Genomic DNA, 72,089 nt, shown 5'->3' with positions numbered 1-72,089 from the left:
TGCACCTACAAAGAATTCACTGCCTGCAAACCTTTGGAATTTGATGGAACCGAAGGACCGATCGGATTGAAACGGTGGACCGAGAAGGTTGAATCGGTGTTTGCCATAAGTAAGTGTACTGAAGAGGACAAAGTGAAGTACGCTACGCATACCTTCACAGGTTCTGCGTTAACATGGTGGAATACCTATCTAGAGCAAGTGGGACAAGATGATGCGTACGCACTACCGTGGTCAGCATTCAAGCACTTGATGAACGAGAAGTACCGTCCCAGAACCGAGGTCAATAAGCTCAAGACAGAACTTAGAGGGTTACGAACCCAAGGATTTGATATTACCACGTACGAAAGACGATTCACAGAATTGTGCCTATTGTGTCCGGGAGTATTCGAAGATGAGGAAGAGAAGATCGACGCGTTTGTGAAAGGATTACCGGAAAGAATCCAAGAAGATATAAGTTCACACGAGCCCGCCTCCATACAACAGGCATGTAGAATGGCTCACAAACTAGTGAACCAGATTGAAGAAAGAATTAAAGAACAGACTGCTGAAGAGGCCAATGTGAAGCAAGTCAAAAGAAAGTGGGAGGAAAACGGTGATAAGAATCACCAATACAACAACAACAGCAATTACAACAATAATCGCAACAATTATCCCAACAATCGCAACATCAATCGCAACTACAACAAACGGCCCAACAACAACAACAACAACAACAACAACAGCAACTACAACAATCATCCCAACAACAATAATAACCGCAACAACAACAACAACAATCAGAAGCAACTATGCCAAAGGTGTGAAAAGAATCACTCGGGGTTCTGCACCAAATTTTGCAACAAGTGTAAAAGAAATGGTCATAGCGCAGCGAAGTGTGAGGTCTACGGACCAGGGGTTAATAGAACGAAAGGAACAAATGGTGTCGGAACGAGTAATGGCGGAGCAAGTAGTGTCGGAGCAAGTTATGCCAATGTAGTTTGTTATAAATGTGGAAAACCAGGCCACATTATTAGAAATTGCCCGAACCAGGAGAACACGAATGGACAAGGCCGTGGAAGAGTTTTCAATATTAATGCGGTAGAGGCACAGGAAGACCCGGAGCTTGTTACGGGTACGTTTCTTATTGACAATAAATCTGCTTACGTTTTATTTGATTCGGGTGCGGATAGAAGCTATATGAGTAGAGATTTTTGTGCTAAATTAAGTTGTCCATTGACGCCTTTGGATAGTAAATTTTTACTCGAATTAGCAAATGGTAAATTAATTTCAGCAGATAATATATGTCGGAATCGAGAAATTAAACTGGTTAGCGAAACATTTAAGATTGATTTGATACCAGTAGAGTTAGGGAGTTTTGATGTGATAATCGGTATGGACTGGTTGAAAGAAGTGAAAGCGGAGATCGTTTGTTACAAAAATGCAATTCGCATTATACGAGAAAAAGGAAAACCCTTAATGGTGTACGGAGAAAAGGGCAACACGAAGCTACATCTTATTAGTAATTTGAAGGCACAAAAACTAATAAGAAAAGGTTGCTATGCTGTTCTAGCACACGTCGAGAAAGTACAAACTGAAGAAAAGAGCATCAATGATGTTCCCATTGCAAAAGAATTTCCCGATGTATTTCCGAAAGAATTACCGGGATTACCCCCACATCGATCCGTTGAATTTCAAATAGATCTTGTACCAGGAGCTGCACCAATAGCTCGTGCTCCTTACAGACTCGCACCCAGCGAGATGAAAGAACTGCAAAGCCAATTACAAGAACTTTTAGAGCGTGGTTTCATTCGACCAAGCACATCACCGTGGGGAGCTCCTGTTTTGTTTGTCAAGAAGAAAGATGGTACATTCAGGTTGTGTATCGACTACCGAGAGTTGAACAAACTTACCATCAAGAACCGCTACCCACTACCGAGAATCGACGACTTATTTGATCAACTACAAGGCTCGTCTGTTTATTCAAAGATTGACTTACGTTCCGGGTATCATCAAATGCGGGTGAAAGAAGATGATATTCCAAAGACTGCTTTCAGAACACGTTACGGTCATTACGAGTTTATGGTCATGCCGTTTGGTTTAACTAATGCACCAGCTGTGTTCATGGACCTTATGAACCGAGTGTGTGGACCATACCTTGACAAGTTTGTCATTGTTTTCATTGATGACATACTTATTTACTCAAAGAATGACCAAGAACACGGTGAACATTTGAGAAAGGTGTTAGAAGTATTGAGGAAGGAAGAATTGTACGCTAAGTTTTCAAAGTGTGCATTTTGGTTGGAAGAAGTTCAATTCCTCGGTCACATAGTGAACAAAGAAGGTATTAAGGTGGATCCGGCAAAGATAGAAACTGTTGAAAAGTGGGAAACCCCGAAAACTCCGAAACACATACGCCAGTTTTTAGGACTAGCTGGTTACTACAGAAGGTTCATCCAAGACTTTTCCAGAATAGCAAAACCCTTGACTGCATTAACGCATAAAGGGAAGAAATTTGAATGGAATGATGAACAAGAGAAAGCGTTTCAGTTATTGAAAAAAAAGCTAACTACGGCACCTATATTGTCATTGCCTGAAGGGAATGATGATTTTGTGATTTATTGTGACGCATCAAAGCAAGGTCTCGGTTGTGTATTAATGCAACGAACGAAGGTGATTGCTTATGCGTCTAGACAATTGAAGATTCACGAACAAAATTATACGACGCATGATTTGGAATTAGGCGCGGTTATTTTTGCATTAAAGACTTGGAGGCACTACTTATATGGGGTCAAAAGTATTATATATACCGACCACAAAAGTCTTCAACACATATTTAATCAGAAACAACTGAATATGAGGCAGCGTAGGTGGTTGAATTATTGAATGATTACGATTTTGAGATTCGTTACCACCCGGGGAAGGCAAATGTGGTAGCCGATGCCTTGAGCAGGAAGGATAGAGAACCCATTCGAGTAAAATCTATGAATATAATGATTCATAATAACATTACTACTCAAATAAAGGAGGCGCAACAAGGAGTTTTAAAAGAGGGAAATTTAAAGGATGAAATACCCAAAGGATCGGAGAAGCATCTTAATATTCGAGAAGACGGAACCCGGTATAGGGCTGAAAGGATTTGGGTACCAAAATTTGGAGATATGAGAGAAATGGTACTTAGAGAAGCTCATAAAACCAGATACTCAATACATCCTGGAACGGGGAAGATGTACAAGGATCTCAAGAAACATTTTTGGTGGCCGGGTATGAAAGCCGATGTTGGTAAATATGTAGGAGAATGTTTGACGTGTTCTAAGGTCAAAGCTGAGCATCAGAAACCATCAGGTCTACTTCAACAACCCGAAATCCCGGAATGGAAATGGGAAAACATTACCATGGATTTCATCACTAAATTGCCAAGGACTGCAAGTGGTTTTGATACTATTTGGGTAATAGTTGATCGTCTCACCAAATCAGCACACTTCCTACCAATAAGAGAAGATGACAAGATGGAGAAGTTAGCACGACTGTATTTGAAGGAAGTCGTCTCCAGACATGGAATACCAATCTCTATTATCTCTGATAGGGATGGCAGATTTATTTCAAGATTCTGGCAGACATTACAGCAAGCATTAGGAACTCGTCTAGACATGAGTACTGCCTATCATCCACAAACTGATGGGCAGAGCGAAAGGACGATACAAACACTTGAAGACATGCTACGAGCATGTGTTATTGATTTCGGAAACAGTTGGGATCGACATCTACCGTTAGCAGAATTTTCCTACAACAACAGCTACCATTCAAGCATTGAGATGGCGCCGTTTGAAGCACTTTATGGTAGAAAGTGCAGGTCTCCGATTTGTTGGAGTGAGGTGGGGGATAGACAGATTACGGGTCCGGAGATTATACAAGAAACTACCGAGAAGATCATCCAAATTCAACAACGGTTGAAAACCGCCCAAAGTCGACAAAAGAGCTACGCTGACATTAAAAGAAAAGATATAGAATTTGAAATTGGAGAGATGGTCATGCTTAAAGTTTCACCTTGGAAAGGCGTTGTTCGATTTGGTAAATGAGGGAAATTAAATCCAAGGTATATTGGACCATTCAAGATTATTGATCGTGTCGGACCAGTAGCTTACCGACTTGAGTTACCTCAACAACTCGCGGCTGTACATAACACTTTCCACGTCTCGAATTTGAAGAAATGTTTTGCTAAAGAAGATCTCACTATTCCGTTAGATGAAATCCAAATCAACGAAAAACTCCAATTCATCGAAGAACCCGTCGAAATAATGGATCGTGAGGTTAAAAGACTTAAGCAAAACAAGATACCAATTGTTAAGGTTCGATGGAATGCTCGTAGAGGACCCGAGTTCACCTGGGAGCGTGAAGATCAGATGAAGAAGAAATACCCGCATCTATTTCCAGAAGATTCGTCAACACCTTCAACAGCTTAAAATTTCGGGACGAAATTTATTTAACGGGTAGGTACTGTAGTGACCCGAACTTTTCCATGTTTATATATATTAATTGAGATTGATGTTTACATGATTAAATGTTTCCAACATGTTAAGCAATCAAACTTGTTAAGACTTGATTAATTGAAATAGGTTTCATATAGACAATTGACCACCCAAGTTGACCGGTGATTCACGAACGTTAAAACTTGTAAAAAAAACTATATGATGACATATATATGGTTATATATATAGTTAACATGATATTATGATAAGTAAACATATCATTAATTATATTAACAATGAACTACATATGTAAAAACAAGACTACTAACTTAATGATTTTGAAACGAGACATATATGTAACGTTTATCGTTGTAACGACATTTAATGTATATATATCATATTAAGAGATATTCGTACATCATAATATCATGATAATATAATAATTTAAAATCTCTTTTGTTATTATAAACATTGGGTTAACAACATTTAACAAGATCGTTAACCTAAAGGTTTCAAAACAACACTTACATGTAACGACTAACGATGACTTAACGACTCAGTTAAAATGTATATACATGTAGTGTTTTAATATGTATTTATACACTTTTGAAAGACTTCAATACACTTATCAAAATACTTCTACTTAACAAAAATGCTTACAATTACATTCTCGTTCAGTTTCATCAACAATTCTACTCGTATGCACCCGTATTCGTACTCGTACAATACACAGCTTTTAGATGTATGTACTATTGGTATATACACTCCAATGATCAGCTCTTAGCAGCCCATGTGAGTCACCTAACACATGTGGAAACCATCATTTGGCAACTAGCATGAAATATCTCATAAGATTACAAAAATATGAGTAATCATTCATGACTTATTTACATGAAAACAAAATTACATATCCTTTATATCTAATCCATACACCAACGACCAAAAACACCTACAAACACTTTCATTCTTCAATTTTCTTCATCTAATTGAACTCTCTCAAGTTCTATCTTCAAGTTCTAAGTGTTCTTCATAAATTCCAAAAGTTCTAGTTTCATAAAATCAAGAATACTTTCAAGTTTGCTAGCTCACTTCCAATCTTGTAAGGTGATCATCCAACCTCAAGAAATCTTTGTTTCTTACAGTAGGTTATCATTCTAATACAAGGTAATAATCATATTCAAACTTTGGTTCAATTTCTATAACTATAACAATCTTATTTCAAGTGATGATCTTACTTGAACTTGTTTTCGTGTCATGATTTTGCTTCAAGAACTTTGATCCATCCAAGGATCCATTGAAGCTAGATCCATTTTTCTCTTTTCCAGTAGGTTCATCCAAGGAAATTAAGGTAGTAATGATGTTCATAACATCATTCGATTCATACATATAAAGCTATCTTATTCGAAGGTTTAAACTTGTAATCACTAGAACATAGTTTAGTTAATTCTAAACTTGTTCTCAAACAAAAGTTAATCCTTCTAACTTGACTTTTAAAATCAACTAAACACATGTTCTATATCTATATGATATGCTAACTTAATGATTTAAAACCTGAAAACACGAAAAACACCGTAAAACCGGATTTACGCCGTCGTAGTAACACCGCGGGCTGTTTTGGGTTAGTTAATTAAAAACTATGATAAACTTTGATTTAAAAGTTGTTATTCTGAGAAAATGATTTTTATTATGAACATGAAACTATATCCAAAAATTATGGTTAAACTCAAAGTGGAAGTATGTTTTCTAAAATGGTCATCTAGACGTCGTTCTTTCGACTGAAATGACTACCTTTACAAAAACGACTTGTAACTTATTTTTCCGACTAGAAACCTATACTTTTTTTGTTTAGATTCATAAAATAGAGTTCAATATGAAACCATAGCAATTTGATTCACTCAAAACGGATTTAAAATGAAGAAGTTATGGGTAAAACAAGATTGGATAATTTTTCTCATTTTAGCTACGTGAAAATTGGTAACAAATCTATTCCAACCATAACTTAATCAACTTGTATTATATATTATGTAATCTTGAGATACCATAGACACGTATACAATGTTTCGACCTATCATGTCGACACATCTATATATATTTCGGAACAACCATAGACACTCTATATGTGAATGTTGGAGTTAGCTATACAGGGTTGAGGTTGATTCCAAAATATATATAGTTTGAGTTGTGATCAATACTGAGATACGTATACACTGGGTCGTGGATTGATTCAAGATAATATTTATCGATTTATTTCTGTACATCTAACTGTGGACAACTAGTTGTAGGTTACTAACGAGGACAGCTGACTTAATAAACTTAAAACATCAAAATATATTAAAAGTGTTGTAAATATATTTTGAACATACTTTGATATATATGTATATATTGTTATAGGTTCGTGAATCAACCAGTGGCCAAGTCTTACTTCCCGACGAAGTAAAAATTTGTGAAAGTGAGTTATAGTCCCACTTTTAAAATCTAATATTTTTGGGATGAGAATACATGCAGGTTTTATAAATGATTTACAAAATAGACACAAGTACGTGAAACTACATTCTATGGTTGAATTATCGAAATCGAATATGCCCCTTTTTATTAAGTCTGGTAATCTAAGAATTAGGGAACAGACACCCTAATTGACGCGAATCCTAAAGATAGATCTATTGGGCCTAACAAACCCCATCCAAAGTACCGGATGCTTTAGTACTTCGAAATTTATATCATATTCGAAGGGTGTCCCGGAATGATGGGGATATTCTTATATATGCATCTTGTTATTGTCAGTTACCAGGTGTTCACCATATGAATGATTTTTATCTCTATGTATGGGATGTGTATTGAAATATGAAATCTTGTGGTCTATTGTTACGATTTGATATATATAGGTTAAACCTATAACTCACCAACATTTTTGTTGACGTTTTAAGCATGTTTATTCTCAGGTGATTATTAAGAGCTTCCGCTGTCGCGTACTTAAATAAGGACAAGATTTGGAGTCCATGCTTGTATGATATTGTGTAAAAACTGCATTCAAGAAACTTATTTTGTTGTAACATATTTGTATTGTAAACCATTATGTAATGGTCGTGTGTAAACAGGATATTTTAGATTATCATTATTTGATAATCTACGTATAGCTTTTTAAACCTTTATTGATGAAATAAAGGTTATGGTTTGTTTAAAAATGAATGCAGTCTTTGAAAAATGTCTCATATAGAGGTCAAAACCTCGCAACGAAATCAATTAATATGGAACGTTTTTAATCAATAAGAACGGGACATTTCATTGAGGACTTTCGGACCGATTACTTGCACACCTTTTCCGAACCAACTTTACGACTACATTATCATTGTGAGTTATAGCATTCCCTTTTTACTTTAACTTATTTTGGGAACTGATAATACATGCGGATTTTATGTTTTACATACTAGGTACGAGTACTTAAACTTATATATGTGTGGGTTATACAACGGCAGAAACATTCCCTTTAGCTCGGTAACGTTTAGTCATTGGTTTTTGAACCGGTGAACGCGAATCTTAGATATGGATCCATAGGGTTTGACATCCCCACTCGGGCTAGTCGCGCTAGCATTTAACGAGTGTTTAATACTTCATAGACATACGCACTTGCCAAGTGTACTTTCAGGGGGTATAAACGTTAAGTTAGTTACCAAGTGCCCACGGTTAACATATACTTTATCATACTATTTTGAAACGCTCTTTGTAGCAATGAAATCTCGTGGCCTACCTTACTTACTGTTATACTTAAACTATAGCTCACCAACCTTTGTGTTGACGTTTTTAAGCATGTTTTTCTCAGGTGCTTGAGGTTAGCTTCCGCTGTGTACTAGTCGTGCTGTAGACACCCGCTGCTTAGAGTTGTTATCGCATGAACTACTTTATTTTGCATTCAAACATTAGTACTTTTGAACTATGACTTGTAACGACCGTTGTGGTCACATACACTTATTATTTGCTTCTACTTAGTGAAGCATGCTTTTGGATTGTAAAACATTCGATGTTGGTTTAGACATCACTTTATTAATGAATGCAAACTCTTTTTGAAAACGCATATAGTACTTAACCTTGTAATGATCATGTTGTTGATGATTCGTACACGATGGTTTTGTACGGGGCATCACAGTGTCAATTACACCAAATCGGGATGTTGCTGATAATTTGGGTCGGTGTGTGCTCTTGGTTGATTCTATGCCTCTTGTGGAGGCTAGGGTTAAAGAGTTCCTTCTCAATTGCAAAGGGCGTATTTCGACTTTCAGAAAGATGGGCATGTTTGCTGGGGTTGTCGAATGCGTCGATTTGGATTCGTATTCCAAGGTTCTTGCGATGGGTTCAGGATCAGGTTTCGAGATGGTGGTTCCTTTCTCTCCAAAGGCTAACGAGTTTTTTAGGTTTATTTGGGTTAAATTACGAGGTTTTCTGGCCAAGTATGTTTCCGACGAGAATATTAAGAGAATTGCTAGCAGTGTGGGTACGGTGGTGAAGGTGGCTCAACCCTCGTATGATTTATGAAGCATTAGATCTTCGTTTGCTTTTATTGAAACTACATGTGTTAAACATCTTCATGAACTTGTCCCGGGGTCGTTAATATCTGATTCACTTGCTAAAGAACATATTTGGGTTAACGAGCTCTCCGACACATCGGCTATGGAGAGAATACAAGTTCTTTCTTTTTCTTGTGACTTTGTGCAGGAGTTAAACGCTTCTATTTTAAAGGATGCTCATTCGGGTGACCTCCCGAGGGCTACGAGAGTTTGTTTCGGTTCCTCTGTTTTAGGTGATGTTGATCGACTTGCTGATAGGGATGTAATGGTTGATACGGATGTGCCGTCTAGTCTTGGGGTTCAGTCCGAGCACTTTGTTCGAAGTGATGGAAATTTTGTGTTTGGAAATTTTGAAGTTTGGAGTTCTTCTCGGATGAATAAGGGTCCTCATACGAGTGGCAAAAGCAATGGGTGTAAATCTACTGAATGTGCATGTTTGGGTTTGGATCGGTCTCCCTCGGTCTGTAGACAAGGTTCAAGCGGCTTTGGATTCTCATGGTTTTCGAAGTCGCAAAAGGGCTCGTTGTTTAAGTTTAGGGGATGATGATGTAGTTTCAGAGAATTACAAAATGGATAATGGGGTTTGTGGTTCGAATCGTGTTCATGATTTTCTGGAGGTGAATGGTGTTTCTGCTGTTCATCCGGTTGGCAACCTGGTGGTGGAGGATGATGGTTGTCCTCAGGTCAATTTGGGTCAAAATAGAAAAAATGCAAAACAAAAGAAAAAGGTCATCTTATTCAAAACCCCAATTATTACAGGGACTGGAGATGGGTCAGGAGGCAGGTGTGAGTTTTGGGAGTCTTGATGGGTCTGGACCTGGTTTGATGGGCCTAGATGAAGGTAAGACATCGGGTAATGCTACTAGTTTTTTTGAGGAGGTGGCGAAAGATCTTGAAGGATGTATGTAACGACCCGCACTTTTTCGATCGTTCTATACTTATAAGATTAATATTTACATAAATTAAACCTTACCAACATGATAAGCAATCCAAATTGTTGAGATTTATGTTTCCGAAAAGAGATTTACACAACGTTTGACCGTCTAGTTTGACCGATGATATCACGAACTATACAATATATGATAATTATACGTTTGTGTATATATATGTATATATACATATTTAACATGATTAATGAATGTTTTAATATCTCATTTTGTATTAATAACAATAAGTTATAAGTATATTTTGAAACTACTAACTTAAGTTTTCAAAACGATAACCATACGTAACGTTATTTGACATAAATACTTATAACCTATAATGTTTATACATATATCGTATATGTAATGTATTTAATCAATTTTAAGGACTTAAATACATAAAATCATATAAGTGTATTCACAAAAGATAGCTATATTTGAATCCTCATTCTATTTTTCACAAGATTTCTATACGTATATCTAGAGTATATGTACTCGTATCATACCTAACTTCTATACGTATTTACTATTGGTATATACACATCAAATCACCACCTAACTAGCCCTTGTTACTGCCCTAAGGTAGAGGTAATTGCTTTTGTATGATTGTTTGACAAATACACAAGATTACAAGCTTAAAAATTTTGTCCTTGCTCCCCCCTTTGTCACGTTTTTAAGGACCAACACCAAACCATTTTTAGCTCACCATTATTACTCTTAAACCACTCTCTAATTCACCTACTTACAAGTTCTAAGAACTCCATAATCATTCAGCAAGAAACCTTGAAGATCTAGCCATAGAAACAAGCTTTAAACACCATAAGAAAACCCTTACAAAAACACTTCAAGAATTCTTCCAAGAACACAAACTTACTTCCAATCTTTCATCCAATTCCATCACCCTTTTGGTTCTAGGTTCTTACTACTCTTTTACAGCAACCTTGTCCAAGGAACTTGAGGTAGTAACTATGTTCATAACCTTATTCGATTCATATATATATAGCTATCTTATTTTGTGGTATAAAATTTTAACAACAAGAACATAGTTTGAATGTTTTCAAACTTGTTTGCAAACTAAATAGATCCTTCTAACTTAACTTTTAAAATACTTCAAGACCTGTAATATATCTTAAATATATGCTAATTTAACAAGGTTTAACTTGGTTTTTCAAAGAACACCTTAAAAACTGTTTTTACGACGTCGGAGTGTAACCGGGGGCTATTTTGGGTTGGATAATTAAAAACCATCTTAAACTTTGAATTGGAGGTTTATTTTCTGGAAAAATGATTTTTACTATGAATATGTTAACACATAAAAATTTTATGATTTAACTCAAAGTATAAGTATTTTTAGAAAAATAATCATTTAAGGTTGTTTACATGATGGAAAATGATTAACTTCATAAGTTTCACCAAAGTTTGACCTATGACTTGTGATTTCGAATACAAACTAAGGTATTTACAGTTCATATTCTTAAATAGGGACTCGATCCAAGGAAGTGGCAAGTTGAACCAACGAAAACGGAGTTGTAACGAAGAAACTATGACCAAAACGAAATCGGATATCCAAGACTAATTTAGCTACGTGATTAATTGGAAAAAAATTAAATAAATCACATCTTTCTAAAATAACATGATATTTTATATATATGTACTCATAATTTAATTTTATATGGTTCAGGATCACCCGTAAACAATACGAGAAGATTAATCATAAGATCCCATGATTGTACGCAACACGTCATTTGACAACACCGGTACTTTATGTACGCAACACGTCATTTGACAACACCGGTACCGTGGGTCAAGATTAATCTCGACCAATACATATACGATGGGGTTTTTATTTATTTCATTGGGGGTTTATTAATCACCTAAAAATGAACCATTTAAAATTGAATTACTAACATCGAACTGCTAACTACGGACTAAGGAATTATTAAAAGTATTATAAGTATATATATGTGACGATTGTTTAAAAAGAAAAGGTATTGATATATTATATATGGTTAGGTTTGTGATATCAATCGGTGACCAAGTCAAAATTACATATCTTCAAGACGAAAGTGAGTATATAGTCCCACTTTTAAACTCTAAATATTTCGGGATGAGAATACATGTATTTTATGTTTTACGATATGGACACAAGTAACTGAAAAATATATTCTACGTTGAGTTGTACCACTGGCATACTTCCCTGTAGCTTGGTAACTGTTATTTACAGCGGTATTGTAAACGCGAATCCTGTTGATAGATCTATCGGGCCTGACAACCCCAACCGGACTGGACGACCAGTATTCAACGGTTGCACAGTACTTCGTTTCGTGACTACACTTGGTACGGTGTAGTAAGATTTCATAATAAAGGGAATATGCGACGTGATTAAATGTTAAGTATGGTTACCAAGTGCTCAACCACTTAGAATATTTTTATTAAAACGTTTATATATGAAATCTTCTGGTCTATATATATATTGCTGCCGGCATTAAACCTATATCTCACCAACTTTATGTTGACGTTTTAAACATGTCTATTCTCAGGTGATAATTAGAAGCTTCCGCTGCAACATGTTGAATTTAAACAAGATCTTGAGTATGCATATTTGTGTCAAAAATAAAACTGCATATCGGAGGATTTGTAATGTAAAATATGCTAGAAATCGTATTGTTATCATCACATGTAAAGTTTGTAAATCTAAGATTATCGCTAAACGATAATCATCTTTTTATTGTCTAAAGCTTGTATTAAAATAAGAGTTATGGTTTGTAATGTAAAATAAATGCAGTTGTTCTTTTAAAAATGTCGCATATAGAGGTCAATACCTCGCAATGAAATCATATGTTATCTAACTCGTTCTTATGGTTAAGGACGGGTTATGACATGTGGTATCAGAGCGGTGGTCTTAGCGAACCAGGTTTGCATTAGTGTGTCTAACTGATAAGTCGTTAGGATACATTAGTAAGTCTGGACTTTGACCGGGTCTGATTTAAAAACCATTGCTTATCATTGTTGGTTAAAATTTATATGTAAATATTATGTAGTACTAATGGGTTAGTTGTTGTGTGATAGATGTCGGGCTCAAAACTTGTCATCACGTTCAGCGACTCCGAACCAGAATCTTCAGATGGTGTTCCAGTCATTAACCTATCCGATGACGAAAATAATATCTTTGGGGAAGACTCACAAATTCCGGATGAACTGACTATAGAGAACCCGAAAAGTGAACCCGAGGAGGAAAGTGAACCCGAGGAGGAAAGTGAACCCGAGGAGGAAAGTGAACCCGAGGAAGAAATACAGGAAATTACAAAAGACGAGTTCGAACTAGGAAAGAAACGAAAGGCTAATGAATTAGAAAATTCAAATCCCGAGTTTAGTAAGGATGATGTGGCACCAACTCCACTAGACACTACCACCCCTATTCCCGCTATTCCTATTCGTTCTATCCCGGCATCTAGTTCTTCAGTCCCACAGCCAAAATATAGGCAGACAGCCAGGATAAGCGTTAAGCGATTCTTTGAACCTAAACGTCCTAGAAAATAGACCAAACGATGCGCTGCCGTATTAAACCATGGGATCATATAATGTTTTGTATAATATTATTAGTGTGGTTTGTTTAATGTTCGATGTAAGATAAGCATATGTAAAATAGTGAAGTGTGAAATGCAATAATTTTCCATGGTTAAGTATTATTTAGATGGTAGTAATTGATTCTGTACTAAGCTATTAAGTATGGACATTAACGGGTAGGTACTACCCTAGATATAATTATAAAACGCTAATAAGAAGAAAAGGCTTTTATAATAATACCTGGTTCATATTATTAATAAGCAATAATGTACTGTAAATATACACTACATCTATAATATTCCATGTGAATAATTATTTTCTTTTCATTCTTATAGAAGAATATGGCGCGATTGAACCGAATGACGGAACAAGAAATCCAGGAACTCATCAATCAGCGAGTGAATGACAGAATGTTATGGGTCGAGGCTGCAAGAGGTGCTGCAGTTAACCCAAATCCTCGTGTGGGGTGCACTTACAAAACTTTTCAAGCTTGCAAGCCCTCATCATTCAGTGGAACAGAAGGACCGATTGGTTTAACCCGGTGGATAGAAAAGATGGAGACTGTGTTTAAAATCAGTGGTTGTGTTGAAAAGGACATGACCAAGTATGCATCGTGCACTTTACAAGATAGTGCACTCACGTGGTGGAAAAATTATGTGAAGGCTGTAGGAGGAGATGTAGCTTATGATACTCCGTGGGAAGAATTCAAAACAATGTTAATCAACGAATATTGTCCAAGGAACGAGGTTAGGAAGTTGGAAGATGAGTTACGAAGTTTGAAGGTTATTGGTACTGAAATCACCAACTACAATCAGCGATTCATGGAATTAGTTTTGCTATGTCCTGAATTGGTTCCAACCGAAGAACGGAAGATTGAAATGTACAAAGATGGTTTGCCCAAAAAGGTCAAGGCAAATGTTACAGCATCGAAACCTAAGACAATTCATGAAGCTATAACCATGGCAAACGAGCTAATGGATCAGGTCATCATGGATAAGAAAGTATCCAATACTGATGTGAAGGTATCAGGTAACAAAAGAAAGTGGAATGGAAATTATGATCGAGGTAACCAACAACAATCTTTTAAGAAACAAGAAAACACGCAAGGTGCGGGTAGTGGTTTAAGCTTTGGTTATAAAGGACAAAATCCTTTATGCAACCGATGCCACAAACATCACTCTGGTTACTGTAATGTGGTATGCAACAAATGTAATCGAAAGGGTCATCTTGCTGAAGATTGTAGGGCTCTCGTTACAAATACAAATGGTACCAAGACTCCTGCCACCAATGCAAATAGAACTGTTTTGGCTACCATTACTTGTTTTGGGTGTGGAAAACAAGGTCACTATAAGAGCCAGTGCCCGAATCCAGAGAAGAATATCGGACCTGCACGTGGGAGAGCATTTGTTATTAATGCTAGAGAGGCATGTGAAGACCCGGAGCTTGTTACGGGTACGTTTACCATTAATAACTTATCTGCATCTATTATATTTGATACTGGTGCTGATAGAAGTTACGTGTGTAGAGACTTTCACGCTAAATTGAATTGTTCATCATTACCTCTAGATGCTAAGTACATGATTGAGTTAGCTAATGGTAAACTAATTAAAGCCGATAAAATTTGCCGTGATTGTAAAATAAATTTAGCCGGAGAAACATTTAAGATTGATTTGATACCCATAGAATTAGGAAGTTTTGATGTAATAATCGGCATGGACTGGATGTCCAAAATAGGAGCTGAAGTTGTGTGCGCCAAGAAGGCAATTCGCATTCCTCGTAAGGATAAAACGCCAGTAATGATTTATGGAGAGAAGGGTAACTCAAAGCTAAAACTCATTAGTTATTTGAAAGCTCAAAAGTGCTTGAAGAAAGGGTGCTATGCTATCTTAGCACATGTTAATAAAGTCAAAAAGAAAGAAAAAGAGAAGTGCATCAATGACGTGCCTGTGGCAAGAGATTTTCCTGAAGTATTTCCGGAAGAGTTGCCGGGATTACCTCCATTTAGATCTGTAGAATTTCAAATAGATCTTGTACCAGGAGCTGCACCGGTTGCCCGTGCTCCATATAGACTTGCACCGTCCGAGTTACAAGAACTTCAGAGTCAGTTAAAAGAATTACTGGATCATGGATTCATACGACCAAGTACTTCACCGTGGGGAGCTCCAATTTTATTCGTCAAGAAGAAAGACGGATCTTTCCGAATGTGTATAGATTATCGTGAATTAAATAAGTTAACTATCAAGAATCGGTATCCACTACCGAGAATTGACGACTTATTTGATCAACTCCAAGGATCATGTGTGTACTCGAAAATTGACCTAAGATCGGGCTATCACCAATTACGTGTCAAAGAAGAAGATATACCGAAAACTGCTTTTCGGACACGCTACGGTCATTACGAATTTTTGGTCATGCCGTTTGGATTGACAAATGCGCCAGCTGTATTCATGGACCTCATGAATCGAGTTTGTAGTCCATATTTAGATAAGTTTGTTATCGTTTTCATTGATGATATTCTTATCTATTCCAAGAGTGAGCAAGAGCATGAGCAGCATTTAAGGTTGATATTAGAGTTGTTAAGAAAAGAACAGCTATATGCTAAATTTTCTAAATGTGCTTTCTGGTTGAAAGAAGTGCAATTTCTTGGCCACGTTGTTAGTAGCAAAGGAATTCAGGTTGATCCAGCAAAAATTGAAGCCATTGAAAAATGGGAGACTCCTAAGACACCAATGCAGATACGCCAATTTTTGGGTTTAGCCGGTTATTATAGAAGGTTTATTCAAGATTTTTCCCGAATAGCTAAGCCGTTGACAGCGTTAACGCAAAAAGGGAAGAAATATGAATGGACTTCTGAGCAGGAGAGTGCATTTCAATTACTGAAAAAGAAGTTGACTACGGCGCCTATTTTATCGTTACCAGAAGGGAACGATGATTTTGAAATATATTGTGACGCTTCGCGACAAGGTTTTGGTTGCGTTCTTATGCAACGGAAGAAAGTTATTGCATACGCATCCCGACAATTAAAGATTCACGAGCGGAATTATACGACGCATGATCTAGAACTGGGAGCAGTCGTGTTTGCATTGAAGATATGGAGACACTACTTGTATGGGGTTAAATGCACTGTGTTTACTGATCATAAAAGCCTTCAACATATTTTCGATCAAAAACAGCTGAACATGAGGCAACGTAGGTGGGTTGAGTTAATAAATGACTATGATTGTGAAATTCGTTATCATCCCGGGAAAGCGAACGTGGTGGCCGACGCTCTAAGCAGAAAGGAACGAGAACCAATTCGAGTACGAGCGATGAACATAAAAATTCGCATGAATCTCAACTCACAAATCAAAGAAGTTCAACGAGAAGCACTTACTAAAGAAAATATAGGAAATGAAATAATGAAGAAGTATGAGAAGCAACTCGTTATACGGGAAGATGGAATTCGATATTTTGCAAACCTTATTTGGGTACCGAAGTTGGGTGGATTAAGGAAGTTGATATTGAATGAGGCACATAAGACAAGATACTCGATACATCCTGGAGTTGGAAAGATGTACCAAGATCTTAAGACACATTATTGGTGGCCTAATTTAAAGACAGACGTTGCAACATATGTTGGGGAATGTTTAACTTGTTCCAAAGTCAAAGCTGAACACCAGAAGCCGTCAGGGTTACTTCAACAACCAGAAATCCTAGAATGGAAATGGGATGGTATTACCATGGATTTCATCACGAAGTTACCAAAGACTGCCTGGGGATACGACACCATTTGGGTGATTGTTGATCGTCTCACCAAGTCTGCACATTTCTTGCCTATAAAGGAAACGGATAGAATGGAGAAACTATTACGATTGTATATAAAGGAAGTTGTTTCAAGGCATGGAATACCTATTTCCATTATATCCGATCGTGATAGTAGATTTACATCAAAGTTCTGGCAATCACTACAGGAGGCCCTAGGAACTCGTTTGGATATGAGTACCGCGTATCATCCGCAAACTGACGGGCAGAGTGAAAGAACGATTCAGACTCTTGAAGACATGCTCAGGGCATGTGTGATCGATTTTGGAAACGGATGGGATAAATATCTACCATTAGCAGAATTCTCGTATAATAATAGTTATCATGCGAGCATTAAGGCTGCGCCATTCGAAGCATTGTACGGAAGGAAGTGTAGATCTCCTATTTGTTGGAATGAAGTAGGAGATCGACAATTAACTGGTCCCGAGATCATACACGAAACGACTGAGAAGATAGTACAAATCAAGGAGAGATTGAAAACAGCCCGTAGTCGCCAAAAGAGCTACGCCGATGTTCGAAGGAAACCATTAGAGTTTCAGATCGGTGACATGGTTATGTTAAAGGTGTCACCGTGGAAAGGTGTAATACGCTTCGGAAAAAGGGGTAAACTGAACCCAAGATATGTAGGCCCGTTCAAGATTATCGAACGCATTGGACCGGTAGCTTATCGACTCGAGTTACCACAACAACTCGCCGAAGTACATAATACATTTCACGTCTCAAACCTTAAGAAGTGTCTTGCAAAGGAAGATCTCACCATTCCTCTTGAAGAAATCCATGTCGATGAGAAACTACAATTCATCGAAGAACCAATCGAAATCATGGACCGTGAAGTTAAACAGCTCAAGCAGAGCAACATACCGATCGTTAAGGTTCGTTGGAATGCTCGAAGAGGTCCTGAGTTTACTTGGGAACGAGAGGATCAGATGAAACAAAAGTATCCACACTTGTTTCTCGATGACGCAAAATAGGTACAATTTTAAAATTTCGGGACGAAATTTATTTAACGGGGAGGTAATGTAACGACCCGCACTTTTTCGATCGTTCTATACTTATAAGATTAATATTTACATAAATTAAACCTTACCAACATGATAAGCAATCCAAATTGTTGAGATTTATGTTTTCGAAAAGAGATTTACACAACGTTTGACCGTCTAGTTTGACCGATGATATCACGAACTATACAATATATGATAATTATACGTTTGTGTATATATATGTATATATATATATTTAACATGATTAATGAATGTTTTAATATCTCATTTTGTATTAATAACAATAAGTTATAAGTATATTTTGAAACTACTAACTTAAGTTTTCAAAACGATAACCATACGTAACGTTATTTGACATAAATACTTATAACCTATAATGTTTATACATATATCGTATATGTAATGTATTTAATCACTTTTAAGGACTTAAATACATAAAATCATATAAGTGTATTCACAAAAGATAGCTATATTTGAATCCTCATTCTATTTTTCACAAGATTTCTATACGTATATCTAGAGTATATGTACTCGTATCATACCTAACTTCTATACGTATTTACTATTGGTATATACACATCAAATCACCATCTAACTAGCCCTTGTTACTGCCCTAAGGTAGAGGTAATTGCTTTTGTATGATTGTTTGACAAATACACAAGATTACAAGCTTAAAAATTTTGTCCTTGCTCCCCCCTTTGTCACGTTTTTAAGGACCAACACCAAACCATTTTTAGCTCACCATTCTTACTCTTAAACCACTCTCTAATTCACCTACTTACAAGTTCTAAGAACTCCATAATCATTCAGCAAGAAACCTTGAAGATCTAGCCATAGAAACAAGCTTTAAACACCATAAGAAAACCCTTACAAAAACACTTCAAGAATTCTTCCAAGAACACAAACTTACTTCCAATCTTTCATCCAATTCCATCACCCTTTTGGTTCTAGGTTCTTACTCCTCTTTTACAGCAACCTTGTCCAAGGAACTTGAGGTAGTAACTATGTTCATAACCTTATTCGATTCATATATATATAGCTATCTTATTTTGTGGTATAAAATTTTAACAACAAGAACATAGTTTGAATGTTTTCAAACTTGTTTGCAAACTAAATAGATCCTTCTAACTTAACTTTTAAAATACTTCAAGACCTGTAATATATCTTAAATATATGCTAATTTAACAAGGTTTAACTTGGTTTTTCAAAGAACACCTTAAAAACTGTTTTTACGACGTCGGAGTGTAACCGGGGGCTGTTTTGGGTTGGATAATTAAAAACCATCTTAAACTTTGAATTGGAGGTTTATTTTCTGGAAAAATGATTTTTACTATGAATATGTTAACGCATAAAAATTTTATGATTTAACTCAAAGTATAAGTATTTTTAGAAAAATAATCATTTAAGGTTGTTTACATGATGGAAAATGATTAACTTCATAAGTTTCACCAAAGTTTGACCTATGACTTGTGATTTCGAATACAAACTAAGGTATTTACAGTTCATATTCTTAAAGAGGGACTCGATCCAAGGAAGTGGCAAGTTGAACCAACGAAAACGGAGTTGTAACGAAGAAACTATGACCAAAACGAAATCGGATATCCAAGACTAATTTAGCTACGTGATTAATTGGAAAAAAATTAAATAAATCACATCTTTCTAAAATAACATGATATTTTATATATATGTACTCATAATTTAATTTTATATGGTTCAGGATCACCCGTAAACAATACGAGAAGATTAATCATAAGATCCCATGATTGTACGCAACACGTCATTTGACAACACCGGTACTTTATGTACGCAACACGTCATTTGACAACACCGGTACCGTGGGTCAAGATTAATCTCGACCAATACATATACGATGGGGTTTTTATTTATTTCATTGGGGGTTTATTAATCACCTAAAAATGAACCATTTAAAATTGAATTACTAACATCGAACTGCTAACTACGGACTAAGGAATTATTAAAAGTATTATAAGTATATATATGTGACGATTGTTTAAAAAGAAAAGGTATTGATATATTATATATGGTTAGGTTTGTGATATCAATCGGTGACCAAGTCAAAATTACATATCTTCAAGACGAAAGTGAGTATATAGTCCCACTTTTAAACTCTAAATATTTCGGGATGAGAATACATGTATTTTATGTTTTACGATATGGACACAAGTAACTGAAAAATATATTCTACGTTGAGTTGTACCACTGGCATACTTCCCTGTAGCTTGGTAACTGTTATTTACAGCGGTATTGTAAACGCGAATCCTGTTGATAGATCTATCGGGCCTGACAACCCCAACCGGACTGGACGACCAGTATTCAACGGTTGCACAGTACTTCGTTTCGTGACTACACTTGGTACGGTGTAGTAAGATTTCATAATAAAGGGAATATGCGACGTGATTAAATGTTAAGTATGGTTACCAAGTGCTCAACCACTTAGAATATTTTTATTAAAACGTTTATATATGAAATCTTGTGGTCTATATATATATTGTTGCCGGCATTAAACCTATATCTCACCAACTTTATGTTGACGTTTTAAACATGTCTATTCTCAGGTGATAATTAGAAGCTTCCGCTGCAACATGTTGAATTTAAACAAGATCTTGAGTATGCATATTTGTGTCAAAAATAAAACTGCATATCGGAGGATTTGTAATGTAAAATATGCTAGAAATCGTATTGTTATCATCACATGTAAAGTTTGTAAATCTAAGATTATCGCTAAACGATAATCATCTTTTTATTGTCTAAAGCTTGTATTAAAATAAGAGTTATGGTTTGTAATGTAAAATAAATGCAGTTGTTCTTTTAAAAATGTCGCATATAGAGGTCAATACCTCGCAATGAAATCATACGTTATCTAACTCGTTCTTATGGTTAAGGACGGGTTATGACAATGTATTAGGGTGAAAGGTAAACTGCTTAATTCGAAGGCGCTTCCGAAACAATTTGTGAGGAAATGGTTTAAGGTTAAGAAAAGAGGTACTATGAAAGGTTAACGTTGAAGGTTTAGGAAGTATTTGTTTCAATTATCAGTTAGATTGTTTGTTGGTCCTTTTTTTTCGTTCTTGTGTTAGCTTGTTAGGTTACTTGTAGTGGTTGTTTAGTCTTGTGTGGGCCTCATTGCCTCTGTTGTATCTTTGTTGCGGGTTTTCATTTTATTGATGAAGCTCGATTTTATAAAGTTAAAGTTTTTTTTTGCCAAAAAGAAAAGAAAAATAGTCATATAATAATATGATGATGATGATGTTGGCGACGGCAATGATGATCCGTATAATAGTTTGTTATTTTTCCTACTTTCATTACTTTCTTTAAATATATACAAATATTTCAATAACATTTTATATTTGGTTTTTCCGTTTTATCACTAAAAGTGTTCAATACTTCAATTGGTGTTTTGTGTTTGATTGGTGCATCAAGTCAAGTTTGAAAAAACTAACAAAACTATACTTGGCTTTTGAAAAGTGTTAGATTGTTATGTCTGTATAATCTCACCATATTTGTAGACGAAATGTCACATTTAATGTCACAGTAAGCTAAACCATGAGTAACTATTGCTTTGTAGTCGTCCGGAGTCATAGCAGGTGAACCTCCGTTACCACGACATGTTTAATTTTTTCAACTTCATGGATTCGAACTCATGACCTCTACTTTGAAAGGGTAGGCCCTAACCACTCTACCACCACCGCGGTTAATAATTTAATACTTTAAAACTTAAAAGTATAATGTTATAACGCCTTTTTATTTAATATAAGCTCATTTAATTTCTTTACTACAAAGTGAGTAATAATTAGACGATAAGGATATTGGCATAGTACGAGTTGAACTAGCACCATAACTTTCAAAAAACAAAAAAAATGGTAAAATGATTAAGATATAACTCAGATATATGTACCCTCTCTGAATTACGTGTTAGGGGTAAACAAAACTAACTTATGCTGTTACCATAATTAGTGTAAATTTTTTTTACTAGTGTATTTTTTTTAAAACAAAAGTTAGGCGCGTTAATCTCCCGTCAAGGTATGCTATCTTCCGAGTTCCGCCCCTGTATGTAATCCTAAAATGGGCTACATAGTGGATTTAGGTGTTTGAAAGAAGTTGTATATATCCCCATTAGACTGCTAGTATCGGTCCGCCGTTGGGCCGCCCTTGAAGGCCGCCAATACTAGCAAACCGTGATTGACTCCGTGATGCTATCCCCGTACTCCACCAAGTCGTTGCCAAGCAAAATCAAGGGCAGAAGGTTTGGTTTGATTTTCGAACGTTGCATGCTTTTTTCAAATCAACGGATAAAATTTTAAAACTCTAATTCTCACCTATATATATATATATATATATATATATATATATATATATATATATATATATATATATATATATATATATATATATATATACACACACTGATGTTTAACATAAACATACACACAAACACAAACACACTAATTTGCAATCTCATTTACAAACATAAACACACGATGGCGCGTTTAACTTGTAATCGTTTATTTTTATTTTAGGACTTTGTAATGTTATTATTTTTATTTTAGGACTTTGTAATGTTTTTATTTTTTACTTTTTAGGAATTGTAATGGTTTTATTTTTATTTTTAGGAATTTGTAATGTTTTTTTATTAATAAAACTTTTATTTTTAGAATTTTAATTGTTATATATAAGTTAATAATATAAAAGTTTAATATAAAAAATAGAGGTGGGACCAAGTGATGAGTACGTCATGGATGTTAGCAGTTTAGTGGTAGGTTAGTGATGGAAAGAATTTGCTGATGTGGCAGTCAGTGATTCCATGACGGACCGTCATAGTTAAGAGTGGTCTTACAAATTTACTATAACTTGGATGTGAATTGTGACTTGTGAGTTTATACAACATTCAGGTTATACCCATTTACCCATATGAACCTTTAATCTCCCATAAGCCAATATATATTTTTATATATGTAAAATCCTAAAAAAAAAAAAAAGAATAAAGGTAATATATAACCTAACCATCTATTGGCTAACAGATTTGTTGTTTTTTTTCCTCCTTTTTTTGGATTATTTTCCTCTAATATGCATTAGTTATTCCAAGATATCAGTTGGCCAAAATTGTTGCCACATAGAAATCTCATCCTTGTTATATAGTTTTTTGATTCCTCCATAGAACCCAGCGGTCTGGTTTCCTTCTTCACGATGGTCTTTCCTGTTAATCGTCATATGTCTCCATTGTGAACCAGGTGCATACTGCTTGAACTCGAGCGCCACAATATCTGTTACATTGTCATTCTTAAATATCATTACTTTCTTCAAAGTATTCTTGATATATTAAAAAAACTTTGTCTTTATATGCATACTATTATGTAAAGGTGTCACAATGACGGTCCAACATGGTGCCTATAGTAACAAGTAAAAGAGTGATGTGTTGACCCATAAACGCATGTTGTAGTAAAGTTTGAACCTGATACTTTTTAGCCCCAACCACCAGACTATCTTGAAATTGGTGATTTGAGTAAAGCATAGCTAATACTCCGACCGATTATTAGCGGGCAGTACACCACATTTATTTGATATTTCCACCACACATAATCATTAATGGTTGTACAGTATAACTTCTTAATGCATGTTTGTGGTGGATTTATCAAAAAATGTGATGGATTTATCATTACCCATTATTAGTTTACTAATCAAAATTTATCTCTCTAGTATTATTGAAGGAGAATTGCAAGATAAACTTACCACTTTCATGGCAACGGCAAAATGTCTCATTACCATCACATGATTCTAAGTGCCCTATAACACCGTACCACCAACCTGCAAAATCACAAAATAAAGATTTTATTTTGTCTTTTTACAACATTTTGAGTTTAAATTCAATGATACTTTAGATTCATTATGAACATAATAATCTTTCTTGATGCAACTTTGTACAAAACTAATAATTGTGTGTCATATCTATGTTAATGGGTAGGACCTTTTATCTCATTGTGGTCCTAGAAATAAACTGAGATGCATAAAATCATGTATTTTGCAGTGGGATAGTATAATTCATGTATTCCAAACTGAAGACATAAGCATGAATTTTGCAGTTCACTTATTCTTAACTTACTATCATACATTATATATTTATATTTATGTCTACAATAATGTGTGAATATATTTCGTTAGCAAATTACCTTATTTTGCCAGTCCATTAATAGTTACATTTGTAACCATGTAAACCTTTAATATTTGATGGATATTTTCTTGGAACTTTTCAATTAAAGTATGAATAAATAAAATTCATAAAATTAGCTTTAATTCCTTTTAATATATGTGTATTGAAAATAGGAATTTGCTAACAGTAGCTCTTAACAAACGTACACCTGTGACAAAGTAACAAACATGAACGGGTCGAGTGATTTGGGCCAACCCGTCGACAACTTTTTGTGTTTCTATACAAATAACTCTATTAAATCTCATCTCTTACTATAATAGCAATCCAACTTAAATTAATTTAAAAATCAACATGTTGTACAAAGTAACTTGTAAACACTTGATTACACCATTCAACCTATTTCCAGTTTAGTTTTGTATATACTATTTAAATTTAACCTGTTAGCATTATGATTTTCAGGATTGAAATGCTGGTGAATTAATTTATGTTGGTGAATTAAAGATTTCAGTATGTGAGTGTAGAATGAAGAACATACCATAAGGAAACTGTTTGTTCCTTCTCCATTGAATCTCAATGTGATCTTTTGGGCGTAAATCGTTCAAACAGTTCGAAACATGAAGATCATGAGGTGATTCATCAACACGAGCTTCCCTTAGCCTTTCCCATGTCACCCCGTTCTCCGACGCTACTGCTCTTGGCCCGTGTGGTGGATATCTGCCCCACAAAAAAAAAATTCAATTTTTACAATTTTTTTATTCACATATTTGAAAACCATTTTCAAATTGTTATTAAATTCTACCTAGCCTCGAAAGTATCTGTCTCGCAATTATAGCTTAGTTCTGCATCATAGCATGACATAACGAACCCAACATGCCCGTTCTGTAAAACCAAATTTTCAACATTTCACAATGGTTAACACAACTAAATGGCCTGCAAATTTAATCTTAATATATGTTTGTATAGTATGTAATCATATCAATAGAACTTTTTAAAGGCTGAGATCCATTAGATATTGGCAAGCTGATTAATTTTTACCAAGACTGTAAATAACTATATTAACTGAAAAACAAGATTACCTCACGGTTAAAGACCTGAGCAGGAAACGAAAATTTGGCAGTCTCAAGGGCTCGGTAGCATGACAGGATCGAACAACTATCGGTTGGTACAAAAGATTTTCTTTCATTATAAGATCTAGATCTAGACTTAAGCTTCATAACAGGCCAAAGTTTTGACAAATAACCCCTTAAAAAGCCTCTTTTTTCTTCACTATCAAGCAAGTCTTTTTGAGATGCAATATATAACTGCCATTCTTTTTTGGCAGCAGGACCAAAAATTCTACCCCATTTCTGTTTCATGTGATGTTTCCAGTGGTAATCACTCATACTCATGCCCCTTAAATAAGTTGAAACACAAGCCATTTTACAAAGGTCAGCTGGCTCAAGCTTTTCAAGAATTGTTTCTAATGCTAAATCAGGCAAATCCAATAGACTTCTTGATTCTGTTGCTGCACTGGTTTTAACATCCTCCCTATCATCTGTTTTCATCTTACTATAACTGGTCATCTTTAAGTTGAAGATCAACAAATCCTCCCATAAATAGAAAGAAGGCAGTCTCATTTCACTAGCCCATGATGGAAGTTTCTTGATGGAAATGGAGTATTTGTAGAATAGTATGAAGGAAATGAAAGTAACAAAGTAGATTAGCATTTTGGGAAGGCTAAAAAATGAGAAGAAAGCACCACACAAGCTTCTATTTTTTGTAAAGATTCAAACTTTTTATGAAAAAAAGAAGGATTTTTCAAAAAGCCTCCTCCTTTAACAAATTTATTGGTTTTTTTGGGATTTAGACGAAGCCCACCGCCTAACAAACGCAGAGTGGGCTTCGTCTCCTCAAACAATCAAAATTGATAACCAGAAGATAAAGTTTCCTTCTTTATTGTCCACAATGCTTCAATGGAGAATCAAAGAGCCTGTATAACATAACAAAAAGACTATCAACGAATTGGATCAATGTATCCAACACATAACATAAAATTTATGTGGATATAAACAAATTATAATGAAAACAAGCCAAGGTGATCAAGAACTTACCAAAAAGATAAGGTGTAATCCAAGAGCTAATGCATAAAAAGGATAAAAAGATATATATGTAATGTATGCCCAAGAAAAAGAGCAATTTTATTGGTATTCTTTTGTGGGTTGAACAAAGAGAGAGAGGTTGGAAATTGACAATTCAATTTCACAAAAAATTGTAATTATCTCTTCAGCTCAAACCCACAAAAAGAAAAAGGAGAAGACAAAAATTTGGAATTTTGTCTTCTCCTCTGTATGATGATTTGCTCTCTTTGGGGACTTTTGTCAGACAGGTTATGGGCACAAAATTATATGAGGATAATGAAATGAATATATACGAACAAAAACCATAGATTATACGTGATTGACGTGTGTGTGGATTGTATATTTTAAAATTTTACTCTTTTTTTTTGGATTGTGTGGATATAATCTTCGCCACCATCTCATTTTATACACCACTAAAATAAATGTGGCATTATATAATTAGCACATGTTTGAAGTTAATTGTGTTGAAATAATTGGAACCAAAGTTAAACAGGCAGATGATTCCCAAACTTTATTTGAATTTATGGAGTAAAAGTTTTTTTTTTTTTTTTTTTTAATAAAAATAAAATTACTGTATAAGTTTTACGTTTGAACTAACGACTTTGACAGGGCTGACCCATGTACTCCACCAACTTGTTGGTTTGATTTTTGGCTAGTAGAACAAATGTTTTTTGCTTAGTCTCACATCGGTGGATGGAAAGAGTGGGAAGTAATCTCTTTGGTTATAAAAGGAGCTTATGGGATTACTTCCAAATTGCACCAATCAATACACTTTAAGTATTTGATTATTTCTTTTTTTCTTACTCTTGTTTGAGAGTTGTATTAGTTAAATATTTTGGAGAGTGTAGTTGGCTTAAGAGAGTCGTCTATATCATTGTAACAATTTGTGATATAGTGTATTTCTCTCTTTAGGGGCCGTTGGTTTTTCTCCTGTTTTGGAGTTTCCACGTTAAATTTTGTGTTGTGTATTGTTCTTATTTCTTTACTATTATTGTTGGGCTGGGTGGTGGGAATTAGTGAGACCGTAATTTCCCAACAACTGGTATCAGACCGTCAGGTTTGACGGGGGTCTCGGTTATAGGAGTCGGAGTATGCTCTGTGGTTGCCACGGGAGTGGATCGTCCACATCAGAAACGAGTTCTATTGATCGTATAGGGTATCTGGTTAGACAATATTTTTTCTGATTCGTAGTAATAGTTGGATTTGTTAGTGGCGAGTTGTGGATTTCCGATTTAAAGGGTCCTGGCTACCTGCTACATCTTTTGGCTATTCGAAACGTGAGCAAAATCAGAGAAAGTGTTGTTTATCGGATGCGGATACGATGTCGAAGTTCAGTCCAATGAGGTTTGATGTAGAGAAATTTGATGGGATGATCAATTTTGGCTTATGGCAGGTTCAAGTCAAGGATGTGTTGATTCAGTCCGGGTTACACAAGGCATTGAAAGGTAAACCCACCTTTGTTCCCGGCAGTGATTCTAGCAGTAAGTTCGATGAAGAAGAATGAGATGATATGGATTTGAGTGCAGCAAGTGCGATTCGTTTGTGTCTTGCAAAGAACGTGCTTGCAAATGTGCACGGATTATCAACGACTAAGGAACTTTGGGATAAGTTGGAGTAGTTGTGAAAGGACCGCTTCTAATCCATCCGGACGAAGTCCATATCGATTATAAACGATTCACAATAGTTAATTACATCGCGAGGTATTTGACCTCTATATGATACATTTTTACAAACGTTACATTCGTTTTTATAAGACAATCTTTCATTTCATTGAAAGTTGACAGGTATGCATACCATTTTATAATATCCAAACTATAAATGACCTAATCTGTTATTTACTTAATAATAATCTCTAATGAACTTCAACGACTCGAATGCAACGTCTTTTGAAATATGTCAAGAATGACTCCCAGTAATATCTTTAAAATGAGCTAATGCACAGCGGAAGATTTCTTTCAAACCTGAGAATAAACATGCTTTAAAGTGTCAACCAAAAGGTTGGTGAGTTTATTAGTTTATAGTAATCATTTCATTTCCATCATTTTAATAGACCACAAGATTTTCATTTCTCATAATTATACGCCCCATACATAGAGACAAAAATATCATTCATATGGATTGAACACCTGGTAACCGACATTCACAATATGCATATAAGAATATCCCCATCATTCCGGGATCCTCCTTCGGACATGATATAAATTTCGAAGTACTAAAGCATCCGGTACTTTGGATGGGGCTTGTTGGGCCCGATAGATCTATCTTTAGGATTCGCGTCAATTAGGGTGTCTGTTCCCTAATTCTTAGATTACCAGACTTAATAAAAAGGGGCATATTCGATTTTGATAATTCAACCATATAATGTAGTTTCGATTACTTGTGTCTATTTCGTAAAACATTTATAAAAATTGCGCATGTATTCTCAGCTCAAAAATATAAAGGGTAAAAAGGCAAATGAAACTCACCATACTGTATTTAGTAGTAAAAATACATATAACATCATTGAACAAGTGTAAGGTTGGTCTTGGATTCACGAACCTATAATAGTTATATATATATATATATATATACATATATATATATATACATATATATACATATATATACATATATATACATATATATATATATATATATATATATATATATATATATATATATATATATATATATATATATATATATATATATATATATATATATGTTGGTCAATATTTGTCCAACAATTTAGGTTATGTCATAGTGTACCACAATCCTAATGCTCGAGACTAATATGCAAAAGTTAACAAAAGTCAATTTGACTCAAAATGATTTCTAGAATTTATACATGATTATTATATAGTTTGAATATCGTCGTTTTATATTTTTAAATATTTTAAAAGATTTATTAGAGTAAATAATATACTTTATTTAATAACATTTTATATAATAAATATACTCTTATATATATTAAGAAATAAAATTTATAGAGTTTATTTAATATCATAAAGATAATATGATAAGTAATTTTATTACACGTAGTAAAATATGTTTGCATCACATATTTATTTGATAAAATAATAGCTATAATAATAGTAAGTAAAAATTGTATTATTTTGTAATAATAATTATTATTATTCTATTAATGAAATATCAATATTTAATTTTACTAAATATGATAAAATGGTAATGATAACTTTGATACTTATTAACTTTAAAATAATAATTTTATTTAAAATGATGATAATAATGATATTTTATAATAACAATGACATTTCTATTAAAATGATAATTTTTGTTTAAAATGATAGTTTTTATACTAACGATACTTTTAATAATAATAGTAATGATAAAAATTACAATATTTAAATTTCATCATGATACTAATACTCATTATTTCCTAATCAATTTGTTAATAGCTTTTAAATCGTCTTTTATATCGCGTTCATTTTAATGATAATAATAGTAATCATAATAATTAAGTGTTACTATTATTAATTTTAATTTTAATAATACTAATAATAATAAATATTATGATAAGGATAATACTAATAACTAGTTTAATGATAATAATAATAATACTAATTATACTCTTAATGATAATAATGATGGTAATAATAATAATAATAATTTTTAATGATAATACTTTTTATCGATAATGATAATAATAATAATAATAATAATAATAATAATAATAATAATAATAATAATAGTAATTAGGTAAAAAAAATTAGAATGACGATAATAACGACGATAATAATAATCATTTTTAATAATGATACAAAAATTCAATTGACAATAACTTCTAATCCGTTCATCGAATTCATTCGATATCTAAATGAAAAGTTTATAGTTTTTCGCTAGCTTTCCAAGGACATGCATATCTTATACCTTATCTCAACCGCATATGTAACTAATTCAGAATTCAACAAAACCTATCTAATGGCAATATCAAAAGTACAAGCATGCATAATCCTATATACTCGAGCACTATTCAGGGATACACTATTAATAAATAAAAGTTAAGTTGTGAGTGCTCACGTATCAATATTGAGATTCAATATTGCAGGAAAATACGTAGACGCAACAGAGACGATAAATACTAGATTGATCTCACGAGCATACCTATGAACCATACCCATCACCTCCATAGCTATAACCTATAATTTTCTTAGCTCTATCCCACTCATAAACCGGTTTTGAAAATACGCGAGCAGAACTCCGTCGTAGTATTTTATGTATAATTAATATTAATACTAATAATAATAATAATAAGATTAATAACAATATTAATAATAATAATAATAATAATTAATAATAATATATACTCCGTTGATGTATGTGAGTTCGAGAGAGAGATAGAATAATTTGGAACCAGAATCGGTTTTTATAAACAAACTTGGCCACCTATCTCTCCCCATGCAATTGCATGGGGATGAAGTTAATTTGTCATGCAATTGCATGACTTACTTTTGCCAGCTACAATCCATTCTCTCCTTCTACCGACACAAGATTTATATTATTAAATATATAATATATTTAATTTATATAATTAATTATATATTATATTATATTTACACTCATGGTAAAAATGTAATTTTTACTCAAATGACTTGGACATTGTCACTCGACTCATGTACCACTTTTGGTTTTTCGAGCGCACTTTCGTACGCTTAGAAAACTAGCCTTCTAAGTTACGCGACGTGTACCCTTATTAATAATTCGACTTACTCATCAATAAATTATCTTATAAAAATGTAACTTATAAAATGTAGCGTTGTGGTCATTTACTTCTATAAATCAGTGACTCGTTGTTTATCAAAATATATTATTTTAAATCAGGACGTTTTATGACTAAATTAAAATATATATATTTTTATTTAGAATTGTAAATCTGTACATAATATATGTTTGGAATATTTATCTAATGATACAATATTTAGTCTTTCAAAAACCAATTATTTTTCAAAGTTCGTTTTAAAATCGTTCAGAAAAATATTATAACTCATAACGTTTTCATTTAAAAACTTAATTAAATATAATTCAGTTATATATTAACTTTTTAAATATCAATCGCATCACTAAGCGAATGTTACTATTGTGTACTAAACTAATTTAAAAACATATAAATTTAATGAACACGTTTTAATGTACGTTGCAAGTTATTCATATATCTAACAACTAATATTCCAACTTACGTTATTTAAACATATACATTAATAAACTTGTTCTATTATGTTGTAAAACGTTTTCGTACGTTTGAAAATAGATCAATCAAGTAGTATGAAATTCAATTCTCCACTAACATTTGTCTGACACTAGTTAAGTGATACTTTGTTCTTACTTGAAAATCACTTTATCATTTATTCCGAATACCGTTAAAAAGAAACGATTTCTTAAATCAACGTAGACCTTATAACAGAGACTCGTAATCATAATTCAATGTATCTGATAATTCAATCATATGATATTATCTTTTAATCTCGTCGATAACTATAATAACTTATATTGAAACAATATGCTCATGTAAAGTATTATCCATTCAATATTTTATTATTGTTTTCAAGTCGTAAATAGATCTCATAACTTATATTCATATTAACTAAACCGTTAAATGTTTTATTAATATATCTCCATCTAATAATCATACATATGTATATATATATATATATATATATATATATATATATATATATATATATATATATACATATATATCCATTTACACATAATTGTTCGTGAATCGTCAGGCATGGTCAAAGGGTAATTACATGAATATAGATTTCAAAACTTTCGAGACTCAACATTACAAATTTCGCTTATCGTGTCGGAAACATATAAAGATTAAAGTTTAAATTTGATCGGAAATTTTCGGGTCATCACAAGTTGTACCAGGGCAAGGGCATCTCAAACCGGTTGTGTCTTAAGGAACGGTTTCATACTTTACGTATGGATGGGGGTTCTAAGATTTCAGATCATCTGAGCATTCTAAATGGTATTGTTTCGGAACTGGAGGCTATTGGAGTTAAAACGGATGATGAAGATAAAGATTTGAGGTTGATATTATCTTTGTCATCGTCTTATGAACATATGAAACCTATTTTGATCTATGGGAAGAAAACTCTGAAGTTTGAAGATGTTACTAGCAAGCTCCTATCCGAGGAGAAAAGACTGGAAGGTAACGGGGTCTTGTCATCAGGAGATACGATAGTGTTGTGTTCGGATAGGCGAAAGAGAAACTCTGGGAAGAATCTGGTATGCTGGAGGTGCGGGAAGACTGGACATGTAAGGGTTAATTGTCCCGGTGGAGCTAATCCGACAAATGGCTCCAATGACGCTAACATTGTCTCCATTGTTACGGAGAGTGATGAATTCCTCTGAATTCACGTCATCCTCATGGTGTGTCTGCGCCACCATGGAAAGGGATGTTCGTTAGCGGTTCCACAATTGCACATGGGCATTGGTTTGGCATTGATGCAGGTTGTGTGGTGGAAACTGATGTTGTAGCTGATGAAACTTCCAGGGAAAGCCAAACAGGAAGTTGCACCATAAAGTTTCAGCTGGTTGTTTAACAACATGTGCCGAGGTGAAATGCTTGGAATAAGTGCTATACTCTTAATGGTGGAGTATGATAATTCTTGTTAAGAGTTATGATTGTCTGTGATGACAATGATTGTCGGTTTAGACAATGTTCGGTAAAGATTCAAGTTTTGTCTCTTGGGAGATAATGTCAACGGCATGAAGATGAGGATCTTGAAGTTGTCGTCGAGGAAGCGTCTACATCGGTTATCCTTGCAATGTGGAAGCATGGTTATCTTCTTCTATCCAAAAGGTGGAGATTTGTTGGTTTGATTTTTGGCTAGTAGAAGAAATGCTTTTTGCTTAGTCCCACATCGGTGGATGGAAAGAGTGGGAAGTAATCTCTTTGGTTATAAAAGGAGCTTATGGGATTACTTCCAAATTGCACCAATCAATACACTTTAAGTATTTGATTATTTCTTTCTTTCTTACCCTTGTTTGAGAGTTGTATTAGTTAAATATTTTGGAGAGTGTAGTTGGCTTAAGAGAGTCGTCTATATCATTGTAACAATTTGTGATATAGTTTATTTCTCTCTTTGGGGTCGGTGGTTTTTCTCCTGTTTTGGAGTTTCCACGTTAAATTTTGTGTTGTGTATTGTTTTTATTTCTTTACTATTATTGTTGGGCTGGGTGGTGGGAATTAGTGAGACCTTAATTTCCCAACAACTAGCCAACTGGGCCACGGTTAAAATATATTTTATCCGTCTCACCACAAATGTTCACATTAACACATTATAATTTTGAATTATCTCATTTTAAGTGTCTACTTAGTATTTTAACGATTTAGAAGATGTTATTATGAAGAGAAAGGTTTCTAATTGGTGCAAAATGAAGTTAGTAGGATTCCTAAAACTGTGTGCAAAAAATATAATGAGACGGACGTGATAAAACTTTAGAGTTCAATAAATGTTGGGTCTATGTTACAGAATTAAAGTAGGTTTTTGGAAGGGCCCTATGTATTTTTTTAGAACGTCAACTCACATACCTAATACAAACTAATCCAGGAATTACACCTACTACGAGGCACGAACCACCAACCTCTTAGTTAAAGGGTTTCTCATGTGGCAGTGGCGGAACCAAAAAATGTTCATACCGGGGGCGATTTTTTTTTTTTAAAATAAATGTTCACATTCACTGTAATTTTTTTCCTTCCATTCTTCCATGTAAATACAACCTTTTGGGTCACGGACTTTTAGGTTGGAGGTAAAATCCAGAGGCTTTTAAGCAAAATATGGAGGCTTTTGGGGGTCAAAGTCAAATTTTAAGCCTGAAAATTTCAAATCAACGGGGGGCGGTGCCACCCTCTACCCCTATGTAGTTTCACCTATGCATGTATCGCTAGGCTATATGAAGCGACCCGTCCTAATCCATCTGGACGAATACATTACATTTGGTTACATCGTGAGGTATTTGACCTCTATATGATACATTTTACAAACATTGCATTCGTTTTTAAAAGACAAACTTTCATTACATCGAAAGTTGACAGGCATGCATACCATTTCATAATATATCAAACTATCAATGATTTAATAATATTTTTGATGAACTCAATGACTCGAATGCAACGTCTTTTGAAATATGTCATGAATGACTCCAAGTAATATCTCTAATTAAGCAAATGCACAGCGGAAGATTTCTTTCATACCTGAGAATAAACATGCTTTCAAGTGTCAACCAAAAGGTTGGTGAGTTCATTAGTTTATCATAATCAATCATTTCCAATAATATAATAGACCACAAGATTTCATTTTTCATAAACATCATTTTCATATCAGGCATTTCACAAACTGCATAGAGATAAAAATCATTCATATGGTGAACACCTGGTAATCGACCTTAACAGGATGCATATAGAATATCCCCATCATTCCGGGACTCCCTTCAGACATGATAAATTCGAAGTACTAAAGCATCCGGTACTTTGGATGGGGCTCGTTGGGCCCGATAGATCTATCTTTAGGATTCACTTCAATTAGGGTGTCTGTTCCCTAATTCTTAGATTACCATACTAAAAGGGGCATATTCGATTCGATAATTCAACCATAGAATGTAGTTTCGATTACTTGTGTCTATTTCGTAAAACATTTATAAAAGCAGCGCATGTATTCTCAGTCCCAAAAATATATATTGCAAAAGCATTTAAAAAGGGAGAAAATGAAACTCACGATCCAATATTTTGTAGTAAAAATATTCATACGACGAAACTGAATAATGCAGGGTTGGCCTTGGATTCACGAACCTATATCATTTGTATATTCATTAATACATATAATCGTAATCGAATAAATATATATTATTATTAATGATATAATTTATATATTTAATAGTTTGTAAGTTTTATTATTTATATATTTTCATTTTATATATATAATTGTTAATATAGTTAAGTTATGTGTATTAAATACATATATGTATATATGATCTTTACTTATAACCTTATTAACGTCATTAAAACCTTTATTTTCATAATTAATATTATTTTAATATTTAACATAGATATTACTTGATAATATAAATAATGATAGTTTTAATGATAACAAATTAATAATTTTTATAAAAATGATAATAATGATACTAATTTTTAATAATAATAATTCTAATAATTGTAATCATATTAATAACAGTAATGATAATATTAAAATGATAAATTAATAATAATAACATTAATAATACTTATAATAATAATAAGGGATTATAGCCAAAATGCCCATTCCCAAACAAATTCTTGCGCTGGAGCCTAAAAAAAAAAAATTGCCAGGTTGCCCTCGCAAGACGTAAGAAGACTTGCACCTTGCTCTCGCAAGGCGCAAGCTTGCGTCCTTGCGCCTTGCGAGCTTGCGACCTTATCTGATCAGATGTTGGATTTTCAGATAAGATTTCGTCAGATTTCCTAGATTTTTGTCGGATAAGATTTTTACCCTATTTATAGTATGACCCTGGAACTTTGATTTCACAGTCTCATAACAATTCCAACCTTGTGCAATTCATTGATTAAAGGCACTTTAAGGTACTAATTTAAGTATTTTCTTCACTAATTTTAGTATTTATTATTTGTGTTAATGATGATTATTTTTAATTATTTTGTTATTTACAGTTAATCTCAGTTAATATCCATGGACAGAAGAGCTAGAGCTTTACACCGAGTTTCACAAGGAAAGTCAGAACAACAAGTTGCTGAAAGACGACGACTATTAGCCGAACGTCCCATTCTTACTGGTCTTTACGTTGCTGCTCAAGGTATTTTTTCTGCGTACTGGCGGGGAATATATGCTGGAGCTTTTCTCTATCAAGATAATGAGTACTATCCCAAACTTGTTAGGGAATTTTATGCAAACTATGTGTTTAATCCACGTAAATTGAAATGTGTTCACGTGAACATGTTTGGTTATTCCTACGATTGGACATTGGAGGAGTTTGCTGAGATTCTGGATATTCCAGATGGAGATTTCAAGTATTCAGTCTTAGTAAGGATGTGAAAAATGCTCCGAGGAGGTCAGCTACAGGAAATTCATTCTCAACTTCTGGGTTTGTTTCGGGACTATGTAAACCTGGTTTTAACATGCCAAACAGTGGTCCTGTCATTATCAGGGAAGAACATATTCAGGACCAGTATCAACAGATGATGACGGTCATCAAGAGGAATGTCATGTTTCGAGATGATGCTGATGTGGAGCTATATGTAACTGAAGTTTTTATTTTGATGTGTTTGGTCGAACAAATCCCAATTAATCTAGCATATGTGGTTGCTAATCGGATGGCGGGATTGCCTGCAGCTGATGGGAGAGGATTGCCCTATGGCATGTTGTTGAACAACTTCTTTGCTAATGAAGATGAGTTGGTGTATCCCTCTGATCGGGAGGTGTTGAATGCTGAGATTATGTATGCTGCTTAAATTTTATAATTGGGTTGATCATTTAATAAACTAGGTCGTAGGGCCTTTTGTACTACTTTGTTAGTGTTTTTGGAGTATGTCATTCGGGTTAATGCAATGGTATTTTAACTTTAACTTCTCTATTTTATTCCTCTTTTTAATCATACAATACGCAAAGACGCAAATCTAACCTTGCGTATGGATGCAAGATGCAAAGTATTGATTTCTTGCGACATTGCGTCTTTGCGTCCTTGTGCTTGGTTATATTAGGTTATAAACCTATTTTCAGCATTCACTTGACACACACACACATATCCCCATACGCATAGAAGAAAAATACGGCAAACCAATCCAAACGCAAATACGCAAAGCTCCATCACCTTCTCTCTCGTTCGTACAGTAGATCGTAACCACCATCACCACCTCTGCTACCACTAGTTGATCGTCTTCACCACCACCACCACCTACCATCGTCTACGTCACCACTACTCCCACCTACTCTTCGTCTGCTTCATTTCCCAACTAAGAAAGAAATCAAGATCGTAACCACCATCACCACCTCCACTACTACCAGTTCATCGTCTTCACCACCACCACCACGTACCATCGTCTATCACCACTACGTCACCATCGTCTTCGTCTGCTAACATTTCCCAACTAAGAAATAAATCAAGAAATCAAGCTAATAACAATGGCAAATCCACAGGTTAGTTCTTTCTTCAATATATATGTTAGTTATATGGGAGTTGTATATATATTTCATATGTTCATATATAAATGTGAAAACGTGAACACCAACTGTTCGATGAAATGTCTCTATGATAATCATCAACATTTAACAGTATACTTGCTTTTTTTTAATAATGGGGTATAGCTTATCTCTTGTTTTGTATAGTTATTTGGTGAAACAACTATTTGTTGCTCGTCAAACTTACTTGACTGTCAAGGCGCCAGGATCATTTTGCGTCCTTGCGTTCCGGTCACAATGTGGTCGCAAGACCAAATTTGCGACCTTGCGTCCGAATGGTTGGACACGCAAGACCAATCTTGCGCCTTTGCGTATCGTATCCTATGCTGATGTTGTTATTCTTAATTTTACAGGGATGGGTTGAAGGTAAACTGACGATGAAGAATAAATTAACTATTATAGGTGATGTGAAGAAAGTTATGACCGAAAATCAAATAAAAAAATTTAATGAAACGTGTTTTGGTGTATGGTTAGATCTTGAATACATGGGTAACGATCCCGGACTTGTACATGCAATGCTCCAATGTAAAACTGTACGGTCGGAAAGAATTGATGATGCTAAGTACCCCGAGGAGAAAGATGACATATGGTTTAGATTTAAGCCTAATTTTGCTATTAGATTTGGTCGACGTGAATTTTGTCTAGTAACGGGGTTTTTGTTTGGTACCCGTACGGATATGGCACATTACATCCCTAAATATTATGAAAAAGAGACCACTCCAATTAGACGACGTTTATTTCCGTCCATTAAAGAGAGCACAAACATTTTGATTGGTGATATTGAAAAAAAGCTTCTAAAAAGTAGTCGGGTTGGTGTTTCGGACGATGATGTGGTTCGACTAGCAATTATTTTAGTTGTAGAGAGAGCTTTTATGGGTAAACAATCTGCCCATGTGGTGAACAAGAAGTATTTATATTTAGTTGAAGATTTTTCAAGTGTTAATAAGTACCCATGGGGGTCTCGTATATGGGAACCGACTTACGAAGCGGTTAGTGAAGGGTTTGGTGTTCGGGAAAGCCAATTAGAGAGCGGCAAGGCGTACACTTTGGCGGGATTTATGTGGGCATTTAAGGTAACGACATGTTTGATTTCAAATACTTTTATTATTTAAAGATAATATATATATTTGATATTGTTAAAACAAACAATTTGTAGATTTGGATCCTCGAGGCTTACCGTCGTACCATTAAATCCTTTGCTACAAAAACGGACAAGAATGGAATATCGAGGGCTCTTTTTTGGAAGCGTACAATGGCGGAGACTTTTGGAATCTCTGATTACATTAAACTCTTTGATATTCAGGTTAGTTGCATTTAATATTTGAAATTACCTTTGACTGTTGTAAACAGAGAGGATATGGAAAGGTCGCAAGACCATTCTTGCGTGTCTCTTAAGATTGTACGCAAGGTTGTACTTGCGTCTTTGCATACGTGCTACATAGGAGACGCAACCTAGATTTGCGTCCTTGCGGCTAGTTGACCAGAATAGTCCCAAGTATTTTTTGTAATCTTGCATATAAAGTCGTGTTTAATTATGCAGGATGATTGTCCCAAGAACAAGAAACCTCTACGTGGTCTCTTCCCCACTGATACAGAGAAGGAGTGTCAATGGTAGATTGATAGTGACGCGTTATTTCTTGGAACATTAGTTGAAGAGGAGGAGATCCAGCAAGATAAAGCCGAAGTCGTACCAGAAACTGTAGAGCAGACACAGACACCAACACATCAAAATACCGAGGTACAAGAATTACATTGTTTGGTAGCGTTGTTGACAGAGCGGGTGGACAAAAGTGAAAAAGAATTTAAAGAGCGGATGGAAAAAGTTGAAAACGAATTAACCGAATGTAAAAGGAAATTGTCAGAATACGAAGAAAACCCTTTTTCAGAGCAAGAGTATCCGGTATATTTTTATTGCCATTTTTATTTTGAATTTATTAATTATTTTTTGTTTTTGAATATTTGTTCTCATCTGAATTTATATATTTTTTGTTTTTTATTTATTATTTGCTTAGGACGATACGTATTATCATAAATCTCTCTCTGACAATGAGATTGTCAACCCTTCTCCGATGCAAATACGACGTGGAATAAGAGAAAGACGGCCCACGCGTGCATTAATGTCCCCTTTTACTTCACCTGGATATAGAAATAGAAAACCAATTGAGAAGGTAAATTGTTGCATTATAATATTATAATAGTGTTTTTTTTTCAAAAAAATTCATTAATATTTGTTGTTCCTGATGCACTGATGTGGACGCAAGACACAACCTTGCGTCCTTGCGCTATGTGGACGCAAGGTTATTCTTGCGTCTTTGCGTCTTGTTTTTGCAAGGTCATCTTGCGTCCTTGCGTCTGTGTTTTCCTTAACCAGCTTTTCTGTTTTGCACAGTTGACCAGACATGTCATTGAGAAAGTGGACAACATGAATGTTGTCAACCTTGATACAGAAGAGCAAGGTGTTGATGAGGAATTGGTTGATCAGAAAGCTGTTGATGGACAACCTGATGTTATGGTAGTTGATAATGTTGCACCTGGTGAAACAGAAGGACCAAAGAATGTAAGTGGTAAGCCACCTGTGAAGGTGGGTTATAAGAGAAAAAGGAAGGAAATGGACAGGGCTAGTGAAGAAGAAATCTGGGCCATGATCGACAGACTTATAAATGATGAAGGTTGTCTTAAATCACCACCAACTGGAACCTGGAGAGATCAGAGAAAGCATGCACCCCCTGCAAAAGATCCCATGAGTATTATACAGAGCAAGCAAGAGACCCGTTGCATGTTCATCTTTCAAAGTGATCAGTTCATTTATCTTGGTACGGAGTTTTGGATTCGCTTGCTAGGGTTAGGAGAGGCTGGGTATTTAGAGAACTTGGTGAGTAATCTTCTTAATTTTGTGTTTATCTCATGAATTAATTTGTGTTAATATCTTAACCTGTCTTCTTAATTTTTAGCACATTGATGGCTGGGCAACATTTCTTTTGAGATATCGTCAGAGATTTCTCCCCAGAGCAAGCCAGATGTTTAACACTCCTGAGTTTTCACATTAGGTGGTTAAAGCAAGTTCTCAATGGACGATTATACCATCAGGATTCCTGGCACAGCTTGAAAATTTTAAAGAATTTTGGGGATTAAGTCAGAAGGAGAAGGAAGAGAAGTTGAAGCAAAAGGAGGAGAAGTTGAAGCAGGCCAAGGCCAAAGATCCTAATTTCCAAGAAAATGAGGGAATCGCTGCCTTTAGGGAACCAAATTACACGTATATAATTTCTCTTGGGGATGGTAGTGATGAAATGTATCCAGCTTGGTCTTCCTGTGATCAGGTACTTACATTCTTAAAATGTTTATAATTTCAATCTGGTGTTGTTTATTAATTAGAGATCAGAACTATTTTTTCTGTAATCTGGAACAGGCGCAAGGTACATCTTGCGTCCTTGCATCTTGTAAGGTGGTTAGACGAAAGGTACATCTTGCGTCCTTGCATCTGGTAATGTGCTTAGACGCAAGGTACATCTTGCATCCTTGCGTCTTCGTGATTGTGGACGCAAGGTACATTTTGCGTCCTTGCGTATGGATGGATTTGTGACTAAACGTCCTTTCTGTTTCAGATCTTGATCCCGGTACACTTTAGATACCTAGAACATTTCTTGCTGCTATCATTAAATTTAGAAGAAATGAAAGTTTATGTGTACGACAGTTTACCCGGTCTTGCAAGTGAACAGCTACAACATGTTGTCACAATGTTGTGTGAAAACTTGCCCGTCTACTTGCACGCGATTGACTACTATAACAAGACGCCAGAATCACAGCTTGAAGATTACTACCAAAACAATGAGAGTATGGAGATGATGATTGAAACTGGTCGTAATGTGCCAGTGCAGACAGGTGAAACCGGTGACTGTGGTGTTTGGGTGTGCATCCATATGGAGAGACTGGTGTTTGCATGGGAGGGGCGTGATGACATTGGAGATCCAAAAAAGGTTGCACAGAAATATAGGAACAGAATGGCAAGGACGTTCTTCCGTGCACGTTTTGATACACTACCGCTACCACCAAAGGAAAAAGAGCAGACAAAGGATGCTCAAAAGGATGCTCCAAAGGCTGCACAGGTTGTATGATTGTTACTGTTTAAATACTAATTAATTAATTAAGTTGTGTAATTAAAAGTTTGTAATTTTTTGTATAATTAATAGTCTGGAATGGGCGCAAGGATAGATTTGCGACCTTGCGTATGGTTCAATGTGGTCGCAAGGTCTATATTGCGACCTTGCGTGTTGGGACAATGTGGTCGCAAGATCTATCTTGCGACCTTGCGTATTGTTTTGGGTACGCAAAGTGTGTATTGCGTCTTTGCGTATTTTCTAGCTAAACCATATTGTAGATTATCACACATTATATAAACTTCGAGCATTTATTACAACGATCGATATGACATAAAAAACATACAATAGCAAAATAAACAGACACTTGGATATTGGTTTACTAATTATCGCTCGCTAGATTGCACGTTGTATAAAACTGAGACTGATAAGCATGAAACGCTTCTTTGTCAGTGAGTTTCTCCTTACCCTTCTTTGACTTTGAAGTTGAGGCCGATGTTTTTACTACCCTTTTTGTGGTTGGTTCACCAGTTCGATCAACTAAAGATCTGCACTTATCCCTACTATGACCTGCTTCTTTGCAACAAGTACATGTTCTTACTGTTTTTTCAGTGTCTTCACCCGTTTACGGATGACGTTTTGTTGATTTTGGGCGTCCGGGAGCTCTTTTCGGCTTAATGGGAGGGTTTACAATTGGTAAGACGTTGGGCCCCGGATCCGACCATTCAGACCGATGGGCAAAGGAAGGATGTGTTCCATATACATATTTATATAAGTTTCTATCGTGAACCAATGAGATACAAATTGAGTAACATCAGCCACTCCAAAGAGTTGTGCTGCTGCAATAACATGTCCGCAAGGTATGCCTGATCCCTGCCACTGCCCACATGAACAAACTTTATCTGCTAGATTAACGAGGCCATTTTTTCGTCCATCGCGCACTTCTACTAGATTGTTTATCGATGGAATTGCTTGCCTTCTTCTTGACTTTTTCGTCCTCTTGGCTAGTTTATGTTCAGCATATGGAGTAACAGTTGAAGTAAGACTAACCGATTGGTTGCGATGTTTGAAATACCAATCTTGTACTGAAGCGCGAAAAAATTCCAATAACATGCAAACAGGTAGTTTTCGAGCATGTACGGATAGTGCATTAACAGACTCTACACTGTTGCTAGTAAGGTATGAATACCTAACACGTTCAGCTCTACTTCTAGACCATTTGTGGAACCCAACATCACTTAAAATTTTGTAAGACGCTTTCAATCTTCTTCGAAATACATTAAGATGATCCTCAAAATCCGACGCACGATAAGCTTTGACCATTATCCAATAATGCCATTCAAAATATTTGAATTTGTTGGATTTACTTTTAATGTTTGCAAACAAATGACGAGCGCATAAACAGTGAAACGCTTCGGGGAACACGATTGAAACACCATGTGCTATTGGCAAACCTCGATCAGAAATAAAAGTAAGCTCTGACATACGATCACCCATTCCATAAGTCATTAAATGGTCTCGTAGGTTGCCCAAAAACCAATCCAAAGAGTCGTTTGTCTCGCCGCCAGCAATTCCATAAGCCAATGGCAAAATTCCATTATTGTCGTCCATCGCAACAGCAACTAAATTTGTACCCAAATATCCTGCCTTCAAATGCGCTCCATCGACGATGATTATCGGGCGACAATGTTGAATAAATGATCGAACCTGCAGGAATGAACAATGTTAAAACAAATATTTTTTAATAGATACGCAAGGAACGCAAGGACGCAAACAAATGGTAATAGTGATACTTATAACTACGCCAAGGGAATAATAACACATCAGAAATCTATTTTCTTTGTCTGTCATCAAATTCGTTACGCTTCCGGGGTTGTGAATCTTAATGTTATATAGGTAAATAGGAAGCATTTGGTACGACTCCTCACTACTCCCACGAAGCATCTGTAATGTATGACATTTGGCCCTCCATGCTTGATTGTAAGATATGCTGACACCGAATCGGTTGCCTATATCCGCACGTATATCGTTTGCTTTATATTCCCGGTTTGCAGATTTAAATGAATCCACAAGCATACTACCCAACACCATTTTTGTTGCACGTTTATTGTTTCCCATAATTAGTGTGCGTGAGCATGTGTGTACATCATGCAGTTTCTTTACCATAAAGTTTTCAGTGAATCGTATTCTGTAAGCACTACATTTCCACTCACAATTTGGCAACACACATTTAGCGGTGTACCGAGATTTGTCTGACTTTACAGGCTTTATTTGGAAGTTTTCTTCAAGACATTTTGTAAATAGGGTGTTTATAAACTCTTCTTTGTTCAGGAAAGTTTGACGAACTTTTATTAAATATGACACCCTATACGTGGTTGGTATTTCAGTCGTATGTTCGCGCTCTTCCTCATGCTGACTCAAAAGAGTTGGCATATTCCAGAACGGATCTTGCTTTTCTTCTTCATATTGGAATTCTGCGTCTCCGTCTTTTCCTCCATCTGAATCACTATCTTCGACCAAGGGTACCTCAAACGGGTGGTTTAATTCTTTAATTTTACATACGTTTTCAAGACCATAGTTATGCAAATCAAACTCTTCTGTGTTTGGAAGTGGCAATTCAGGTTCTTCCACTTCGAAATTGTTACTTGCGAGGTCTTCTTCGGTATCATGCTGTAGTAACAATTGTTGTGGTTGGTGTTTTGGTGTTTTGGTGGTTTCTTGGTTTTGTTGTAGTAGTAGCTGGTTTGTCGAGTATTTTGTTTCTGGATTTCGTTGTGGCTGATGCATTATTACTCTATCGACAATATAAATATCAATAGGAGCATTTACAATTGCATATTGTAAAAACTCTTGAAAGTCTTCATCATCATCAGTAATATCAAAAACATGATTATTAAAAACGTATCTCATTGAAACAGCTGCATTGGGTGGGAATTCAATCTTTTTAAGAACATTTTTAACAATATTCTCCGATTCATTGGTTTTACGGGCGCAATTGGGAGTCTTAACCGAATTCTAAAACAATCTCGTGTCATATATATGGGTATGTTGTTAATGTACTCAAAATAACCCCCACAACATATATTAACAACAAATTTATCATCATTAACACAATTCATAATTACAAAAATTAGTGAAAAAATGGTTAAAATAGTACCTTAACGTGGGTATAAGCTCTGCATTGAAAACTTTTGAAATTGTTATGAGACTGTGATTTCAAAGTCTCAGGGTCAATCTAAATATAGGGACAAAATATTATCCGACAAAAATCTAGGAAATCTGACGAAATCTTATCTGAAAATCCAACATCTGATCAGATAAGGTCGCAAGCTCGCAAGGCGCAAGGACGCAAGCTTGCGCCTTGCGAGGGTAAGACGCAAGTCTTCTTGCGTCTTGCGAGGGCAACCTGGCAAATTTTTTTTTTTTTTGGGCTCCAGCGCAAGAATTTGTTTGGGAATGGGCATTTTGGCTATAATCCCTAATAATAATAATACTAATAATTGTTATATAATACTTATAATAACAACTAATGATAACAGCAATAATAATAATAATCATAGTAATAACCATAATAATAATAATCATAATAATAATAATAATAATTAATAGAAATAAGAAGAATTTTTTTTTTGTATATACCCTTTAAAAGTTCTGTCTAAAAAGAGTTGCCACCCGCCAGGCTCGAACCCGAGACCTCTCGCTCATTACATACTCCTTAAACCGTTTGGGCTGTTGCCCTTTTTCTGAATTTATACCGAATGTAACAATATTTAACCTGTATAATTTGTTTCTTATGTCATCTTCTTCTTCTTAAAAACAAGTCGACCAGTTGCCATTTAACAATCATAAAAACGTTTTCATTGATTATTTTTAAATCTTGGATTTTAAACAGAACACCCAGCTTGTAATCTTGCTCGACAGAAATAATAAAAAAAATAAGCAGCAGCAAAAAAATATCGCGAAGAACTCACTTTGACTCAAACATCAATTTCGATTTTTCAACTGTTTTAGACATATATTATAACATGAAAAAGGTCCCAAATCGTTCATGTAATCTTTCTGTATCCTCAATTTAATTCAAAACATCAAAAAAATTTCTAATTTCTTCTTGAACAAAATCTTTGACTTTTTAGAAATAAGGTTTGACTCAGAAATTAAAGCTTGATAATAAGAATTGGAACGTAAAATTTCCCAGATAGTTAGAGTAAAATATTCCTAATAAAACCTCATTATTACATTTTGTAATATGTTTTGAAATCAAACTTTTCGAAAAGATGAACAAGAACAGGGGACGGAACTGAATGTTCTCCAATATTTCTGTTTTAATTCAAAAATTGAAAGGCTGTAAAAAAAATGATTGAAGTTGTTAATTGATGGTGTAATATCGTATAGTATCAATCATCAACTGAAATGAATTTATATATAATTGAATTCGACAGTTTTATCAATCATAAACAGAAAAAAATAAAAAAATAAAAGCTAATAGTGAACTCAAATTGATTTTGTATCTATTATAAAAGTTGATTTCGACTTATAATCAAATCAAAGACAGGAACAAAATTAGCTACAGATCGATGGTTACAGATAACAAAATTGTACGATGCCCAAGTTTATATAATTTATATATTCAATATTAATAATTAATAAATATATTAGTAATAATAATAATAATTATTTAATAATAATTATAAATAATGATAATATTAATCATAAAAATGATAATAATAATAGATTGGATTATTTCCTAATAAATGTAACTAATGATATTAATAATAATAATAATAATAATATTGATAAATAATCATAATAAAAAATGATATCAATAATATTATAACTAATAACTAATACTACTAATAACACTACTTATAATAATATTAAAAATGATATTACTAATGATAATCAAAATAAATTGTATTACTTTTATAATAATGATTCTTAATGGTAATGGTAATAAGAATATCTAATAATCTAATAATAATACAAATATTAATCATAATATCTAAAATTATAATTTTACTACTAGTTATAATGATATTAACCATGATATTAATAATAATAATACTATAACAAATTAAATGCATCAAATTTCATATTATAATTTTAATAATATTAATAGTACTGATATTATTAATATTAATATTAATACTAATGATATAACAACTATAATTAAACTTGTAATTACATTTAATATATTAATTTTACAATTTATTACTTATGTAATGTTTACTAATTATACAATATATAATTGAATTATTACATATAATAATACTTATACATAGAATTCCTATATATTTATGTGTATAGATTTATTACAACATACTTATTATATTAATTGTGTATAGGATTCATATATATTTATATATATTATTTTAATAACATCTTAATTATTTTGTATATTACTCTACATATATAACAACCAATATTCCATCTCACGTTATTTAATCAAAGACATCTTAAATAATCGAGTTCTATTATATTGTAAAGCGTTTTCGTATATTTGAAACTAAATCAAAAGATTATTATGTAATTTAGTCTTCCACTAACATTTGTCTAATTCTAGATAATAGAAACATTTGTTCTTACTCGTAAATCACTTTATCATATTCCGAATATTGTTAAAATGGAAAGATTTCTTAAATCAAAATGGACCTCTCAACAGAGACACGCAAATCATATCATAATGAATCTGATAACTCAAATTTGGTATCATCTTTTAATTCCGTCGGTAAATACGATCATGTAAAGTATTATACCTAATACCTTTTTTATGTTTTCAAGTTATAATATATATACACATATATACACGTATATATTCTTATCCAATTATAATGGTTCGTGAATCGTCAAGGTTGAAATGTCCCGTTCTTATTGATTAAAAATGTTCCATATTAATTGATTTCGTTGCGAGGTTTTGACCTCTATATGAGACGTTTTTCAAAGACTGCATTCATTTTTAAACAAACCATAACCTTTATTTCATCAATAAAGGTTTTAAAAAGCTTTACGTAGATTATCAAATAATAATAATCTAAAATTTCCTGTTTACACACGACTATTACATAATGGTTTACAATACAAATATGTTACAACGAAATAAGTTTCTTGAATGCAGTTTTTACACAATATCATACAAGCATGGACTCCAAATCTTGTCCTTATTTAAGTATGCGACAGCGGAAGCTCTTAATAATCACCTGAGAATAAACATGCTTAAAACGTCAACAAAAATGTTGGTGAGTTATAGGTTTAACCTATATATATCAAATCGTAACAATAGACCACAAGATTTCATATTTCAATATACATCCCATACATAGAGATAAAAATCATTCATATGGTGAACACCTGGTAACCGACATTAACAAGATGCATATATAAGAATATCCCCATCATTCCGGAATACCCTTCGGATATGATATAAATTTCGAAGTACTAAAGCATCCGGTACTTTGGATGAGGTTTGTTAGGCCCAATAGATCTATCTTTAGGATTCGCGTCAATTAGGGTGTCTGTTCCCTAATTCTTAGATTACCAGACTCAATAAAAAGGGGCATATTCGATTTCGATAATTCAATCATAGAATGTAGTTTCACGTACTTGTGTCTATTTTGTAAATCATTTATAAAACCTGCATGTATTCTCATCCCAAAAATATTAGATTTTAAAAGTGGGACTATAACTCACTTTCACAGATTTTTACTTCGTCGGGAAGTAAGACTTGGCCACTGGTCGATTCACGAACCTATAACAAATATGTACATATATATCAAAGTATGTTCAAAATATATTTACAACACTTTTAATACATTTTGATGTTTTAAGTTTATTAAGTCAGCTGTCCTTGTTAGTAACCTACAACTAGTTGTCCACAGTTAGATGTACAGAAATAAATTGATATATATTATCTTGAATAAATCCACGACCCAGTGTATACACGTCTCAGGCTAGATCACAACTCAAAGTATATATATTTTTGGAATCAACCTCAACCCTGTATAGCTAACTCCCACATTACTGCATATAGAGTGTCTATGGTTGTTCCAAATAATATATACACATGGGTCGATATGATATGTCAAAACATTTGCATACGTGTCTATGGTATTCCAAGATTACATAATATATTAGAACACATGTATAATATAATATAAGTTAGCTAGGATATGATTAATATAGATTTGTTACCAATTTTCACGTTGCTACAACAAGAAAAATTATCCAATCTTGTTTTACCCATAACTTCTTCATTTTAAATCCGTTTTGAGTGAATCAAATTTCTATGGTTTCATATTGAACTCTATTTTATGAATCTAAACAGAAAAAGTATAGGTTTATAGTCAGAAATATAAGTTACAAGTCTTTTTTGTAAAGGTAGTCATTTCAGTCGAAAGAACGACGTCTAGATGACCATTTTAGAAAACATACTTCCACTTTGAGTTTAACCATGATTTTTGGATATAGTTTCATGTTCATAAGAAAAATCATTTTCCCAGAAGAACAACTTTTAAATCAAAGTTTATCATAGTTTTTAATTAACTAACCCAAAACAGCCCGCTATGTTACTACGACGGCGTATGTCCGGTTTTACAGTGTTCTTCGTGTTTTCAGGTTTTAAATCATTAAGTTAGCATATCATATAGATATAGAACATGTGTTTAGTTGATTTTAAAAGTCAAGTTAGAAGGATTAACTTTTGTTTGTGAACAAGTTTAGAATTAACTAAACTATGTTCTAGTGATTACAAGTTTAAAACTTCGAATAAGATAGCTTTATATGTATGAATCGAATGATGTTATGAACATCATTACTACCTCAAGTTTTCTGGATAAAGCTACTGGAAATGAGAAAAATGGATCTAACTTCAAAGGATCCTTGGATGGCTTGAAAGTTCTTGAAGCAGAATCATGACACGAAAACAAGTTCAAGTAAGATTTCCACTCGAAATAAGATTGTTATAGTTATAGAAATTGAATCAAAGTTTGAATATGAGTATTACCTTGTATTAGAAAGATATCTTACTGTAAATAATAAAGATTTCTTGAGGTTGAATGATCACTCTACAAGATTGGAAGTAAGCTAGCAAACTTGGAAGTATTCTTGATTTTATGAAACTAGAACTTGTAGAATTTATGAAGAACACTTAGAACTTGAAGATAGAACTTGAGAGAGATTAATTAGATGAAGAAAATTGAAGAATGAAAGTGTTTGTAGGTGTTTTTGGTCGTTGGTGTATGGATTAGATATAAAGGATATGTAATTTTGTTTTCATGTAAATAAGTCATGAATGATTACTCATATTTTTGTAATTTTATGAGATATTTCATGCTAGTTGCCAAATGATGGTTCCCACATGTGTTAGGTGACTCACATGGGCTGCTAAGAGCTGATCATTGGAGTGTATATACCAATAGTACATGCATCTAAAAGCTGTGTATTGTACGAGTACGAATACGGGTGCATACGACTAGAATTGTTGATGAAACTGAATGAGGATGTAATTGTAAGCATTTTTGTTAAGTAGAAGTATTTTTATAAGTGTATTGAAGTCTTTCAAAAGTGTATGAATACATATTAAAACACTACATGTATATACATTTTAACTGAGTCGTTAAGTCATCGTTAGTCGTTACATGTAAGTGTTGTTTTGAAACCTTTAGGTTAACGATCTTGTTAAATGTTGTTAACCCATTGTTTATTAAATCAAATGAGATGTTAAATTATTACATTATCATGATATCATGATGTATTAATATATCTTAATATGATATATATACATTAAATGTCGTTACAACGATAATCGTTACATATATGTCTCGTTTCAAAATCATTAAGTTAGTAGTCTTGTTTTTACATATGTAGTTCATTGTTAATATACTTAATGATATGTTTACTTATCATAATATCATGTTAACTATATATATATCCATATATATGTCATCATATAGTTTTTACAAGTTTTAACGTTCGTGAATCGCCGGTCAACTTGGGTGGTCAATTGTCTATATGAAACCTATTTCAATTAATCAAGTCTTAACAAGTTTGATTGCTTAACATGTTGAAAACATTTAATCATGTAAATATAATTTCATTTAATATATAAAAACATGGAAAAGTTCGGGTCACTACAAAGGTCTGGTCAAGGTTAAATGAATGTATGAACAAAATTTACAATTCTTGTGATTTAAACTTAACAAACTTTGCTTATCGTGTCGGAATAATATAAAGATAAAGTTTAAATTTGGTCGGAAATTTTCGGGTTGTCACACTATAAGCCCTTTAGTTACAAAAGGTGTAGATTAGCGACATCAAACCATGTGTTATTTTTATAGAAATCAACCAAGACTGCTCCGTAAGAGTCGGATATTCGTAAAATAACTTCACCGAATACTTGGCCCGAATGAGACTAATCTCACTGTGACAGATGTATGGTTCAGTTATTACGTAGTCTTCATATTCCAATTGGTTATGTTACTTTCTCTATGACTCCTTCAATGCGACTATTCTTTTAAATTATTTAGGACACGTTTTGTTTTCTTTTTTTTCTTTTCTTGGGTGTTTAACATATACCATCATTCTGCTTAAACACTTTGTAGTGTTGGTAAAAATTCTGAACCTTTTACTCACGAATAGGTTGATGCCGCCATAAAATCTCCTAAGTTATTTTCTTAGAGAATAAATACTATTAAGATTAAGATATACTTATACTATAATGTTTGTTTTTTAGTAAAAAGTATACAATGTTTGGCAAATAGCGTTTTGAGTTGACCTGACCCAAACTATGCATGAATTGACTGTTTTGATCGACCTCGAGGACCTGTTACCCAGGGGCCAGGTTCTTCAAACCGCCATTTGGCAACCTATAGCTGTAGTTTTATTAGGATAATGTTATATGTATATAGTGTCTAGAGTTAACAGCTTTGCATTAATAGAAGTGTATTAGTTAATATATTTGTCTTTGTTAACATACAGTCATACCGTTCTCAGCTTCATCTGAATCTAAATTGTTATAACTTGATAACTTTGTTGCCTCGGAAGTTTACGTTATCCCGGTGTCGTTTGTCCGATGGAAACAGGAGTTCACGCTGTCTAGGAACGGCAAAACAAAGGTTTCTTTTGCAACGCCGTCTCACTGTTTTCATAGGCCCTGTTCGAGATATAAAAAAATGGACTTTTATAAACGTGTTAATTTATAGTAATACATATAAAAAGATATGTGGTACTAAAATTTTATGAATAGAAAAGAAGAGTGACAGAACTTGAACCCGGATACAGAAATGGCGAGTGTAAAAATTTAATAAATTTTTCATTGTTAGCAAGGGTAAATACTAAAAAAAACCTTATTTTTTGGTAAAAATAAAATAAAAAATTAGTGTAAAATTCTTTTTTTTTCCCGTTAAATCCATGTGGGGCGGATACCCCCTTGTGATACAGTATGTTCCGCCCCTGGAAAAGAAGTTAATGTGCGATTAAACTGTCTGATAAATGAATTTTCGTGATTTGATTTATAAATAATATAACTCAATGTATTATAATATGGGATTTTAAAATTTTGGGTCCCTTAAAAACGTGTGGCCTGTTCGACTGCACATTTCGCACATGTGGCTGAGACGTCTATGTTCTTTTGTTTTATGCTTCCTCTTAATATAAGAAATTTATTGACAGGGATAGACACCATCCACCCGATCATTTTTCACGCACACAAGCGTTTCCGGGCGGGAACTTGAACCGAAAACAGGGACCCGACCCAATCCATCAATCTGTACGGGCATGTCGATCAGGTCGAATTCCTGCGTACGAGTCGGTAAAACCTCCCTCACAGACTTTTTTAAAAAGTCAGGATTGAACCTTGACCTCAACCGTGCCCAATACTCAAGGTCCTGGGATTGAACAACTGGGCCACGAGGCCATTCGATCATAAGATGAAATTGATATGACTAATAAAATTTACAACATAAAAAAAAAAACAATCAAAGATGGCTGGCCGTTGATATTCTTAATCCGAGACTAGACACAGTGAATTACAATGTTCTGTTGAATCACTACAGATCAACACACCAAACAAAACTCATCCCTAATTGCCTGGCTAGTTCTAAAAACAACAAATTAGCAAATATGAAAAATGACTCTGGCATGAAAAAGAGCCGATATAGGAGAATATATGGTGTAAATGATGATGATGGTGTTTTGGGTGTGTACAGCTTCTAGAGCGTGATCTCATATATAACTCCCTCAAGATTTGCAATCACTGATCGAGTCCCATCAACTTCTCGGATCTGCAGCCCATGCTGAATAGCTTCTTTCGTAACCATCACATCCATCCTACAAAAAGACGCATCAAGAAACTATTAGGGTGTTTGGGCCTTTGTTACAAACATTATTGCAATATAAATAGTCAAGTATAATACAAAGTAATAGTCTTTAAATGCGCTTAATTACGCTCTTTAGATTAACAATAGTTCCATGGTACAATTTCTTAATTTAGCATAGTTAAAAGAACAGAGTGTGTAATTTCATCTTTAATGACTATGATTATTGTTATATCACGTGCTAAGGTATGAAAGTTCATATATACAAAAATAAAAGTGCACTAGAAGTCTAGAAATACATGCACTTTACATTTTCGAACGTGAGACGTAAGCCAATATGAATTTGCAATGCTCTTTCTCGCGTAGACATAGAAGCTGTTTGACAGTGTCGAACAGTGGAGGAACGCTATTTTGCTGAAAGCGTACAAACTGTCAAGGATAATTTCCGTTCTTCAAAAAATGCAGTTATTAATATATTATTTTACAGCAATTTTAGGAAAATAAATAAGTAATCGAATCAAATTGTGTCGGATATAGATATCAGCTCCAAGCACCAGATCGAATCCTTGCGGATGGTTTTCTAAAATTCGGTTGAGGTGATCACAGTTTCCCCATTCCAATTTCTCCGCACTTAACGCTGTTGACGACAATATCAATATTAGTTAGCAAGTAACAAAATTTATCCAAAATAGTAATCTTACCAGCACAAGAATTAGGATCCTCAGAAGATTCATGAAGCTCGATGTTTTTCTTCAAGATCTGAAATGGAAAATTTATGCAAATTGTTACAACCAGGATATTATAAGACGTACCATACGTTTAAACATGCAGAAGAACGAAATCTTGCAATCGTGCCTTGAGGACTTCGTCATTATGGTCTGTAAGCACAACTTCACGACAATATCTGCTGCAAAGTATACCAGTAATGCCTACATATAGACCAACATTCATTGCATACTGTTAGAATTTTACTAACTAAAAATCAAGAACACAAAGGGACCCTTTTTTGCCTTTTTCATAAACAATTCAGTGTTTAATATGAAAACAAACTACAAGAATTGCGGGACCAACTATATTGCATACAGTAAGAGATACAATGTAGTTTTGGAATATAAACTAACCTACACCAGATCCTAATTCAACAGCAGAACATCCTTGTAGAAGCTCGGCGTTATTTGAAAGGTATTCATTTAACAGTCTCGCACCAGGCCATACCAACTGCCCCGTCAAATCAAAATCAGCTGTGAGACAAAATATACTAATTAGACTTCATCTGAATAAGAGCTTAAACAGGATTAGGAAATTGACAACAAAGAACATGCAGGGAATACAGCTACTAGAGTAAAGAAATATACAAACTGATAATAATTCGTTTGAAAACGTGAGGTCTAATTTCAATGATGATCTAAAAATGATCTGTTTAAATGGAGAAAAAGATCGAATCTTTTAGTAAATACGGAGTAAAAGACTATATGACCTAAAAACATATAAAATGTCACTGAAGATGAAAGATGATCATGCCATTCACAATTCAACATTTTTATGAGTACACTTGACAGATCACCATAAATTTGACAGGAGCTAAAGTGAAGTGTTTAAGCAATTTTTCACCATTTTCACAAAATTTGTTCATTGTCTTATAAAATAACACTAGCTCACAACATTTGACACTCAGTTATCACAAGATTCATCAAAACGAAAAAGCATGGAAATTTGGGCACAATTATAACCTATTTTATCAATTAGAATCATGCATATCACAAATTATGAAACTTAATTACAAATAACTAAACTTTATTCCCCAACATTCATAAAAAAAAAAAAAAAAAATTTACTACAATCTAAAACCCTAAAAGCACAATTTTTTTTTTTTTTTGGAAAACCCTAAAAGCACAATAAACGCAAAACTTACTTGAAGCTGATTGTAGACAAAGAAGCTGAAGAACATTAGACCCAAATGTGAAAGTAGTGAGCTCATAACTGCGTAAAACATAATAAAAATAGAAATAAAATATCAAATCAATTGCCTTTTAGTAGTACTTTAATTGAATACGTATAACACAGATAGATATATGTATAGAGAGAGATATGTATACTTGTCATCAATAAAGAATTCACCCAAGCAAACTACATCATCATCTTCATCTTTATCTTTATCAGTTATTACTCTGTTTGGTTTGATCAAGTTGTTTTCAGACATGGTGTTTTTGTGATGATGATGGGTTGAACCAATTTAGGTTTAGGGTATTAGTCCCAAATACAAAATACAAAATATAAAAATACAAATAAACCAAAATACAAAATACAAAATACAAAAATACAAATAAACCCATATACAAAATATAAAAATACTAGTGAAATGACCCGTGAAACCACGTGTTTATTTAAAGGAAACAGTTTAATGATAAGTTTAGATATCAAATGAACGTAAATAATGATGTCATTTAGTTTAATAACCCGTTGAATTACAGATTTCGACTAAAAAACTTGTCGTTGTTTTTACAAACATATTGTTAACACCTATTTCCTTATAAGGTAAGGCTTAGTATGTCAACACAATACTAGAAGTAATCTGGCTTTAGGAGGGCGGAGTGTTGCCGATTGATGTTTACCCTCGGGAAATAATCCCTGCAGACCCGGTTCACAAGTATAGAAACTTGTGGGGTGGCTTAATCAATCTGTCGTCCGTAGAGCGTAAAGGTGCTAGCCGGATGACTTCTAGTGAGAGAAAATAGAGGGGGAGAGAGAGAGAAGTGAAGTCTCAGCTCTCAAAGTTGTCAGAATATCTGAACTGTGTAAAATGACGACCCAAGGGGTCTATTTATAGTGTCAGATCCACCAGATTGCTCGGGGACACGTGTCAGATGTTGATACGTTCTGTTACTTGTGATCCGAAATTTACGCTGAAGGTGGCGTTCTCCGACCAGGGCTTACGCGCTAGGCTGCCTTCAGGGCTTACGCATGACGGAGCAGCCTGTACAGCGGAGAACGCTGGACGGATAACTCCACAAAACTGTTGTTTCCAGTATTCCTGATGCTATTTTTATGCAACCATTATGCCTTTTATGCGTGTATACGATAGGATACACCATTAAGTCCCCCCAGTTATTAAACTTTTGATAACGCATGCCAAACTAGCCTGCTCATTGCCCATTTGCATCGGGGAAAACATTACAGGCATTAAATGTGGACGAATTTTACTGACGCTGTTATGATTAATTTTGCACGGTTGAGATCCTCCACTCGCCTCCAGCTGTAAAAAGTGTTATTTTGTACTCCACGTTTAAACTCGCCCGTACACGTGTCTCAATCGTGGCCATAAAAATTGCATCGATGAACTCCTATATAAACCGTCATAACCCTTTTACCTTCACTTTTTTACCTTTGCCAAGATCTGAAAAGCATATTTCTCCCCAAATCTTCATCGCATTCTTCAATTTTCAACTTTTTAAGGTTTAGCATCTTTCCAAGGTCAGTTATACTTCATCCTTCTGCTATTTTCTTCTTGTTGATATCTTTTTACTGTATTATCATGGCTTCTACTCCAAGTACTGGCCAAGAACACGCAAAGCCTTCTTCGTCAAATACCGCTGACATTCCAGAAGTTAGCACGATGGCTTCATCATTGACAAGTGAATACTTAGATGGTTTAAAGATTGCCTTCCGCCATCTTAATCAATACAACCCTGTTCTTCCCACCAACAAACAAACTGCTGACATCCCTCCTGACGGAAAAATTACTTTATACGCTTTACAAATTACCCACGGCAACCTCCGTGTTCCTCTTACTAACTTTCTTCTTCGTCTTCTTAGATATTATAAGGCCTGTCTTAGTCAGATGCATCCCCATGGCCTTCAAAAAATCATCCTTTTTGAAATGTACTGCAATGCTATTAATATAAAGCCTCGCATTAAAGTTTTTATCTCCTTGTTTAGAATTCGCACAATTAGTGACTGCTGGCTTACTATTGATAGTAAGCGAAATACTCATTTTGTTGGTACAAATAGAGTTTCAAATTTGAAGGACTGGAAAAGTCCATTTTTCTTTGTTGATGAGACTGTTATTCCGGAGGAGTACTCCGTTGTCCGGGAATGGGGTGCTATTGATGCTGGTGTAGGAAATGGTGTTAAGATTTATGCCACAGAGCAGCTAATAGTAAATAACTTGAAAGAGCTCCGCCTTCCGCCCTGATCATACGAGAGGTATGAGGGAATTCTTGTGCTGTGCAAAGTGAGTCAAGAATGGCCGAGCACTTCTATGCCAGTACTTCGTGAGAAAAACCAGGGTAGGATGTGATATGATCATCCTATTATATATATAAATGCGTTTCTTCTGCTTGTCATGTTTGCTTATATTGCTGTTCATATTTAATTTTTGCAGCAAACTCCGTGATGCAGGTTCGTTCTGTTCTTTTATCCGTTGATCTTGATGATGAAGTGGAGGTTACTACTTGTGACAAAACGGCTGAAGAGCTAGAGGCGGAGAGAGCTGCAACTGAGGCTAAAGCTGCTGCTGATGCTGCTGCTGCTGCTGAAAAGGGGGAAGAAATCGTTGTTAGCAGCTCGGACAGTGAATCTGGGTCTGAACAGACAGACACTGAGCGGACAGCGGATGACACCACCACTGCCGAGCAGCAGACATCTGTTTCAGTTGATATCACGGGTGAAATAAACCCCACCCCCCTCCAACCCAAAAGACAAGGAAGAAGAGCATAGGCTCTAAGAGGGTGAAAAGTACAGAGGGGGGCCAAAAGCAGAAACACAGAAGAAGTATGTCCATTCTGCTCTTTCTTGATAATGCACATGTTTTTGCTTATAACTGTTATGTTTGTTCATAATGCTAATTTGTTCTTGTTAGTGATTTTAGCAGAATCTGATGATAGCCAAGGGAAGGCTACTGAGGGCGGTTAATGGGTGTCGGAGGAAAACCGTGAGAGTGAAGGAGATAAAACACTAAAAACTCCAGACTACAACTTCACTCCCTTTAATGAATCTGAGTTTGAACAGAGGACGGAAGACGATGCCTCTTATCGTTCTCCTCCTCCCAACACTGGCAAGCCTGCTGTCACATTATCAAATGTGCAAGTGCCACAAGTTCCTGCTCATGTTAGTACGTTGCAGGCACTCATTGATTATCCTGCTACTAAGAGCAAAGGTTTTGCAACTGCTCTTCAGGTATTAACGATTAAATCATCTGTATGCCTGTACTTGTAATTTATTTATGTAATCTTGCAATATTTAATCATAATATTTTGCTGTTGCAGGGTTGTGCTATCCCTGAGTTGAAACCTCATTTAAACGATCTCCGTTCTGAACAACTCAGAGAATCAACTGCTGCTACTCACTTGTTGCTAACCAATCAGCTGGAGTCCGTCCTGCAACTGCAGGAGCATCAGGAGTCCATTCTTGCTATAGCCCGTAAAGATATAGCTGAAGGTGCAAATGCTCGTAAGAGAACTGCTGATGCTGAGCGTGCCTTGAGTGACGCTCAGAAAACAATAAAAGCTAAGGAGACTGAGCTAAAAAATGCTCTAGATGCTGCTACTGCCCTACAAGAGGAGAAAGATAAGTTGGTGGATGCTGAGAAGAAAAGGGTTGAGGAGGATCAGTTGAAGATTGCTGAGTTGGAAAAGCAGCTATCTGCAGAAAGGGAAAAGTCTGCTGGGCTTCTCCAGAGGGCGGAGAAGGGTGAGAGCAACTTTGCCGAGCTTAAGAAGGGTATACCGGGTTTGATAGCGAAGGTGCTTGGATCCAGTCTTGTGGGGAATCCCTACAATGATTATGTTGATGCTATACGCACACATGCTATTGCTGATGTGACAGACAAATTAACCAGACGCCTTGCTCCAAACAAGTCTCTCCCTGCTGCTATTACGAATCTGATGCCTCCTGGAACCCTGGAGAAGGTTGATGAAGCTAGAGACAGATTGATTAATCTGAAGATAGATGTTTATGATGAAGTATGCAGCAGAGAGGAGTCCTCTGCTCAGGATGTGCTCAATGTTGAATTTTCATAAATTTGTAACCATTTGATGAGCAACCGTTTGTAATAAACATTGATAACTTGAATGCCACAAATATACCTTATTGTAGTGATTATGCTTTGCTTGTGTGCTTGCACCAAATACTTTAATGTTTGTTATGTATAACGCATCTGCTATGCACGAAGCATATCATAAAATTTTATGTACAACTGTGTATTGTACAACTGAACAAAGCATTCTTAAGGTAATTCATTTTTGAACGTTTTGCACTGTGAACTTCTGCCAAAGGAATAACACATGCAAAATTGAAATCCCACTTTACAAATATTATGCCTTCAAACAATTAATAGGATTTTTAAAGTATGTTATACGCCTTCCATCATCAAATTGATGAGGAATAGTTATGGAGTGTTCTTTGAAGAGTGATTATAAAATAATTTTTCCGCCGTACGCCTTCCGTCATAAAGTATATGAGGAAGAATTTTTGAAATATTACATAAATATTAGTTATGAGTTAGTGACTTGTCCGTCATACGCCTTCCGTCATAAAATATATGAGGAAGAATTGTGTAATATATTTGACCTTCATAAAATATAAACTTCTTTCGTTCTGTGAAGTAAGTTTTTATAATGTTTGTCATGACAAGTATCTGAGTTTTGTATCATGCCTCGGTGCGTTCTAGTAAAACTTAAATGTTTTCTAGCCGATCCCTTGTGCCTTTTGTTGGTCGGCACAAAAGCTTCAGCCATCGGAGGTATAAAAATACACTCCTTCTGTGGGCAGGATATAAATGCAATGTTCTACATTTGTCACGGGTAGCACTTTGTTTAAGAAAAATATAAAATTTATTGATCAGTACTGAGCAATACATAAACGATTGATGACGAATTTAGGTTGATCAAGCCTAATTAGTACATCATGAATGTTTAGTGTATGTTTATTGCGAATACATGCACTGTAAAAATGACCACAATGGTCTACAGTAAATTGATACACGTTGCTCTTCAGAAAATGCTAACAAACTGTGTTTATTGAAATGATAAATTCTGCTCTTGATAAAAAATGCTAACAAATTGCTTCTTCACACGCCGAGCGCCCAGCGCCGTGCAGCCCAAACACTTGATTATGGAATGAAAAACTCATGAACCTCATCTTCCCTGAACAACCGATTTCTCCTCCTTTGATTCATATTTCCTTCTGGTATATTTGCAAATGTAGATCGTTCCCTTGTTGGTGCCACATACTGTGAGTGTATGGAGGCTACTTCGTTAGGAGTTGGGAATCTGATCTCTGCATGAGCCGTTGATGTTATCGCTCCAAATTTTGCTAACGCTGCCCGTCCAAAAAGGACATTGAATCGTGAATTACCATCCAAGATAGTGAAATCGATTGTTTCGGTTCTTAATAATGGAAATGTTCCCAAAATGACCTCCAAACGAACTCTTCCCATTGCATTCACTGGTGCTCCTGTTAGCCTTGAAACCTTCAAACTCGTCCGCCTAGCTCTTACCTGAACATGCCTTGGAAAAGCCTTGAAACAATGCCAATAAATGATGTCAGCCTCAATGCCTGTATCTGTGTAAATATGGCTGATGAACTTGTTTGAAATTTCTGCTGAAATGACCACTGGCTGAACGGACAAAGCCCAATTTTGAATTGGTTGAAAAATAATTGGAGCATATCTCCAGCTATCAACATTGTTATCCGACTGCTCACCGTCCTCATAGTGACTTCCATTCAACCACACCATTTTGATTACAACGTCTGGAGTTGACTCACGCTCCATGATCCGGTTTCCGTACTGATTTCTGTTATCTCCTCCGCCATACTCTTCCCTTCTTCTGTTATCTCCTCGACGACCTCTTCCACCATCATTCCTTTACCATCCAAATTTCCTACGAGGATCATTCCTCTTGTATTGTTTGCCTGGTAACAAGTGGTTTAACTCTCCTGCTTTGATCTTTGCGATGATCTCTCTTATCAGGGATTTGAAATTATCTGTATCATGACCCCATGCTTCATGAAAGTCACACCATAGTTCACTTTTTGGACCCTCCCTTTCCTCCATGGGTGCCGTAGGATTGAAAGTGGTTCGGATTGGTTCGGTGAAAAGAATCTCTTTTGGAGTTTTAGTCAGCGCCATTAGCAATGGATGCCTCTCTATTGGCCTTCTATTGTGATGAAAATCATTGGGATGGTTGTTGCCTCTCCATCCTCCATTGGAATTATCATTCCTCCTCTGATTTCTGTCAAAGTACCGCCCTCCGTTGTGCGGTTTGCTACTGCTGCTGCCATCAAACTTATTCATCCCCCGCTCACCGGCTCGAACATGCTTCTGTGCAACTTCCAACGCCTGATGTAGAGTTTTTGGCAAGTCATACCTTAACGCATGAACAAGTGCACTAAACCGTCGCTGATCCAGACAAAAAATAAAACTAGATACTAGCTGAGATTCTGGACAATCAGGTATCTTCTGTGCTTCAAGTGTGTATCGCTTCATGAAATTACTCAAGGATTCATTGTGATCTCATGTGCATCAAGATGTGTCAAAGTACAGCTTCGAAGGTTTTGATACTGCATAACAAACTTTGCACGGAGGTCCAAATAACTTGTGATGCTCCTTGGCGGCAAGCTAGCAAACCATTCCCTTGCCATTTTCTGCAGCACCATTGGAAACATATGACAAGCTACCTCGTCATCCCAATGCTGCAACCTCATAGCGCCTTCAAACATGGTGAGGAAATCCTCAGGATCTGTTGTACCATCATAAACTCCAATTGCCGGTATGCCAAGATTCCTGGGCAACAAATAGTTAGCAATTCGATCAATGAAACACTGAGTGGATTCTGCCATAGCTGGTGGCTTTGTAGCTTGCTCTCCAGTAATGAGGGCGAAGAAATTATCTACAGCCACAGCACGGACGGCGGGCTGCGCTAAGCGTTGCTTATATTTTGCCGGAGCTGTCTGCTTAAGGATGTCATTTAAAAGCAACACTGCCTGCTTCTCTGACATGAACTCATCTTTGTCAATTTCATCATTAGAGTTATTATTATCATAGCTCATGTCATTATCATCCTCAGAATCATCAATAAGACTACCCAGCTTGTCAAGTTGCCCGGATAACCTGTATTTTGATATAGATTGCCTTTTCATGATTTGCTTGTCTTTGCCATCCGCCATCCGCCGAAAAGGTATAAATGATGGACATCGCCGTGGTTGCATCAATGGTCATCGCTCTGGATTAGTAACAAAATTTGGAAGTCTTTCTGCACTTTTGGTTGTCGTTTCTTCGATTACTGGCCTTTTCTCTGAATTAGTTGCCAAATGCTTAAGCCTTTCTGCAGTTTCAGCAACTGTTTCTTCAATCGTACCATCTAGTGGCGGAACAGGTACATCTTTAACAGTTATCATGTCGTCAGTTGATGGATTGTTAACTGCTTCAAGTACAAATGGAGCTTCAGTTGTTTTTGTTCCTTTTCCGTTTCGTGTGTTCTTTGCATTAGTGGATGGCGCCATTGTTAACACCTATTTTCTTATAAGGTAAGGCTTAGTATGTCAACACAATACTAGAAGTAATCTGACTTTAGGAGGGCGGAGTGTTGCCGATTGATGTTTACCCTTGGGAAATAATCCCTGCAGACCCGGTTCACAAGTATAGAAACTTGTGGGGTGGCTTAATCAATCTGTCGTCCGTAGAGCGTAAAGGTGCTAGCCGGATGACTTCTAGTGAGAGAAAGTAGAGAGAGAGAGAAGTGAAGTCTCAGCTCTCAAAGTTGTCAGAATATCTGAACTGTGTAAAATGACGACCCAAGGGGTCTATTTATAGTGTCAGATCCACCAGATTGCTCGGGGACACGTGTCAGATGTTGATACGTTCTGTTACTTGTGATCTGAAATTTACGCTGAAGGTGGCGTTTTCCGGCCAGGGCTTACGCGCTAGGCGGCCTTCAGGGCTTACGCATGACGGAGCAGCCTGTACAGCGGAGAACGCTGGACGGATAACTCCACAAAACTGTTGTTTCCAGTCTTCCTGATGCTATTTTTATGCAACCATTATGCCTTTTATGCATGTATACGATAGGATACACCATTACATATTGATATACTTAACTTGGTCAGAATAAACGAACTATATTAATTCTCCCACGACTTTCTTCCAATATTCATCAAAATTACTATTTTCCTTGTCATAAAGCCTACATTAAAACATTTTATTATCGAGACATGTATCAGGGACGTTTTTTGGTGCATGTACTGAGTATGCAACTGAACATGGCCCAAAATATTTTAGGGGCCCAAAATATTGAAAATTAATAATGTATATTTTTATTTACAGTAGCGAAATATTATTGAAACAAAAAATTTTAAATTTTACGTAATTAGATAGTTCACAGATTACGAGATTATCCATATCTTATGTAGTATTAATTATAAAGAGTTGACTGATAATTTTGATAATTTTAGTAGGATTATATTTTTATACATATTAATTTATTTATGTTAGTAAAAGGGCTCATTTTTATGTTTCGAACAGGGTCTTCAAAATCATTGAGACGGCTATGAGATGTATTTCGTATACATATGTTACGTAATTAATCATGTAAAGAGAACTTATATTTGAATAATAATAATAATAATAATAATAATAATAATAATAATAATGTTTGCTCTAAAATTGAGTATTTATATTTTTGATGATAATAATTAGTAATAATAAATGTCTCTTTAATCTTTTTTTTAAAATTTAAAATACAAATATTATATGAAGGTTGTATAATATACTTCAAAGTTTGTACGTGTGTTCATGGGTTGTTTTGTAAAAGATTGTACAATTTATTTTAAAGTTTGTACATATGGTAATGAGGATGTTTTATCATAAGGATAAGGTTGTACATAATGCTTCAAATATTGTACATATGGTCATAGAGGTGTTTTACCATAAGGTTGTGCAAAATGCTTTAAATATTGTAAATATGGTCATGGAGGTGTTTTATCATAAGGTTGTACATAATGCTTTATATATTATACAATGAACATGTTAATATTTTTATTAAATATACTTATTTATTTTAATGACATCATCATGAAGGGCTTAGAAATTTTTTATTTATTTTTACATTTTTTTAAGTTTGAATAATCCTTATTTATAACATTATCATTTTAGAAATTTATATGATACTATAGATATATACACAAGTAAACCAAGGTGTAACATAACAAGATACTACCAATTTATTTATTTACTACTTTATTCATCTTAAATTAATATTTCTGTTTTAACTTTTAATAATCACTATTTTTTAATTTCTACTTTATAAAGGTAATAATTATGCTTTAAGTTTTAAAAGTCTTTATTTCATAATTTTTATTTTTAAAAGTTTTTATTTCGTAATAATTATTTTAAGTTATATAACGAGATCCAAATCGACCCGCGCGTTGCGGCGGGGCCTTTCGACTGTCATATTCATATTTAACGTAACATTATGTATTTTCAAAAGAAAAAAAGGCTCATCTGTTATGCCCCGTTTTAGATGTCGGTGTATTTAACGTTTTTTAAAAATTGTCTGTATTCAACGTAGCTAGTTTCGTTTTGTTCGTAAAATTACTTCAAGTTTAATGGTGATGGCGGTGAAAGAGTACTCGCGGCGAAAAGAAAGGTAAGGACAGTTGAAGTTTTTGCCGTGGTTTGTTTTTTTATTTTATTAAAAATTGAATTTACGTTTTCTACCCGTGAAGAAATTTCAAGTTGGACCCAGAAAAAGGGGGTAGAAGTGAAAATTTGTTGTTGTCGTTTGGTAAATGCCGGGTGGCCGAAACGACCAAAACCAGCTCTTCTTTTAGTATGTAAGGGATTAATATTTAATTAAAAAGTTATCTAAAAACTTTCATTTGATATATTTTCATCAAATATTATACAACAATTTTTTTCTTTTTAATTTAAAGTTAATAGATAAAAACTTTCAAAATTCAAAACAAGACTATTAATTTGATACAGAATAAATAATACTCTGTACATACATATATATATATGTATATATATATATATATATATATATATATATATATATATATATATATACACACACATTTTTTTGTAACAAATATTACATCACATTCGTAGCTCAAATTGTGATACTAGGATTGAAACTAATGTAATATAAAATAAGATATATTTATTCTCGAGTTGAAATGATAATGAATGATTGAAAATGAATATAAGCAAAATAAGAATTTTTACAACTATACCATTTGCTATATTTGAACTAAAAGATATATAACATTTAATTGTCAATTTTATAAATATTATACATGTTATTATTATTATTATTATTATTATTATTATTATTATTATTATTATTATTATTATTATTATTATTATTATTATTATTATTATTATTATTATTATTATTATATGTTGCTTACAACAAGGAATAAAGTTGGTTATGAGATAATAGGCGAATTATAAATGATACTATTTTAAAATAAATATGTAGGTTTCCCTTTCAATCTGCTTAACTATTGGCGGAAAATGTTGTTAACAAAAACCTTATGCACTCTCATTCGTTATCCCCTAATATCTTTTCCTTTAGGGTGCGTTTGGTTCGTGAGATTTCGAGGAATTTACATTTCCAAACCCATAAAATTCTATGTTTTTTTGGGGGATTTTAAATGAATATGGAGTTTAAAATCCTGTGACTACGCGATTTCAAAATCCTTTATATATGTGAAGGATTTTGAAATCCTATGTTTATCATCCTTCACGTTTACGTCTATGATTTATGTTTACATTTTCGTTTTACATTTTATGTTTTTACGATTTTATGTTTTACGTTTAGCGATTTACATTTCACGTTTACGTTTACGTGTGCGTTGACGTTTTATGCTTTACGTTGACGTTTTACGTTATATATTTTACGTTTACATTTTATGTTAACGGTTCCCAATTACATTTTATGGTTAAGTTTTGTGGTCAAATTCCCGTTCTCCTTGTATGTTTTACGTTTACATTTTATTATTTATTATGGTCAACTCTTTTTCTTTCCATTCTGGAAAAAAACTCAATGCAACTTAAAAATGAAGGTGAAAAATTTTGCATATAAAGTAAACGCTTTGCAAGTCAAGTTGAAGAAAGAAGTCGAAATTTATTGAACAATTTACCATTTTTAAGGTTCACTTGGTAGATAACAGGTATTTTGAAAGTTATTACGTTAAATTAAGTTTTTTGAGAAATGGTATTAATGTTTTTTCTCAAAATATATTAAATATTAATATATCAATGTTTTTTGAGATAGTTTCGATTGTACAACAAATGTGCCCATATTAGATAAAAGAACTTGAAAAATTACATTTTTTTTAGTAGACCAAAAAAATAAAACAAAATTCAATTATTTATATATTTATTTTTTGTCAAAAAGACGGAAGAGTAACATAGATTTGTAATCATTTCATTCGAAATCTTCGTGATTTTGCACGCCCTTAAGGTGTGTGTGATGACCCGTCCAAATCCATATGGACGAATACATCATTCATCGATTTCTTTGCGAGGTATTTGACCTCTATATGATACGTTTTGTAAACATTGCATTTTTTTGAAAAGGCACACCATAAATAAATATTTAAATCCAAGGTTTTCGTCATCTGATGATTTCTACATATAGACAATTACCGTAAATAATAGTTTACAATAATACTTCCGTTGACAATGCAGTCAAAATAGATACATGGTGATAATTTTGTGAATGCAACGTTTCCTTGAAAAATATACCATGTAAGACTCCATGCACATAGCTTGTCTAACATATAAGTAAACAGCGGAAGACTTCTAGGACCTGAGAATAAACATGCTAATAAGTGTCAACATAAATGTTGGTGAGTTCATAGTTTTAGTGTTTCCCATAATCTGTATATAAAGGTGGATCACAAGATTTCAGTTGTTTCATCCAGAAACGTTTATCAAAATATTCTACGAAATTGAGAACCCTGGTAACTAAGCTTTAACGTTATAATAAGTACCCCTGTTTTAACATACATGCAACTAACATGTACAATACATGCAATCCAACGTGTACTAAACTCAAATAGCATACGTTTGTTTTATAGTTCAGGCTAGGGTTTCTATACCGGGAACAGACGGGGATGTCAAGCCCTATGGATCCATATATAACTACTCGCGCCCACCAGTTCTTATAACTGGCAGTTACTAGTTACCAAAGCAAAGGGATTTTCGGTTCAAACTCAGTGTAGAATTAAGTAGGTACTTGTGTCCATTGTTTTTAAAATAAAGTGCATGTATTCTCAGCCCAAAAATATAGATTGCAAAACCAATTAAAAAGGGAGCAAATGAAACTCACCTTAGCAGCACATAAAGTCGTTCACCGAAATGTGACCGAAACTCGGAATACCAAATAACCGTAGATATCAACCTAGAGAACATATGTTGGTCAATACATGTCTAACAAGCTAGGTTGGGTCATAGTGTATCACAATCCTAATGGTCGAGACCGTCATACAAAAGTTAACAAAAGTCAACTCAAAAGTCAACCTGACCCAATATGATCTTTAAATCTATACATGTTTATTAACATAGTATAAGTCTTGATAATTGAACGAATTTATTGCTTATCAAACTCAAAATATTATTTATTTCAGGAGCTATATTATATTTGAATTATCATGGCAATCGAAAGTATTTTATTATTTCACATAGTTTTCCAATACTTGTAAAATCAGATTATAGTGTTTATAAAGCTTTAAAACATGATAAGACAGTCAACTTTGACAATTGTTCAACAAGACGAGACGTGCCTTATATAGAAATTCATTTACTCGATTGGTAATATTTGAAAATCCAATTTATTAATCTTATAAACAAGTTGTTTAAATATCAATTGCAGATTCAAAGCAATTTCAATTTAACGTTAACCATAATTCAGTTGACCATATCTTTTAATCTGTTCATCGAAATCACGCGATCTCTAAATGAAAAGTTATTAATTTTTCGCCAGCTTTCCAATAACATGCATATCATATACCTTATATCAGTAGTATATGTATTAAATTCATGATTCATCGTAAAACTATGTAACGACGAAATTTAGCATACAAGCATGTATAAACATATATACTCGAGCACTAGACATGGATACACTATTAATATATAAAAGATAAGATATGAATGCTCATGTATCAATATTGTGATTCAATATTGCAGGAAAGTACATAGACGCAACAGAGATGATAAACACTAGGTTTGACTTGCGAATATTACCCACGAACATTACCCATAACCTCCATAGCTATAACACATAGTTTCCTTAGCTCTATCCCGCTCGAAAACCCATTTTGAAAGTGATACGCTCATGACCTCATCGTAGTATTTTATGTATAATACTAATAATAGTAATACTAATACTACTAATAATAATTTTAGGATTAATAATACATACGGAGTAATCAGGAGATAGATAGATTTATGAATTATGAATCAACAAAACGCGTTCGATATTTATAGGGACTTTCTGGGACCCATTATCTCCGAGATCGCAGAGTATGGAGAGCAATATGTGACGCGATCACGGCCACACTTTGTCCAGCTCATTCATGTTTTGGCAACTAGCTCGTCGACATATTTTTATAATATATATATACATATATAATTTATATTAATTAATTAAATATTATATTATATTCTCGTGCATAGTTGATTTGTAATTTTTGTTCCGATAAGTCGTACGTCGTCACTCGACTTATGTCCCGGTTCCGGTTTTTCGAACGTCCTTTCGTACACTGAGAAAACTTGTACTTTACGTTTCGCGACTCGTACCTTTGCCAAAATATAGACTTAAATTATCCATAAACTATACCACTCGAAATATAACTCATACATTTGAGTGTTTTGGTCATTTACTTCTATAAATCATCTTCTCGTTATTTATCAAAGTATATTTAATAATATAGTTTTAAATCAAAACGTTTTATAACCAAGTTAATATATATTCAATATTCATAAACACGTTTTAAGTATACGTCACAAGTTATTCATACAATTAATATTCTAACTTATCATATATATTCAAATAGATATTTAAACCAATAAGTTTAATGTGACCCATCCTAATCCATCTGGACGAATACATTACATTTGGTTACATCGCGAGGTACTTGACCTCTATATGATACATTTTACAAACATTGCATTTGTTTTTAAAAGACAAACTTTCATTACATCGAAAGTTGACGGCATGCATACCATTTCATAATATATTTAACTATAATTGACTTAGTAATAATCTTGATGAACTCAACGACTCGAATGCAATGTCTTTTGAAATATGTCATGAATGACTCCAAGTAATATCTCTAATATGAGCAAATGCACAACGGAAGATTTCTTTCATACCTGAGAATAAACATGCTTTAAAGTGTCAACCAAAAAGTTGGTGAGTTCATTAGTTTATCATAAACAATCATTTCCAATAATATAATAGACCACAAGATACTCATATTTCGAAAACAATCTGTGCAGGTCTGCTCACTGCTGTAAAAATCATTCATACGAATTTAACACCTGGTAATAGACCTTAACAAGATGCATATAGAATATCCCCCGCATACCGGCATTCCGCACGGTCATGCAAAAGCATACAAACAGGCCACTCTTTTAAATATGATGGTTGTGTACACCTCACAAACAGATCATATCTTTTAAAGCTGGCGGTTGTATACCTATTTCGAAGTACTAAAGCAGTTCAAATTCTCTGACTGGGGCTTGTGAGTGCCCATAGATCTATCTTTAGGATTCGCATCAATTAGGGGCTCGGTTCCCTAATTCTTAGATTACCAGACTATAAAGGGGTGATATCCGGTGTACTCGTAACTCAATCGTAGAATGTTTTTAAGTACTTGTGTCTATTTCGTCAAACATTTATAAAAACAGCGCATGTATTCTCAGTCTCAAAAATATATATTGCAAAAGCATTTAAAAAGGGAGCAAATGAAACTCACTATACTGTATTTTGTAGTAAAAATACATATGACGACTGATGTGTGAGCGGAGGGGTACGAAAAAGTATTATTTTTAATATGAAATACGGCGTAATATGATACAAGTTTTATTTATTTATATAGATGGCATATACCTAAACCTTGCCACAACACTTATAGGCAGTGTACCTAATAGTAGAGTAGTGTAGTTTTTAGTAAGTCCGGTTCGTTTCACAGGGAGCTAGCTGAGTTTAACGCTATATATATTTTAAACTATATTTGTATAAATAAATAAATAAATAATATATATATATATATATATATATATATATATATATATATATATATATATATATATATATATATATATATATATATATATATATATATATATATATATATATATATATATATATATATATAAGTAGTATTATTATAAAAGGGGGTTTTTACCGTTTAATGACCGGTTTGTCGATTTTATATTTTAAGCGTAAAGATAAATGACGATAATATAAATGACAGAATTTAAATTGCGATAAAGTAAATTGCTGTAATTAAAATGACAGTAAATAAAGGTACGATGAAATATGAAATAAAAGTTTTATGCTTATCTAAACTTCCGTAATCATGATGTTTGACGTTTTGATTTTAATTTATTACTCTGGGTTAATTGTCAATTGTCCTGGATTATTTGATACCTATCTAGTTTTTGTCCATAATAGTCCATCGGTCATAATTATAAAATGCTCGTCAAATTAACCTTATTACCGAAGTCAAATATTCCAACTAATTAGGGATTCGAACTGTAACAAGGTTTTAATACTTTGTTAATAATTACACCAGGTTATCGACTGCGTGTAATCCAAGGTTTTAATACTTTGTTAACAATTACATCAATTATCCTTGTATGTAATCCACCCCTGTTTTAATAAGATATGAACATTAATTTACCCACTTGATCAGTTTGGATAATCAATTACCCAACCCGAATAATTAATTAAATGATCGTAAAAGATGTCATATAAACGTCACTAAATAGGACATGCATAATCATTTAATAATTATTAGATTAACTAATTTGAAGATAGGTTCGACAGATTCTGATGAGTTGTCATTCGATTAGACAATACCCCCCATCTATTAATAGTTCATAGTCCAATGTCCACAAGTGTCGGTCTTTTGTCCAAACCCTAATTATGGTACAAAATTCAATAACCCCGTCTTAATATTTTAGCCCAACATCACGATTAATTCAGCTCAAATAAGCATAATAATAACTTAGTTACGAGACATTAATTTAAAAAGGAAGAACATAGCTTACAGTAGTATTTAATCAAGTAGCGTTACACGGACAGAGTTTCGACTTACAAAACCTTAAAACATTCTTACAATAACCATATAATTATTAACTTTAATTAAAATTAAAATTATAATATAAATATAAATATATATATAGATTGAGAATCAGAGAAACAAAAAAGAAAAAGATGTGTTTTCATCGGCTGAACTCGTGGCCTTTTATAGGCTGATTCTGAAATAGTGGGCTCCGCGAGTGCGGTACTTTTGTGTCTTACAGCTCCGCGAGTGCGGAGCTTCGGATTCCAGCTCACCAAATTGAGTTAAACGTGGGCTGCTGAATATTATAATATATAATATAATAACATATAATTTCATATAATTATATATATATTATTATATTCTTGTGCATAGTTGACTTGTAATTTTAGCTCTGTTGAGTTATACGTTGATGCTCGGTTTATGTCTCAATTCCGAATTTTCGAACGCCTTTTTGTACGCTTAGATATCTTGTACTTTGCGTTTCGCGGCTTGTACTTTTGTCATTTTTAGACATTATTCATCAATAAATAGAACCACTTGGATTGTATCTTGTATATTTGAGCTTTTTGGTCATTTGCATCTTCAAATCGTCGATTCTGTCTTTTGTCTTCGCACTTATTTATT

The 72,089-nt window shown here is 34.2% G+C and overlaps 2 protein-coding genes across 2 annotated transcripts; both read right to left on the bottom strand.

Moving 5' to 3' along the window:
• Positions 1–23,271: 23,271 nt before the first annotated feature.
• On the bottom strand, positions 23,272–26,847 carry LOC139859738 (F-box protein At2g32560-like). Its single transcript, XM_071848513.1, has 6 exons — positions 26,553–26,847; positions 25,539–26,431; positions 25,262–25,341; positions 24,998–25,176; positions 24,045–24,119; positions 23,272–23,578 (listed from the first exon to the last, which is right to left on the bottom strand). The coding sequence occupies exons 2-6, from the start codon at positions 26,166–26,168 to the stop codon at positions 23,391–23,393; spliced, it is 1,152 nt and encodes a 383-aa protein (XP_071704614.1). The 5' UTR covers positions 26,169–26,431; positions 26,553–26,847; the 3' UTR covers positions 23,272–23,390.
• Positions 26,848–52,816: 25,969 nt separating this feature from the next.
• On the bottom strand, positions 52,817–55,359 carry LOC139866916 (uncharacterized). The gene is made up of 8 exons (XM_071855244.1): positions 55,256–55,359; positions 55,072–55,139; positions 54,281–54,400; positions 54,015–54,088; positions 53,861–53,918; positions 53,695–53,796; positions 53,470–53,581; positions 52,817–53,172 (listed from the first exon to the last, which is right to left on the bottom strand). Exons 1-8 carry the CDS (start codon positions 55,357–55,359, stop codon positions 53,055–53,057), a joined length of 756 nt encoding a protein of 251 aa, XP_071711345.1. The 3' UTR covers positions 52,817–53,054.
• Positions 55,360–72,089: the final 16,730 nt, after the last annotated feature.

Source organism: Rutidosis leptorrhynchoides, chromosome 1, assembly GCF_046630445.1.
Source record: "Rutidosis leptorrhynchoides isolate AG116_Rl617_1_P2 chromosome 1, CSIRO_AGI_Rlap_v1, whole genome shotgun sequence".
Taxonomy (NCBI): Eukaryota; Viridiplantae; Streptophyta; class Magnoliopsida; order Asterales; family Asteraceae; genus Rutidosis; species Rutidosis leptorrhynchoides.
The sequence above is the reverse complement of the archived record's forward strand: the minus strand, read 5'-3'. Positions and strand labels throughout refer to the sequence as shown.

Coding starts and splice junctions, on each gene's coding strand:
- LOC139859738 (XM_071848513.1), bottom strand. CDS start 26,168: ATGCTAATCTACTTTGTTACTTTCATTTCCTTCATACTATTCTACAAA. Junction 24,120..24,997: donor GAACAAACAGTTTCCTTATG/GTATGTTCTTCA, acceptor GTGATTTTGCAG/GTTGGTGGTACGGTGTTATA. Junction 23,579..24,044: donor TTGCCGTTGCCATGAAAGTG/GTAAGTTTATCT, acceptor ACAATGTAACAG/ATATTGTGGCGCTCGAGTTC.
- LOC139866916 (XM_071855244.1), bottom strand. CDS start 55,359: ATGTCTGAAAACAACTTGATCAAACCAAACAGAGTAATAACTGATAAA. Junction 54,089..54,280: donor TGAATTAGGATCTGGTGTAG/GTTAGTTTATAT, acceptor GTCTATATGTAG/GCATTACTGGTATACTTTGC. Junction 53,173..53,469: donor TACGTCTCACGTTCGAAAAT/GTAAAGTGCATG, acceptor GTCTTTTTGTAG/GATGGATGTGATGGTTACGA.